This window comes from Bidens hawaiensis, unplaced genomic scaffold (assembly GCF_021521415.1).
Source record: "Bidens hawaiensis isolate Kalapana, Puna unplaced genomic scaffold, B.hawaiensis_p1.1 tig00008194_1, whole genome shotgun sequence".
Taxonomy (NCBI): Eukaryota; Viridiplantae; Streptophyta; class Magnoliopsida; order Asterales; family Asteraceae; genus Bidens; species Bidens hawaiensis.
Genome location: NW_027491583.1, coordinates 324,096 through 396,184, shown reverse-complemented (window position 1 = coordinate 396,184; position 72,089 = coordinate 324,096). Strand labels below are relative to the sequence as shown.

The 72,089-nt window shown below is 37.0% G+C and overlaps 3 protein-coding genes across 3 annotated transcripts; 2 read left to right on the top strand and 1 right to left on the bottom strand.

Annotated features, from left to right (window-relative positions):
• Positions 1-5,801: 5,801 nt before the first annotated feature.
• LOC143637267 (uncharacterized) lies at positions 5,802-6,248 on the top strand. The gene has a single exon (XM_077104699.1). It carries the CDS (start codon positions 5,802-5,804, stop codon positions 6,246-6,248), a length of 447 nt encoding a protein of 148 aa, XP_076960814.1.
• A 24,464-nt stretch (positions 6,249-30,712) lies between these two features.
• Positions 30,713-31,102, top strand: LOC143637266 (uncharacterized). Its single transcript, XM_077104698.1, has one exon. It carries the CDS (start codon positions 30,713-30,715, stop codon positions 31,100-31,102), a length of 390 nt encoding a protein of 129 aa, XP_076960813.1.
• A 1,321-nt stretch (positions 31,103-32,423) lies between these two features.
• LOC143637268 (protein phosphatase 2C 29-like) lies at positions 32,424-37,055 on the bottom strand. Its single transcript, XM_077104700.1, has 4 exons — positions 35,406-37,055; positions 34,907-35,020; positions 34,059-34,323; positions 32,424-32,766 (listed from the first exon to the last, which is right to left on the bottom strand). Exons 1-4 carry the CDS (start codon positions 37,053-37,055, stop codon positions 32,642-32,644), a joined length of 2,154 nt encoding a protein of 717 aa, XP_076960815.1. The 3' UTR covers positions 32,424-32,641.
• Positions 37,056-72,089: the final 35,034 nt, after the last annotated feature.

Sequence of the window (72,089 nt, the reverse complement as noted above, 5' to 3'; positions counted from 1 at the left end):
AATGTGTAATTATAACCTACATAAATCAACCAAGGGGAGGTTGTGTGACTAAACTACAGCCACCCGAAGTTGTTTGAATTGGTATTTGAGAAATCGAAGTCAATCCTAATCTTTCTACTTTACGAAACTACTTGCCAACTTAAATTGACATCAATGAGGTGACATGACATTAGGAAATGATGGACTTTAAAATGTGCATGTTACCTCCTTAGTGCCAAAGATGCTCACTTAAGGCTTAAGGAGCTATCTATCATATATTGCTACGGCAAGTTTACCACATGTTTGAATATTAATTATCAATGCTAAAATGGAGTGGATTCTTGATCTTAGATAGTAACCTTCGCATAATTGAACAACTCGTTTAGAATTTCTCGTCTTGGTCACCTATTATATATATATATATATATATATATATATATATATATATATATATATATATATATATATATATAAACATTTATATTTTATAAAATGTTCAAAAATTAACCCCAAAATGATTAAAACCCCGATTAAAGTAAAACAACGATTCATTATTAGAAACATTTGTGTCCACGGATCGATACTTGGTTCTTATCAATACTATTCTACATATACGATAGGAACACTTGCCTATTTTGTGTGTGTTTTGTCTTTGTAGAAATCACTTTATAAATTTAAAACACGATCTTGTGCAAAAGCTAAAAATCCAATCTATCATATTTTATACAAGCTACGCAGCACGCATCATTGAGAGAGGCACAACCACGGTCACGTTGTGTTTGAGGGCGGGCACCCGGCTCTAAGGAAACTGACAGACGAGGAAGTTGATATGATTGCGACGTTACATAGGCAGGGTCTGAGGCCTACTCAAATTAAGGCAGCCATAAGGAACGCTTTCCCGGTAACAAATGTATTACTAAGAACATATACAACGTCGTGAAGCTCGTTGATGACCATGGTGACACCCTATGTAGTTACATTTGTAAGACTATTATCATTTTGTAAAACTATTTTTAATATATATTATTTTGTAAGATTAATTTTAATATATATTATTTTGTTTTATCATATTTAAAATATATAATTCTGTAATATTTTTTAAATAAATTATTTTTATTATACTATGTAATTATATTATTTTAATTATTATTCTGATATTTAATAAGAATATTTGTAATATTTAGTAATTTTTTTTAAACCCAACGTAGATACTTGAAAACTTTCTTCAAACCATGGGTTCACCTTTCATTCATGGGAGAATCCTTCCACCAACATGATGGAGAATGTTTTCTTATGTCATGAGAAGTCGCACACAGTGTGGCGTGCGTTCCCAGATTCATTTTTGATTGACACGACGTACAACACCAACATGTACAAGTGGTCGTTTGTTCAGTTTGCTAGTGTGATGTAAGGCCCCGAACCCGGTAGCCCTACTTTCGTGTTGGATTTACTCATAAACGCAGTTCTAAATATCAGAGTTAATTAAAACATTCGCGGAATATAAAAGCTTTCATAAAACATTTCATAACAAAACACGTCTTGTCTTAAAACATCATTTTGTCTTTCAAAATTAACGAAACATTAAACTTAAACGTCTTGAGTCTTCCGATGCCAGCCTCTTATTCGGTGCCACGTGTCTCCTCAAGCGAGCTGCCTCATCCTACTCACCTGCGTGCATACTAAAAGTCAGCTACGCTGAGTGAGTTCTAGTTAATCACATAATCATACAATACCTTCTTACGTTACATACTTAACCTCTTAACTTTCTTTCATACACACATAATTGCATATACTTTCATTCTTACCTTCATACTTTCTTTACATACATAATCATACGTTTTAAAGAGCCTTTCGCCCTATAACCTCACAGATATTATAAGGGTCTGGTCCCTAACCTCACAGATATTATAAGGGTCTGGTCCCTAACATCACAGATATTATAAGGGTCTGGTCCCTAACATCACAGATATTATAAGGGTCTGGTCCCTAACATCACAGATATTATAAGGGTTTGGTCCCTAACATCACAGATATTATAAGGGTCTGGTCCCTCTTTCCTCGAATATTAGTAGGGTTCGGTTCCCTAGTTCTCGAATATTACTAGGGTTCGATTCCCTCTTCGTTACCATACAACCATACATCATACCTCGAGTATTATTAGGGCCCGGTACCCTCTTCGTAACCATACAACCATCCTTTCATTCTTTTATTAACTTTATCACATTCATACACATAAACATACATATCATACTTACCTTATGCTTAGCGTTACAACCTGACAGTACGTGCAATATCCGAAGATCGTTCATGTACCGTCAAGCCATCATTCATACATATCACATTATTCACATAAGGCATACACTTATCTCTTAGGATAAGCGTATTAACAAACATATCGAGTATGCACACAGCTCCGAAAACATAACGCATAAATGGGGCTAGAAACTCACCTGAACTCTGCCTCTTCCTCCGATAGTTGAAAATCCCTTCTTAACTGAGCTCGGCTGACTGTATAAGTTACACGTATCAATACTCGCCTGATCTAATCTGGTGGCCTAGTATTAGCTTACTTTTACTTATCGTTTATAATTTATTTTCTAATCGAACTCAGCTTTAGGCGAAGTTAAACCTTAGGCGAACTTAGCTTTAGGCGAAGTTAACCCTTAGGCGAACTTAGCTTTTAGGCGAAGTTGTCATCAGGCGAACTTAGCTTTTAGGCGAAGTTGTCATCAGGCGAACTTAGCTTTTAGGCGAAGTTGTCATCAGGCGAACTTAGCTTTTTAGGCGAAGTTGTCATCAGGCGAACTTAGCTTTTTAGGCGAAGTTGTCATCAGGCGAACTTAGCTTGCAGGCGAAGTTCATCAGGCGAGCTTAGCTTGCAGGCGAAGTTGTCGGCTGCAGCTACTGTTCGTCCTTAATCATCTTCGTTTCTTAACCAAATAACTCGATTTAGGTATCCACGTAATCGTCTGACCGGCGCCTACAAACCCCAACCATCAAATCGGCCTAACATCGATGTTTAAGGGGTGCGATTTAGGCATATAGGTTACGGGTTCTTTTAGGTTAACAATTAACCTATCAAATGCTAATCAATTCCAGTAATATTTGTTGTTTTAGGTTCGTTTATAACAAACTAACACAGATCTATGATTTCCCAAATCAAACCGAACCTATACGAACGATTTCTAACTATAAACGTACCTTGAACGAGTCGAACTACGAACCTGGTTAAGCCTTGATGTTGTTTTGGTCCGTCACGACGTTCCAGCACCAACAAGCTCGGGTTTTCGCCTTGGGATCTTGGTTCGGGTTATAAGATGGTGTTGTGTGTGTTTTGGTGGTGTATGGAATATGTGAGAATGAGGATTAAATGGTGATTAATGGTATTTATATTTAGGGATCATGGGCTTAAGCCCATGGACTCTCCTTCCTTCTTTCATACCCCAAGTCCATAACCCATATCCATTACCCAACACTAGCCCGACCCATACCAACTCCTACTCTATTTATTTATTTCCCGATAACCCGAGTAAACTTTCCCTCTATTATTAAGTAATACAATTAATATTATTTTTGAAATTTCGGGATGTTACATGTGACGTCAACATCAATGTCTTTCTGTATTGCGCACGCGGTTATCTTTAGGGAACAAGAGTGTAGCTTCACATGGCCCCAGAACGACTTAAAGAGATGCTTGGCGATTGTTGGGAGCCGCGTGTGATCCTGACTGACAGGGACAAAGCCTTGATGGATTCTTGTTGCATAGTCTTTCCAAATGCTACCAAAAACCTTTGAGGGCGGGCACCCGGCTCTAAGGAAACTGACCGACGAGGAAGTTGATATGATTGCGACGTTACATAGGCAGGGTCTGAGGCCTACTTAAATTAAGGCAGCCATAAGGAACGCTTTCCCGGTAACAAATGTATTACTAAGAACATATACAACGTCGTGAAGCTCGTTGATGACCATGGTGACACCCAATGTAGTTACATTTGTAAGACTATTATCATTTTGTAAAACTATTTTTAATATATATTATTTTGTAAGATTAATTTTAATATATATTATTTTGTTTTATCATATTTAAAATATATAATTCTGTAATATTTTTTTAATAAATTATTTTTATTATACTATGTAATTATATTATTTTAATTATTATTCTGATATTTAATAAGAATATTTGTAATATTTAGTAATTTTTTTTAAACCCAGCGTAGATACTTGAAAACTTTCTTCAAACCATGGGTTCACCTTTCATTCATGGGAGAATCCTTCCACCAACATGATGGAGAATGTTTTCTTATGTCATGAGAAGTCGCACACCGTGTGGCGTGCGTTCCCAGATTCATTTTTGATTGACACGACGTACAACACCAACATGTACAAGTGGTCGTTTGTTCAGTTTGCTAGTGTGACGTCGACATCAATGTCTTTCTGTATTGCGCACGCGGTTATATTTAGGGAACAAGAGTGTAGCTTCACATGGCCCCAGAACGACTTAAAGAGATGCTTGGCGATTGTTGGGAGCCGCGTGTGATCTTGACTGACAGGGACAAAGCCTTGATGGATTCTTGTTGCATAGTCTTTCCAAATGCTACCAAAAACCTTTGTAGGTGGCACATCACACAGAACATAAAGATAAAACATAAGATTCTATTCCAGGCAGATATCTTTGAATCCTTCTCTTACTGGTGAAAAGTATTGTAGTAGTCGCCAACAAAAACTATGTTCGGCTACAACTGCGGTCAAATGGAAGCAACGTTAACTGGACACAGCAGATGAGGTAAGCCTTTGTCCCGTATGTATATACACATGATTTTAGATTCTAGTTGTACATTGCATAATTTGTTTTTTTTTTTAAATTTGTTTCTAGAAGCTTGGTATTATATTCGCGACAACTGGTTGGAGCCATACAAAGAAAAGTTCGCTAGACTCTATTACGGCGTATGCCCTTCAATTCGTGAATTCCCAAATGGAATAAATCGGTGCAACCTTTGAAGACTCTCGTGTTAGGCTCAAGAAGTACCATCAGTTGCAATTGTTCAATAAGCTACATAATAGGGTGTCGATTTTTGCTCTTATTAAACTTGAAAAAGAGCTGACTTAGCTTAACAAATTGCAAGATACGAAGGGATCGTGCGACCACCGGTTACAGACATCTTGGGGCTTGCCATGTGCTTGTAAGCTTAACTGGTACACTATTAACAATATACGTTGTCCATTAAAAGATATAGACCCCTTTTGGAGGAAGCTCGATTTCAGTCCGGCGTTTGTTCGATACGAAGAACCAGACTATGAAGCGGAACTAGAAGTTGTGAAAAAACTAGTTCTAGGACTAAACAACTAAATGCAAAAAAAAAGTATACTCTCGAAGATAATGTATGTTCTTCCAGGGAAATCAAACAAGGAGGAGCCTGAGAAACGAGAGGACCCTCGGGGGCGTCCAAATCTAAACCAACAAGCCAGAAAAAGAGAAACTCCTAGATAGAGCTCGTACTCCCCTTCCCCGTCAATTGATCCCCACAGACACAGCTCGGACCTCCCCGTCCCCGTCAATTGATCTCCACAGACACAGCTCATACGCCCAGTCCTCGTCATTTGATCCCCATAGACACAGCTCGTACGCCCCCTCGTCACGGGAACCAACACCCGAAACCCCCACCCATTCGTTGTCGCATTCCCAGTCTCAGTCTCAGCCCCAGGTTAAGATACCTAAACCACCGAAACGTTCATCTAAAAAGCAACATACCGTAACCGACCTTGTTCTCCCATTATTGCGTAACCCAAAGAACGCCCTAATAATAGAAAAGCATATGCACATGATTCACACCTGGGCATACCCGTTCATCTCAGGAATAATCGATGCAAAGCCAGATGGAAATTGCGGTTTCCGAGCAATTGATCTGGGTTTAGGAATGTGTCAACTAAACTGGAAGGAGGTTAGAGCATGCATGAGGAATGAGATGGACACTAACCAATCGTGGTGGAGGCACATGTTGAACTACGAGACAACCGGTAATTGTGACACGGTTCGTGATTCACTAGACTACTCGACGTCATCTTTATTCCAACAAAAGAGTAGCAGGTTTTCGGCACCTGGGCAAGGACACGTAGTGGCTCAAACGTTTGACTGTGTTTTAATCAATCTTCATCTGACTTCCAGTGAGAGTTTCTTCTCTATGAGACAGAGTCCGGAACCACTATCTCAGATTCCAGTGATAACTATTGTAAATGTTAAAGATAATCATTGGCTCAACACACAATAAGAAGGGAATTTTCTCGTGCCGCTACCAGCACGTCAATGGGCAGGATACGCCAATGAAGCGGCACACGAATGGAAGTCATTGTACGAAGATCGTATAAAAGAGTATATGCGAATAAGGGAAACTTGGCGAGTGCAAACTGAAAAGTCAGTTTATGTAAGATGACGTGTATGTTGTATAATACATTTGAGAAATTATTAATAAAATGTTTATATACTTGAGAATGTAAACAAAAAATGTATTGTAAATAAAATAATAAAATATATATTAAAAGAAATATAAAAAAATATAAAAGAAATTATTAATAAAATGTTATTTTTTTCTATACTTGAGAATGTAAACAAAAAATGTATTATAAATAAAATAATAAATATATATTAAAAACAATGTCAAAGAAATTAATAATAAAATATTATTTTTTTAATATACTTGAGATAAATAAAATAATAAAATATATATTAAAATTAATATAAAAAAATATAATATATAAAAATATCAAAGAAATTATTAAATATCTTGGTGGATTTAAAATATGGATCACATCAGTGGCGGATTGCCCTATCCGCCGCGTATTGATCTGTAGATCATATGCAACAGATATTGCGATTCGCCGTTAATGTGATCCATATTATATTATTTTAAAAACAGATGCCTTCTTACTTACCCTTCATCCCATAGAAAACTCTCAGCATTCCCCTCAAAACATCACCAGATTATACCAGCAAAATCACCACTGGAAAATAATAACGACGCGGTCCGAAAATAGCATTCTACACAGTCATAATAATTTCCTTCAAAAATAGTGGTGGCTGTGTAAATGCTATTTTGGAGTCCGTTATGATTAAAAAAATAAAACCATATGTTGGTTGTGTAGATGCTATTTTGAACTCATGTGCTACCAGTGCAGCTGCCGTGAGCTGGTGGAACATTTTAGTGGTCCGCCCTCATGAATCCCAACAGTGTCGTTAATACGCATTGTGGGGAGCTACACTGGACAGCCGCATTACTAAATAATAAAGTGACGTATCAACCTACTTGGGGTTGATAACGATTCATCAAAGATTTCAATGATGCACCCGTGTGGGGTTCATCTAACAATCTACGGTTTTTTATGAATTCGTGGTCACCCCAAATTATCGCCTTGTAGATGTTAACTGATCAATAACTCGATAATATCAGCAAGGGTTGACACAGCTATTAGAGGAGATATGCAGCCATAACTGTACCTCAACGGGGTACATTATTTTAAGTTACACGGTAATGTCTGCCGAGTTTGACATCGCGCTAGCTGGAGTGCTGCGACCAGAACTGGTTTGTTGTATAGATGCTATTTTTGGAGTGGTTATCCAGAAGAACTGCTAATAAGCCCGAATAATTACAAGAAGATTAGGATGCTATTTTTGGTGTGGTTATACAGAAGAGCTGCTAATAAGCTCGAATTACTATTACAAGGGGAGTAGGAAATAGTCCTTGTATAGATGCTTTTTAATGTAGTAATTCAAATTTGTAATTCGTTATTGGTTTTAATATAAAATTTGTGTTATAATTATTAATCTATGGTTTTATTTTGTATAAATATTACTCGCAATATATAAAAATTATATAATATTATTATAAATAATACGAATTAATGGTTTTATTTTCTATAAATATTACTCACAATATATAAAAATTATATAATATTATAATAAATAATATGAATTAATGGTTTTATTTTGTATAAATATTACTCACAATATATAAAAGTTACATAATATTATTATAAATAATACGAATTAATGGTTTTATTTTGTATAAATATTATTCACAGTATATAAAAGTTATATAAATTATATGAATTAATGGTTTTATTTTGTAGAAATATTACTCACAATATATAAAAACTATATAATATTATTATAAATAATACAAATTAATGGTTTTATTTTGTATAAATATTACTCACAATATATAAAAACTATATAAAATTATTATAAATAATACGAATTAATGGTTTTATTTTGTATAAATATTATTACTTACAATATATAAAAACTACATAATATATTAACATCAATTCGCAACTGATAGACCTATCCGTGGCGGATTTGATTTCAAAAGTAATCAGCCACGGAGAGGGCTATCAGCGGCGGATAGACCCACAGATACCCCTCTTCGTCACTAATTACTTACACTCTCAACAAAAACAAACACCACACACCCATCTATTCGAGATCCGACCCGTTTGACATAAGCTATTAGAGATCTGACCTGGAAACATCAAGGTAAGTAAAATACTTGTATTATAATCTAGTTTGATGTAGGTTTTGATTTAGATCAAGGGTTAGATTAAGGTTTTGAGGTTAGGATTTAAATTTGGGTTTGAGGTTTGAAAACGGGTTGGATTAAGGGTTTGAGGTTAGATTTGGGTTTGGGTTTGAGGTTAGTAACTTGTTTCATTATGGGTTAGATTAAGGGTTTGAAAACGGGTTTAACTATGAAGTAGGTTAAATTTGGGTTTGAGGTTAACAAATGGGTTTGAATACGGGTTTGAAAACGAGTTAGAAAACGGGTCTGTTAACAAACCCGTTATCTGTATTATATAGTTATAATAAAACAAAATTAAACATTATATTATATCTTAAATATAGATAGTAAATAACTAAGTTGAACGGGAAGACATTCTAGTTGGCTACTGCCTTTGACGTTTGACCCAGAGTCCGATTACCATGTCCAGTTTACGCAGCATCGGCGTATGACGCCGCAAGCTGGCACGACCTTGTCTAGGACCTTTATAAGGAGTTGCGGGGCGGAACAAAGGTTGGACAATATTATTGGGAGTAATACACCATGGGAAAGATTGTTTACCGCCAACCAGCCAGCGTACCGGGTGCTCACGCTAGAGTTTTACTCTACGTTCATTTTCAGGTATTTTTTTTCTTTTTCCAATAACTTATAAACTAGATTTAACAAACATGTTAATATTGTTTCAACCCATGGCCGGCTAGAGAGCCGCATGTCCAGATGTTGGTTGATGGTGCAGATACTAGTCGGGAGGAGGTTCTGTTCCGTATGTTCGGGGAGGACCATTATCTGTCGATGGAGGAGTTTGCTATGGCGCTCACCTTTTACACACCGGATGAGTTACTCCAGCCTATTTACACGGAGAGCATACACGGGACACTAGATGACGTATTGAAGCGTTGGTGGACGGCGATTAGCGATGATCGTTGGCCTGCCAACGGCCCAGACTCCCGAGCCTCATCCATCAGGGACCCGTTGCACAGGTATGTATATGTATATGATATAATATAATATAATAATATTGTATTGCATTTTTGTACAGTTACCTACACAGGCTTATCGCTTTGACCATACAGGGTCGTCACCTGGGGGCAGATCACTGCAACCTTCGCAACCTGTTTTTTTTGTGCCTACTTACGGTAAGACACTGCAACCTAGCTCACGCGTTCAGCGACTACTTCGCCATTTACTGGCACATGCAGGGTCGCGGGTCATTGGTCGGTAGCACATGCGTTATGCGGGTTGCGGTGAGTTTGGGCTACATGGACCGACTGCCTACCATACCCATTCAACCGCTGATTCTCCCGCGAGAGCTGGACCGTTCACGGGTACAGGGCATGTGCATCATCCGGAAGATTAACAGCCAGTTGCACCTGGTCATTGATCCACATGCTCTACCCTACGTCGAGGTCCCAATTTTCGAGACTCCGCCAATCGAGGAGCCGGAGGTGCATATTGAGGACGTCGTGGTTGATGATGCAGCCGGTGATCAGGTACGTTCCTGAATTCTAACACGATGACGAATTTGTCGAGATAGGGTTTACAGACTCGATTCATGAGGTCCATGAACACTGCCGGCGCATTTGTTAGCCCGAAAGGCATAACTAAGAACTCGTAATGGCCGTAGCGAGTCCGGAATGCGGTTTTTGGGATATCTTCTTCCTGAATTCTAACCTGATGGTATCCCGATCTAAGATCGATTTTTGAGAAATAGCTCGCACCTTGCAGCTGGTCAAACAGATCATCAATTCGGGGAAGAGGGTACCTATTTTTGATTGTTAACTTGTTCAATTCCCAGTAATCAATGCACATTCTAAGGCTCCCGTCCTTCTTTTTCACGAATAATACAGGTGCACCCCACGGGGAATGACTAGGACGTATAAATCCTTTATCCAACAATTCTTGCAACTGATTGGATAATTCTTGCATCTCGGACGGTGCAAGTCGGTAGGGTGCTTTAGCAACAGGGCCAGCTTGAGGTATTAAATCGATTCTGAATTCGACCTGTCGGGTTGGCGGTAATCCAGGAAGTTCTTCTGGGAAAACTTGTGGAAATTCGCGTACCACCGGGATATCATCCACCCGTTTCTCCTCAGAATCTGTGGCCGTCAAGCTCGCTAGATACGCCACGCATCCCTGGCGTATATATTTTAACACCTTGAGGTGGGATATAAATGGTATCATTGTGCCCGACTTCTCTCCTTGCACTAACACCTCTTCGTCATCCGACACCCGGATCTTGACGATTTTCTTTTCACAGTTTATTTCCACTTTGTTACGTGCTAACCAATCCATTGCCACTATTACGTCAAAACTACCTAATTCTACCGGTAATAAGTCAATCAGGAAGGATTGATCGTTCAGAATAAAATGGCAATTTCGAACTATCTGATTAACTATCATGGTTTTACCGTTAGCGACTTCTACGGTATAAGGTTCTATGGTTTCACTAATCGGAAGGTTTGCTATCGATAGGAACTTAACGGAGACAAAACTTCTATCGGCGCCCGTATCAAATAATACAGAGGCGTAATGATCAGAGACGAGGAATGTACCTGTCACTACGCTGGGGTCCTGGCGTGCTTCGTTCGCCCCCATCACAAATGCTCGGCCTCTCGCCGGATTGGACGACGATGCCTGACCCACGGTTTGCCTCCCATTTCCTCACTGGTTCAGTTTCGGACAGTATCTCTTGAAGTGATCTATGCTGCCGCATTAAAAGCAAGCACGGCTGGTGGTCATCATTTGGTTTCCTTGTGGGTTTTGTTGTCGGGCTGGTTGGGTCCTAGGTGGCTGCGCACGGATAGGTTGCGGTTGTCGGTTCAGATTGTTTAGGTTTGTCCTACAACTCGGTGCGTAGTGCCCATTCCTGCCACACCGGTGGCCCACTACTCCCTTGCACTCGCCACCATGCTGGTAACCGCATTTCCCACACTTAGGGAACGTCCCTTTCTGCGATTCCTGCCTTCCGCCTGAACTAGTCATGGCGTAATTCTGGGCAGCGGGCTGAGCACGTTTATTTTGCTGCTTCTCCTGGATCCTATTGTCATATACACCTCGCTTTCCCCCAGCAGACTCTCCTGCCACCTTCAGTGACCCACTCCTCACGAAATCGTATGTGACGATACCAGCTTGCGTCACCGCACCCTCAAACGTCTTGTGTCCCCCAGAGTTGACTATACTCCTTACTACTGGAGTTAGTCCCCATATATAACGCTCAACCCTCTTTGACTCTGGGGTGACCAACCATGGCACCAATCGCGACAACTCATTAAATCGGTTCGTATAACCCAAGTTGTCTACCCCCTGCATCTCCAGGTTCCACAATTCGTTTTCTAACTTCTGCAGTTCGTTTTTCGGGCAGAAATGTTCCAGTACAAAGGCCTTGAGCTCTGCCCAGGTCATACGGTTTGTCGCTGCCTGACCGCGAGTTTGCACTATTGTGTTCCACCATGTCAGGGCATGGTCCGTGAACGTGCAGGTAGCATACTTAACAACGTAATCCTCAGGGCAGTTGCTGATGTTCACAACAGACTCTATTTTCTCAATCCACTTAACCAACCCATTTGGCCCCTCAGACCCGCTAAATTCTAGGGGCTTGCACAACATAAAATCTTTGATTGAACATCCCTTTGTTGCAGGAGTCGGTTCAGTGCGGTTCGTTCCTACACTAGGTATAGGGCCATTACTTTCTGTAACGACCACCCTAGGCGGTGCGTCATTACTCGGAATCGGGTTACCGTTCGGTGGAAGGTTAACATTTTGTTCCCCATCATTATTGGTGGTCGTTTGATTGCTCGCAGGGTCTGGATTGTCGTATTGTTAATACTGGCGGCGATGCGCGATACTATATCCGGTATCGCCGCCTCTAACTGTCGAGCAATCAGACGGTCCACATCCACTTCTGACATTCGAGCTGACCGTTTTGGTGCCATTCTACACAACATTAAGAAAAATACATATAATTAATACAAATTCCAATCTCGATACACAACACACATTCCATTCATTAATAAACATCAGTACATATTACATAAACATCATCACATAGATTAAGTTTTCATACATCGGTCCTACATCGGCATCATTTCGACATAACCCGCTATAGGTCAGTGCTTGAATGATACACCAAAAGTATCTACAATGTCATCCCCAAAAGAGACCCCCTATGGGCTAGTGGCCGTACTATAACTACCCAAGATTCACTCTATGTTAGCATCGCCACTAACTGCTTACACAGAGTATCAAAAAGCGGACCCTGACTACTACCACCCCAACATAACTAAGCATGGTGGTATACCAACAACACCAACACTGCCACCATCGTCACCAACACCGCCAGCACACCCCGGATCCGTGTCTCCATCCGGTCAATCATCCGCTGGGAGTATGCGCCCTCCCTCCTCAGCTGAGCAATCGCATACTGGCTGTCCAGTACGCAGTCCGCCAAGTGCCTCCTCCTCTGGATCCCCACCGTCAAGGCGATGGTGTGCTCAACCACCTGCTCGGTGAGCACTCGGAGCCATGCAGCCTCGGAGGAGGGACGCTCATCCCTCTCCAGCCTAGGGGTACCCCACACGGGTGGAGGCACAGGCTCGGGCTGGGGGCGGGAGGACTCGCCCCTGTGGAAGGTAGGTCTGGGTGGGGTAGAGGTAGGTGGGACATAGGGGACACTGATCCGCGCCGTGAGGCGGGATCCGGGTCTGGGAGGGGTAAGGGTGGCCTGTGGTGCGGGTGGGGTGGGGGATCTGGCAACCCTAGTAGGGGAGGACAGGCTAGTACTCCTACGGCTAGTCTCACTAGGCTCAGTGCTGGATGCTAGGCTTAAGCTCCTAGAGTTCCCAGAACTGGCCTCCTCCGGGTCCTCCTCCACTGACAGACTTCGTGATCTCGACATCCTTACCTGTACACAAGTTAGCAAACATATAGTTCCTTCCATAATGTAAATCATAATTAATATACACATACTTATACAACTTTGTCACATAAAAATATTATCATATACTTACACATATGTTGCCCGGTTTTACCTATTAATGTTCCCCGTGACTTCCCCTGAATTCCCTCGTGCGGACAAGTCTGTTATTATGTTCCGGACCATAATAACTCACTTGTCCATCCAAGTTCATCCAGATCTCGTCACTATAAATTATTAGTTGATATTCAGATCCTATAATACTTGAGCTACTGGTTATATTTTAGGTATCTTTTAAAGACATCCTAATTCCTTATAACCAATGGCTCTGATACCAACTTCTGTAACACCCTGTAACCGCAGCGGAAACGTAAACGGGATGCAACAGACACGTCTGATATCAACAGCATTGCTTATAAAGAAAACACCACTACATTAATTTACACCATATTACATTGTTCCGAGTTTAGTTACCGTCTAGGCGATAGCACATAAGTTTTACCAATAGTACATTAACATATTTAATACAAAAAGATCATTAAGCTTCCACAAAAAGCACGCATCGTCAAGCATGTAGCAATTATTCCAGTTTGGGGGTACCTAGAAAGCATGTAAAGAAAACGGGTCAACTACGAATAGTTGGTGAGTTTCACTAATTTAAATAAACAGTGACAAATCATTATAATAATCATATATTAGCGATGTAATTATGCTGAGCCCACAAGTGAAACCTCTGACTATCCACATACAACCTCGTGGCATACTCCGCCCACGAACCCGCCCCAAACCGCTATGCCTAACATTACATAGCAAAATAAATAACAACAAAATAGACATGTGCAACTGGCTGGGAAACATCAGCAAATCCATGCCGGACCAGTTGGGTTTGTCAGACCAATAGTACTATTCACACTCTACTGGCTTTTAGCTAATCACTCGTGTTACGGGGCCTTACAATGTTAGCAACTCAGACAATTACCATCTTAGTACATTTCTGTACGATTCCCGTACAACAAAATATATATAAATACACGCAAATCCATGCGTTCAGAATGTACTTAAACATTTTAATAGTAACATGCTTTCCGCCCCGAGAAAATATTTAAAAACAATTCAGAAAAAGGGGCTCGTGAAACTCACCTTATCGCAAGCAAGTAAGTAACACAGTACGCTGCTACTAATCCGGATCTCTAATACGATCCCTAAGTTCGTTACTATACAATCACTATTAATATAACTTTAACCGTGTTAACCGGTACATCTGGGGTCACTGTTAACCCAGTACTGTACCCGTTCCGGGGGCAATGTTAACCCAGAAACACTTCTCCGGACTCAGATTGTGATATCGTTTAGAGTTCAATAGTCAAAATTACTATTAGTTCGTTTTCCCCGTTTTGCGTGTCTAGCACGGTTATCCGTTTTTACGTTTCAAAAAATGATTTTGGTCACACACGACCCGAAAATAGTTGTTGACTGATAATTTAATTAAAGTTGTGAAATTAGAGCTCGGTTTAGACGCCCCGATTGGCCGCGGGACCCGTTTCCGTCTTTAGTGTACCGGAAACTGTTAAATCGGATAAAATTACCCAAATCATCCGAATTATTTTCGGATGATTTATTTTTACCTGTTTAACTCAGTTATATGAAAATAGTTCATTTTTAGGGTTTTTATACACCAGTCAGCTCGTTTAGGCGAACTTTACCGGTTTACGCGTTTTAAACTTTAAAAGTTTGTTTTGCACAAATAATTATCCGTTTAATCTCGGGTCTTGAAATTTTGCACAAATCACTTTTTGACAGTGGGGAATTTTATAAAAATATTTCCAGAATTGATTTTTATATTTAAAATTTATTTATCTATTTTTAAACACCATTTAAACACTAAATATGTGGTAAATACCAAACGACCTTAGAAAAATCCCAAATTTTTCCTGGATGACCCCTGCCATCCACATGGTCCCCTGTAATTTTTCCAGAACCAAAATCTCTTTTTACATGCCATTTTCACTAAAACCGAGCTAGAAAACCCTAGAACTCGTTTAACCGAAAAACCTACTTAGACTTCTCCAACTGACCTAAAATATGTTGTGTGACTTTTACATGTTATAAAAAGCTTATCTGGAATTTTCCAGAATTTATCATGATATTTAAGTATTTTTCACCATTTTTAGCCAAAACCGGGCATTAAATTCACCAAATATTCATCCTTTGTCCAAAAATTACCAAATTTTCACAGATCTCATATTTTCATGTGTAGATCATCTCTGTGAAATTTCGTAGCCTAACTCTAAATGTACCACAATCTGTCCAAAACACATACACCATATAAAAACCGAACTACCTTGTGTTTTTAGCTTCAAATCGCAAGGATCTTGCTTTCTAGCCTTGGTTAACAACTAGATACAACACCTACAAGCACAATAACACCACACCAAGCAAGTTACACCCACGATCAAGCCATTTCTTTCATGGGTTCGGTTATGATTTAAAAACAAAGATTTAAACCGTAAAAATTCGTTTTTGGTTCGTTTAACTCCTTTCTTGGACCAAGATCCCTTGTATAACCCGTATACATCACTTGATCATGCAAGAATCGGTTTTCATCTCGGGTTTTCACCCTTTTTTACTAGAAACCTCATTTTCTTGCAAATAAACTCAATAAAAGAAGATGAAAACGTAAATAACTCGATTTTTACCTTGCTTTTCTTGCTACAAATCCGGGTTTTTAGATCATAATGTGGAGAGAGTTGATGAATGTTGAGATGTTTGTTTTAAAAAAAATAACAAGGCAAAGGGTTATACCCCCATGCCGATCGGAAAAGGGAGGGGAGGTGGGGTGGGACCCACCTTTCCATTTCTAGCCACTCATTTGGATTTTGGAAATCCGGATAATGTTTTGGATAATCTGGTTCAGTTCGTTTTTCGGTTAAATGTTTAATTCAGCTTAAAACGAGGCTAAAACGGTCGTTTTCGGTTTAAAAATGAAATTTATATAAAACCGATTTAAAAACTTTACAAAACTTAAACCATGACATTTATTAACTTAAAACATCATATTATTAATAATTGCGCATCTTTTTCGGCTTGATCGATCATCTCTTGCTCGGTTTGGTATTAAAGGTTTCGTTTAACGTACCGACGTACCATTAAATCGAAAATTCTTTTTCTGTGCTTTAATTCACTTATCCCGAAGCTTTAATACTTCGTAAACATCACTAACTATCATATATCTCGTCTATAATGTAATCCTTGATTCGTTCGGGCTTCAATAACCGTTAATCGGTTAGTCGTATTTCCAATACGATTAACTGCATAATCGAGTATAGTCCGTACTGTGAATCATACATACTCGTATAAACGCATTATAATTCATATATTCATTACTAAATAACACATAAATAGTATATACCGGTTCGGGTATACCTGATTTTGCCGGAATCGTTACAATGACACAACTCCATAGTCATATGGGCTGGGTGGTCGGGTTTATGTCTGCCCAGCGGCATGGTCACCAGTACACAGCACATGCGCCACGTTTCAACCATGAGGGGAGCATGTCTGGCGTCATACACCCATGAGACAGCAACGATCGTGAGAGGAGGCCGACCACACGTAGAGAGATGGAAATGACGACGCGGGTGGTGATGCATTTTAGATTTGTTTTTGTATGTTGTTTCTTTTTTTCGAACTCGTTGTTATGTATTTATTATTATTATATAAATTTCGTTCTGTTTATTTAGTTTCGTTTCAATTATAAAATTGATGTTTCGTTGTAAATTTAAAACTGATAAAAAAAATTGAAAGTAATAAATCTAACAAAAAAACAAAACAAACAAAATGTAGAAATAAAAATAAAAATATAAAAAAATGAAAAAAAAATAATAAAATAATAAAAAAGACAACAAAATGACAAAAAACACATTTTTCCAAAACACCCACCCAATCAGCCACTGATTGCCCTATCCGTGGCGGATTGGGTGGCTGTTTTGGAAACACCATATGGTGCATGCAGCAAACCCGTTAATTTAAAATTGCCCTTTAAGTGAGTTGCGTTTGTATTAACTGAAAGGTTGGGGAACGCTTACTATTCCAAGATTCGGGTATAAAACTCCTTTAGAAGCTGCAAAAGTACGAATTTTAGATGCAATTGTTTCTGCTGGAGTTAATGGGCTCATGGACCCGATTGAAGTCAGTTTAGCATGCGATAGTGACACTGCTCCATCTTAGGTTATGACCCGTGACTTTATTACCGTGGTCGAGACGTATTTGAATCAATGTGTTCTGGATTAGCAATGGCTTCAGGCGACATTGCTTTTAAGGTATGTTGATATGTACCTAAGCTTGTAAACGAAACGAGCAAACACGGACAATTCATGTCCGTGTTCGTTTAACTATAATCAAACAAACGATTTTTTTAATTCTTCGAGCTGCACAAATAATAGACATGTTACATATGATAATAAAATAAAATCTATGCCTAATGGTATCTTTAACAGTTCTATGCTTGAGCTGGAATAAGGTTATTTTGCACTGGAACTGACATGTTAGCCATCAACCCTTATCATTACATATTTTAAACAAGCGATGGGATATTCATCAAATTGCAGAAAAAATAGGCGTACGCGTCGCGTAGCGCGTGCAAAATTCTAGTTGTTAATAAATGCATTTATATAAGAGAAAAGTGTAGTTGTTTTATGGAGACCCAAAATTTTTGTACTTAATAGCTGATGTGTTTCATGTGATTAATGATGTTGAATTCTTTTGATATGTTAATAGTTTTGTTAATTCCGCATAATCATTCAGATGTCCAACCAAACAATGCTTACTGGTTCAGCACTTACTGGTTCAAAGCATCTTAACCAGTCAAACCTCTTATTGATTCAGCACTTAATGGTTCAGCACTTGCAAACAGCCCCTTAATCTTTCACCAGGTTTAAACTTAAACCTATCAATATGCTACTTGAGTATCACCTTCTTAATCTCCTTCAATTTAACATTTCCTTCAAACATGTCTATCACAGCATCATACATTGCTTTGGTTGAAACATGATGTTAGAAACTTGTTAAAATTTCCAATTAGAGACCCAATTGTAACATTGACAATTCCTTTCTATATCTTCTTCTCATAGCTCTTTCGGCAGCTTGATTTTGTGATGTAGCTTCATCTGGTTCATAAAGACCTTCTCTAATGGATTGCTAGGTATCCGGATCATTTTAGCACATAGTTGCTTGAAACATAACTTTCCACTTTATAAAATTAGTCTGCCCAATCAACCTGGGAATCTTATTAGTAGAAATCACTTGGTTCATATCCATTTTGTTATTAGTTTATAGTTTTTGAGAAAATGAAAACAATATATTTGTGGTTTTTGAGATTATGATTTTAACAGACTAAAATAAACCCTAATTTACTTGAAAACTTATTACCAAATATTAAATAGAGAATTTTCAGATCTGACACATCTGATTTAGATCTAAAAATAGAAAAGTTTCAAAAGTGGATCAAGACCAAGATCTAAAGCAAAAAAACTCTAAAAACAATAGATACATGATTAGAATACTTTTGAACCTCTAGATTCCGTAAATCATAAAGAAAAATAGCAAAATCAACAAGAATGACGTTGCTAATCAATGGAACAGTGCACAACTGACGCCATTGTTCTTATTTCTTCAATTTCACCTCAAATTCTTCATATTTAGTGTCGGAATACTAGATTTAACAACCTACCATCCTTCAGATTAGCTCACACTTCTTCATTCTCTTCAATTTGAGATCCCTTGTTCATATACCAATTATCAGGATCGTTATCTATATATTATATTTTTATTAACATGTAACACAAACCAAACTGCATCTGGATAATGGGTAAGCGAGCAATAAGTTGCGCCTTATTGCCGGTGTTCGAGAAGAACATAATAAACCTAAAGAACACATAATTAATGATGGCGGAACAAACACTAATTGGTATGGTTACTAAAAATAGAAAACACATATCAACAATATAACTCAAAAGATTTTCATTCTCTCATTAAATTCAATATAATGGAATACTATAGTTTTAAGGGTTATCTGTCACACCCCAACCTAAGGGTTATTTGTAAAACACAAATTGATTGCTCACAGCTCTAAAGGTACTATCGTGCAATATTTAAAAGTGACAATATCTATTTAGTTTGATTAAATGATTCAAATAATTCAAGTACAAAGAAAAAATTCATAATCATACAACAATACAATTTATATCACAAATGATCTTGATTAAAAGTTTTCTAACTTAAATTATTTGCTAAGTCTTCACCAAATCTCGCAACTAGTTCAAAAAATAATATGCATATGCGTATAAAATAGAAAGGTTTGTCAACAACACAAGTTGAGTGAGTAAAACACCAGTTTAAGACACAACAGTAATAATATATAATAAATAAAGAAAGATGCAAATTTTTCCAGTAAGAATAAAAAGTTATGCCATAGCATATAAACAATCAATCAAACCATAAAGAAAGGGCTCAACCAATTCCATATAAATGGACATTGGTTACCAAGCAAGTACTAAATCGTGCCATAAAAATGGACATCGGTTGCCAAAAATAGTCGTATGATCATACTATAGTGAGGATATGTTGGACCTCTACAAAATGTATTCAAATAAAGCAAGTAAGCAAATAGCAAGTTAGGGATAAACTGATACACACACGAGGATTAACAGTTGTGGTTTTGAATACTAGATAAATATATAAGGTATTACTCACCTTAGCAATTAAGCAAGAGATAATGATTATATAAGAAAGCGGTAAACGAAGCTCTTCGGGAATGATACCGACGAGAAGTCCTAAGTAACAATAGTTGCGGAAAATAAATATGGATTGAATATGAAGCTAAAATTAGATAGAGGTTCGGAAAATGATGGTCGAGTGTGTTCTTGTGAAGGTTATATATTATGTTAATTCATTATTAGTTTTATTAAATAATATATCTTTAACTATGAAAAATTACATTTATAAATAAAATACCTAACTAAATAAATATTTATAACTTTTGAATCGATTATATAAACAGATTGCTTTAACATATTTATTTTAAACTAAAATACTTTTAATACATATTTTTATTATTAATAAAGATTTCTGTTAAATAAATATTGTAAATAATAAATAATCTACTATTATAATAAACAAAAATGATGGTTCAACCACATATCCCTTAATTAGCCTAATAATTTGCCAAGTGTCACCCCTATCTTTTCATCTTGAATTCTTAATTATTTTATTAATATAAATCATTCAAAACATTCCATAACTTGTCTATTTATCCCTATCACATCAAAGCACCAAAATTATAACATGCCCCCCCCCCCCCCACATAATATTTAACTTTTAATAAATGAAAATGGTTCTTTCACTTTCCGACTATAATTATAACTTGTATTATATTCTAAAAAAATTATAATAATAACATGGTTAAAAGCTTAGAAACTAATTTTTATATAATCTTACTATCTTATGTGTTTTATTAACATTTGTTTATTTCACATAAAAAACAAATGTTTAAATGTTACAAGTTTTGGACAACCATCATTCAACAACGATAATATTCATTGTCGGCCATGCAACATGCTCATCTGCATCAAATCTATATAAATACATTAGAGGAAAATTCATGTGAATATGACCAAAATATCTTACAGTCGATGTTATCCAAAACCTATATTGGTTTCATATTGTTTGAGATGTTTTATTGTTTTGAAATAGTGAAGCGGATTTTTATATTTAAGATAATATTTTTTATGTTTTAAAGTACTTTTTCAGTTTTTGTAGATTAGTATTGTTTTAAACTCTTAGTATCCGGTGTTTTGATTATATATTTTTTTAATGTTAAACACAAATATTAGATACATTGTTTTATATGATAATATATTTATTTAAACTTTGAGTACAATTTATTTAAGTATTTGTATGAATTGTATCAATCTTTTTTTAAACACCGTTATTCTTAAAAATATAAATCCTTATATCAAATTAATATTAGTACTAAATAATTTATGTTTTTAGTAACAATCGTGTGTTATTAATAAGAAAAGTTGGTTAAATAATTTTTAAACATTATATACAAGGAAAGCTTTTAGAGATTTATGTCGCACTTTTATAGATTAACACTAGGGGGTGCGTGGTACGGTTTGGTGTGCTTGTTTTGCTAAAACCAAACCGAAAGTAAAAAAATTGGTTCTTGGAGTTTTTGAAACCGTTCGGTTTCGGTTTTGTTTGGTTTTCTCTTTGCTTTCAGTTTGGTTTCAGTTTTTGCCATTCGAACATGCAAATTTTAGGCCTAAAGAAAGTTGGCAAAAAATAATGAATTTAGGTATAAATAATTTTGATGAATTTATGTATAATAGTTTTGTTAATTGTAAAATAATAGACTATTATATATATGATCAATAATATTTGAGTTACATATATATTAAATAATAATAAATTACTTAATATAAAATATAAACAAACAAAAATTTAGGAATTCGGTTTAGTTCAATTTTTTACATGCAAAACCAAAACCGAACCGTGAGTGCGGTTTTTACAAAGAATTTCGGTTTTTTCGGTTTTCGTTTTGGTTTCGGTTCGGTTTTGGTTTTTTGGTTTTTGTCATTTGAGCTTGAAAATTATAGGCCTAAAAAAGTTGGCAAAAAATAATTAATTTAGGTATAAATAATTTTGTTAATTGTAAATTAATAGACTGTTATACATTTGATCAAAAATATTGGAGTTACATATTTATTAAATTCTGATAAATTACTTAATAAAAAATATAAAAAAAACAAAAGTTTTGGAATTCGGTTTAGTTCGGGGTTTTCGGTTTTTTTACATGCAAAACCAAAACAGAACCGTGAGTGCGGTTTAAAAAAAACATTAAACCAAACCGTCAGTTTTTGTTTTGGTTCGGTTTTTCGGTTTGGATTATTCGATTAATTCGGTTTCGGATCGGTGTTTTTTTTTTGTTTCTTGGACATCCCTAATTAATACTAGAGATGGCGTCAATCTTCTAATATTCAATGAAGAGTAACTACAAAAATGTTGTATATGAAGAAATTTTTAGAGATTAATGAAAATTAACATCTAATTTTCTTTTCTTTTTTTAATTTTATGAAAATTTTATTGTATTCAACATTGTAATACATATTCATATTCATTCATCTAATACTAAATTAGTACAAGTATTTCACATTTGTGTTGTTCTTTTGTTAATATAGTTTATCCGACCCGTGTATACACGGGTATTTAACCTAGTATATATATAAAATAAGATCTTTTATAATATGCTTGAATTTATATATTTGAACATGTTTAGTTAACAAGATTATATTAAATATATTTTAGATTAACACTCTTTTTAAATAATAAAACCTTTAACAATTTTTAAATAATCTATTATACATACATATATATATTATATATATATATATATAAATATACATACATATATATATATATATATATATATATATATATATACATACACACACACATCTGTCTTTAACAAAGATTCAGAAAAATAATCGGTTAATGTGTCGGTTTGTAAAAGTACTGATTAACTAATTAATTATTATGTTTAAAATATATTTTAAGGAATTAATATATTACATATGTTATATATAATAAAGCTGAATAACAAAAAAAAATATCAAAACGCGCCCCCAACCTCCCAGAGTCTTATACGCACATACCCTAGCCGTCTGGGCTAGGGCATTTTGTTGATATGAACCTGATCGTGAAACTAAATAACCAGACAAACCACAATACTAGTTTCATAATAAGAACCCTAGAAATCAATCGGCTAAATCGTTCACGGATTGGCTGATTAATGATAGGTTTAATGACGATGGATGAACGAAGATTAAAACCATACAATTGATTACCTGTAACAGTGATTATGAGATGGATTACGGGATTAAACTCAAACGGCAAGAACACGGATTAAAACTCCTACTAAACAGCAACGATATTGTAATTAAGGATGGGGATTCAGTTTGTGATGGCATAAAGATGATGTACGTGCGATTAATTGAATTATGATGATCATTATGATGTATAAATATCGACGGGTTAAAGACGGTTTATACATATAATCAATACGTGTTATATTGGCTCTTGTTTCTTAATTAACAGTGTCGGTTAGGCCGATAATAGTAAGAGCAATCACAAACATGAATCAATTCCTAGTTTAGAATGACAATTGTGGTGCAAGAATCCAAAACGGGTCGCGGATAGGTTCTGGATCATGAATATGGTACTTGGGTTTGGGTAATGGATCCGAGTTACGGATTTGATGGGTTATAAAATGTGGATTTTACACTTTAGTCCCCGGGAGTCGAAGGTGGAAACATAAATGGGTAAAAGTTTAAGTTTAGGGTACAAATTGAATATAAGTCAAAGTTAAATTTATATAATAAATATAATGAATAATAATATAATAATAATAATAAATAATATAATAATAAAGAGAAAGATAAATAATAATTTCTATTGATTTAAATTTCCCGAAAAACGAAAACAGGTCGGGTAATATGGTATTTGTCTATTATCAAAAGATCCGAGTTGTACATTATCGGCTTCAAAATAGCAGGCCATGTGTGTAATAGGCAGTTGTAGAGGTGTCCCATCAATTCTAACAATCATTATATTTATAGGGACCCTAGCATTTCTTCTAGAAACTCTAATCATCAACAAAACAGTAAAATATACAAGTGTAAAAGGTCTTCGAGCAAGCTTTTTTTTTTGTCGAGCACGGCTCCCTTGACCTTTTAATATTCAAACAAGCTCTGGACTTCTACGAGTAAGAATGTACTTAGAATGTTTAGAACGGGCAAACAAACCTCTCAAGCAAGCTTCATCTTCACAAGAAAAGCCAAACTTATCTTAGCATTTCTACCACGAGCAAGTGAATCATTGCTTGGATCACTTGAGTCTTTAACTTATTATTTATTAGACTAATTTCTAGTCTGCTCCAGTCATTCATTTGACCCAACGTTGTTGTAGAAGAAATGGGGGTTTGAGAAAATTTTGGAATGTGATGTGGTTGTTTGTATGAGTTTGTTGTTGTAGATGCTATAAATGTGCTTGTGGGAAGACTTGGTGGAAATCTAATGTGCCATGCTGAGTAGGCTTGCATGTTAGAAGTGTGTCTGTTAGCGTTGCTGATACTCTTATTATTAAGTATAGGTACAGATTGGCAACCATTAAGACCATAGCTATTTAAAAAAAATTAACGGCTTCACACACACACTCATCTATCCATACTCATACTCTTAATCTACACCAAGAGAAATTAAAAACTACACCAACTTAAACATAGTTAAAACGTATACTCTGAGTCGTACTCGTCCAAGGGGCACATGGAAAATATGGAACGGTTCCGCATTATCACAAGGCACGTACTCATCTTCCTGGCGTTCTTCATCCTCTCTTCCGGTGGGAATTTATCTTTCGCTTGGTGCTCCTCTTCCAGTGGATATTCCTCATCTGGTTGTTATCCTCTTCCGACGGGTTCTCCACTTCAAGGAATATGTGGTTAAATGCCCAATTCCAATCCAAATCATCATCTCCCCATGGTGTCACAGAAGATTTTTCTAGTACATCCCGACTTGTATGACATATTTTCGAGTTTTAGTTAAGGGTTAGACTTAAGAAGGGTTAAGCATATCAGACTTATAGGGTTATTTCAAAATAACCATTATAAAATTAAATTAGAACACATTCAAAATTTAAATATTACATAAATTAGAACCACATATTATATAAACATAATTTTATGTAATTCAAAATACGTGATACTTAATTTCAAACACTGTTAATTAATTACATAATTATTTAACTAAAAAAATTAATAGTATCCGTTATAAAGAATATTTGTTATTTAACTATTTAAGTTCTTCCATTACTTATGTTTTTTAATTAATTAATTAATTAATTTATAAAGTAGTAATGATATGGAAATAATAAAATTACATGTGTAAAGAATGAGTATGGTTCTAACCGTAGTCGGAAATAATAAGATTACATGTGCCAACCATAGTCTACATGTTATAGCCGCGTTTTTTAGTATAACGCCGGGGGCAACCCCCCCCCCCCCCACTCCTGCGTTTTTTTGCGGCGTTTTCCTTAAGCGTTTCCCACAAAACGCTTGCTTGGCTCGCTTATTAAAGTTAAAGGAATAATTGGATCCGGTGGTGGGTTTTCATGTGGCCGGAATAACTGAATCCGGTGGGTTTCATGGTGGCCAGAATAATTGGATCTGGTGGGTTTTATGGTGGCCGGAATAATTGGATCCGGTGGTGGGTTTTGAGGTGCAGCCACCCATAATTGTTGATTAATGGTTAGGATGAAAGAATTGATGGTGTTAGATTTTATGTTATATTTAAATGGAATAATAGTAATAAAAAAAATTTATAAAAACAAAAAAGTGTAAACGTGACTAGGCGCCACGTGGCGCATAACGTCCAAGGGTGGGGCATTATGACTACACCCTCTTTTTACAAAAAACCATAACTTTGATTGGGCGCCACGTGACGCATAATGCCTAAGGAAGTGACATTATTATGACTACACATGGTCTGAGGGAAAAAACATCTACAATAAACTCCAAACTCTAAGGTACGAGGGATATACCATGGTGGTCTCACTTTCTCTCTCTCTCTCACACACACATATATATAGAGAGAGAGAGACACATTTAATATTTTTTTTGCATAGGGTTTGAGCAGGTTTGTTGATATAGAAGAAAGTTGTGTTTTTGTAAAAAAAAAAGGTTTGGAATGTGATTTGATGATTATGTGGCGTTTTAGATAGGTTTGTTATATATGCTCTAAACGTGCATGTGAGAAGAATGAGTAAAAATCAAATATGTCATGCTAACTAGACCTGTAGTTAGAAGCGTGCCTGATGATAGTCTTATTATTAAGCATAGGTACATATTGGCAACCATTAAGAGCATTCTCATCTCATTCTCTATAATTATGTGAGGGAAGTTTGCAAATTATAGGGTGAGGTTGTAAGGGATTGTGAGTGTAAATTATAGGGTGGAGAGAAAATGTAGTGATTTTTTGTAAATTTGGGGAAACATTGTTTCCCCTATTTATTTTTTAATATTTATTTGATTGGTTGTGAGTAGAGGAAAGAGAAAACTGTGATGATAAAGACATAGAAATATTATTTAATTGAACATGAGAGAAAAATGTAGTGTTTTTTAGTATAATTATAGAGATATAGATGAAAAACGGGTTAAGAATACTCTAAGATCATAAATAATTTTTTAATGATTACGCACCCTTATTTATTCATACTTTTACTTCTAAACTACTAAAGAGCCTTTACAAGACATGCTTATTTATAGGCATAGGCTCCCTAGGTTGCACTAGGCCCATAGGGACGTCTCAAATAGGCACGTTACAAGTAAACAAACAAAACGACGAAGAACAAATATTTTATTTATTAAAAAGTCTTAGTTTCGTCTAAAAAATAACTATTTTTGGATGAAAATGACCAAACCTTATAAATAGCAACCTCCTTTTAAATTTTTAACTGAAAGAAAACATAGTGAGTTTATTTTGTTTTGTTTCTTGTTTTAAGAATAATATTAAAGTCGTTACCCGTCTTGCTTTCACGCTGTGTTCCTGAGTTCCACTTAAAGGGAGAAAGGAAAGGGAATATATGGAAAAATAGAGGTGGTGTGTTTCCAAGTTTTTTTTTGGAAAGAAATGAATGAAAAATTCAAAACTTGTGTTCCCAAGTTTCATTTAAGGAAAAGAAAAGTGGAGGAAATATGAGGCTTTAAGGGGTGAAACTTTTCTTTCTAAAATGGAAAGAATTGGATGGAAATGAAAGGAAAAGAGATAGGATGTGAGAAAGGAAAGAAAAAAGAAAGTTTTCATTTCTTTTTCTTTCTTTTCTTTTGTTAAGTTAACTCGGGAACACAGCGCTACTTCTAGTCACCAACAACTCAAAATAAAAATAAAAATACCGAATGGCAACTATTTACATAAAAATTTTAACTGCCATACCAAAGGAAAAATGCTTTGGTTAGGATTTTTTATATAAAAGAAATTAAGTACATATTAATTTAATTTAACAGTCGACTGATCTTAATAGGAAAAAGTTCAGAAGTTGGTACCTGCAATAGTAATCCATTCTTCAAAAAATAATTTTATTTTGATGAGTTTACTGAGTAAGAGTTGATATCAATAACACAAAATATATCATGAATTTGCTAACTTAAAACATTTTCTATATCAGATTGGTTGAACCAAATCAACTCTAGTATAACCGTTATTAGGGATGATCGTGGGACAGTACCCATATTCGTAACTGTACCTGTACCCGATTGTACTCGTACCAAAAATCAAGAAAAACACGTACCAATACTCGTACCAAAATTTCCTGTATGGTACGGGTACGGGTATTTCGGTGCAGTACCCGTTTTTGTACCACTTTGCTTTTTTATTTCCAAATCTTTGACGATCTTGAAACCGGTACTGGTTCGAGTAACAAACTACTTGAGTTAGTCCGGGTATCGGTACTTTCACAGGTACGTGACGGGTACCAAATTAGTACATGTACCAAATTGTCCGTCAATTTAATGATAAATAGTATTAAAGAATCCTAATTCGGTCGTCGACTTTAAGTAATTTGTTTGTTGGTTCAAGTCTTGGATGTTATATCATTTAATTTTGAAGAATCGTTTGGTTCTTGTTCAATAATAACATGGTTGGAGAATTTATTTTATATATTAATTATGAAGAATACCAATTAAACCATTAACAAAAATCCTTTGATAATTACTGCCTTATTCGGACACTACCGGTCACAATATGTGTTCTTCGACACCGGTAGCACGTCCGACATTATGTATGAACAGTGCTTTGATCAACTTGAAGAAGATGACAAAGAACGATTGCGACCTATTCACGCACCCATTTCAGGGTTTGGCGGGGAAATAATGCACCCGTGGGGTGTCATTACTTTCCCGGTTACACTTAGTGACGGAGTTCACTCAAGAACTGAGGAAGTTGAATTCCTAGTTTTACCGGCAACATCCAAACATGATATTATTCTCGGACGAGAGGCAATTGGTGACTTCAATGCTCATCCGTCCACAGCTCACGGAGCAGTAGGGGTCCCGACTCGTACTGGCGTAGCAATAATCCATGTTAACCGACATTGCTTCACAACTGAAAGTTAAAGGCCGAACAAAGTTTCCAAACAAAACCAGAGGACTGAACCGGAGAAATGGATTCTTAACAAGAAATTCCCTGATCAAACCGTAATAATTGGTCCGGCCATCTCCGAAATCGTCCAAACTTTTCTGAAACAATTATTGACAAAGAATATCGACATTTTCGCATGGCAGCCCGCGGACATGACAGGTGTCCCGCGGAACATTTTAGAGCACAAGCTAAAGGTGAATCCACTAAATACCCCTATTGTGCAAAAGAAGCGAAAGATAGGCCCAGAACAGACAAAGGCCATGAACGAGCAAGTACAAGACCTTCTCCATGCCGGGATTATACGAGAAATCAAGTACCAAACATGGGTGGCTAACCCAGTGATGGTCCCAAAAAGTAATGGAACATGGAGGATGTGTATAGATTATAAGGATCTAAACAAGGCATGTCCGAAAGATTGTTATCCACTTCCGGAAATTGACTTAAAGGTAGACGCTGTGGCCCCATTCAAATTCAAGTGCTTCCTCGATGCCTACAAAGGGTATCACCAGATTCATATGGCGGCTGGTGACGAGGATAAGACAGCATTCCGCACTGACCAGGGCACATTCTGCTACAGAATGATGCCTTTCGGGTTAAGGAATACGGGAGCCACGTATCAAAGCCTGATGGATCAGGCCTTCAAAAGTCAGATAAGTCGAAACCTTGAAATTTACATGGACGATTTAGTGATCAAAAGCATCGAAGAAGATCAAATGCTGAGGGACATAGAGTAAACTTTCGAAACACTAAGAAGTATCAACATGAAACTCAACCCAGCAAAGTGTTCCTTCGGGATGGAGGAAGGGAAGTTCATCGGGGTAATTGTTACAGGCACAGGCTTCAAGGCTAACCCGGACAAGATACAAGTAGTAGCCCGCATGCCATCCCCCGCATCCCTCAAAGAAGTCCAAACACTTAACGGGAGATTAGTTGCATTAAATAGGTTTCTGGTAAACCACGCTGCTAAATCTTATCCGTTCATTTCAACTCTGAGAAATTGCCTCAAAAAGGCACAATTCAGATGGACCTCGGAAGCCGATCAAGCGTTTCAAAAGGTCAATGAGTGTTTAATGGAATTACCCACGTTAACTGCTCCACACGCGGGTGAACCATTAACACTGTATTTGTCAGCATCTGACATTACCGTGGGGGCTGTCCTATTGACAGACAAGAAAAATGTTCAAACTCCAATCTATTACGTCAGTAGAACACTATCAGACCCAGAAACGAGATATTCGATGTTGGAAAAGTTAGTTTTGGCATTAGTCTATGCCGCCAGACGACTCCGCAGATATTTTCAGGGTCACCCCATCAATGTACTAACCGGGTACAAACTCAAGAACGTGTTGAGCAAGCCTGAATTGTCCGGTAGACTTGCAAAGTGGGCCATTGAATTAGGTGAATGCTCAATCAAGTATAAACCAAGACTGGCAATCAAAGGACAAGTGCTGGCGGACTTTGTCACAGAAGTTTCGCAACACAAAGAACAAGAGTGTTTGATTGAACAACAACCCCAAGAACCTCCGGAACAAGGACAAATTTGGTCATTTTTTACGGACGGAGCCTCGAGCAGTGAAGGATGTGGTGCAGGCCTAAGACTAGTCAATCCCGAGGGACATGAATTTACATACGCCATCAAGTTGGACTTCAAAAGTACCAACAACGAGGCGGAGTATGAAGCCTTCTTGGCAAGCCTGCGGATAGCGAAAAAGCTTGGGGTGAGACACTTGGAAGCACGGGTGGATTCTTTGCTAATTGCGGGACAAATAAATGGAACATATGAAGCCAAAAACGATGTCATGCCTTCTTAGTTGTCACAAGCGAGGGTCTTGATTCGCCAATTTACCTCCTTCAACGTTATTCACATTAAAAGGAGTGAGAACAAATCGGCGGACGCTCTTAGCAAGTTAGCTTCAAAAAATTTTGAGCATTTTGCCAAAGATATTCGTGTAGAAGTCTTAGACCATCCATCCGTTCCCCAGAATCAAGTCTTGGTAATTCAAACAGGCGTCGAATCATGGATGACGCCAATTATAGCTTACTTATCTTCAAGAGCACTTCCAGCTGGGAAAGCTGAAGCTCGGAAAATCAAACACAAAGCTTTGAATTACCAGATGATTAATGGCATCTTGTACCGGAGATCATTTCTTGGTCCGCTATTACGTTGTGTGGACGCGGAAGACGCAAATTACCTCATCCGGGAAATTCATGAAGGTATTTGTGGACTTCATGCGGTTCCAAGAATAACAGTTGCAAAAATCATGAACGCAGGATATTATTGGCCTGGTATGCATTTGGACGCTGTGCAAGAAATCAGAAAGTGCGATTCTTGCCAGCGTCATGCCCCAAATACCTTACGACCAACGAACGAACTGATTCCGGTAACATCTGCCTGGCCGTTCCAGAAGTAGGCTATTGACATTATGAGACCTTTTCCAGAAGCTCCAAGACGAGTCAAATTCTTGATAGTGGTCATTGATTACTTTACCAAGTGGGTAGAAGCCAAACCAGTTGCCTCGATAACGGCATCAACCGTAAAACAATTCCTTTGGAAATTCATTATTTGCCGGTTTGGCCTACCGCAAGAACTGGTAAGTGATAATGGGACCCAATTTGCTGACAGCGGGTTACAGGATTGGTTGAAAGAACTTCAAGTCACTCAAGTCTTCACATCTGTAGCACACCCGCAAGCAAACGGTCAGGTCGAACAGACCAACCGAACTATCAAAGAAGGGATTAAAGCGAGGTTAGGTACTAAACGAACGGGTTGGGTTGATGAATTGCCCCAATGTACTCTGGGCATTCCGCACCCAAAAGAACTCTAGCAATCTGGAAACACCGTTTAGCCTAACCTATGGTACAGAAGCTATGATCCCAGCAGAGATCGGGATTCCATCCGCGAGGTTCTGTTGATTAATGATAACAATCATGAATTCCGGATGAATCTCGATTTGCTTGAGGAAAAAAGAGAGTTAGCATTGATCTGCGAATACAATTATAAGCGACAGCTTTAGAAATATTATAATTCGCGGGTTCAAGAATGCAAATTCGATGCGGGAGACAGTCTTCCGCAACAACGAGGCATCCGGACTAGAGCATCCGGGCAAGTTAGCCCCAACTTGGGAAGGACCTAACAGAATCAAACAAGTATTAACTAAAGGTGCCTACAAGTTGGAGAAATTAGACGGGACTGAGATTCCTCGGACGTGGAATGCAGCACAACTAAAGAAATGCTACATGTAGTACAGTAATTGTGTAACTCCTTTTTCTAAAAAGGCTTATGCCAACGAATGAAAAATATTGGGTTAGTTCCACTTCATTCCGATAAGCTGTAATCTTTTATTGACAAAAACGAAGTTCCGGACAAACACTTATATTATAGAACATAAAACAAAGTGCGCCGGAAGAAAAGCAAGACTTCTTATTATTACTCAAAAGATATTACAAAAGGGAAGAAAAGTTTGCAAGAAAAACATATGTATCTACGGGACGACGCTTTCGTCTTCCGCGGAACTATCAGTTTCTTCTTCTTCTCCTTCTTCAAAATCCAGCAACTCCTTTAGTCGCTCGATGGCATCATCCTTATCTGCGAGTTCCGCTTTTCATTTAAAATAAATCCCTTAAATATCTCCATCTCTTTCAAGATATTAAAAATGCCACATAATGAAACAGCTTTCATCTATGAAAAAATGAACCATCATTTGAAGTGTTCATTTTTTACCACCCCTAACGAACTCTCCACGTAAAAAAAAAAAAAAAAAAAAAAAAAAAAAGATTTTACGACAAGATCATCAAAAAATTCTTGCAACATCCCATTTCCATGTATCCCACCGAATGTTGACCAGTTTGACCCGGGATTGTAAAGATGAGCCCATGCTTTGCAGGCTTCACCTCAGTCTTGTGATGAACATGCACAATTAGTTGGTTTGACCCGACATTGTAAATATGTTTCACATGTATTTTCCTGATGATTTCCATATTCTTCCTTCTAGAGAAATAACCATGACAGTGACATCGTCATGGTACTTCCTTCGGTCGCCTTGCGGGATGTCTAGTAGCTCATGCAAATCCATCCCTGTTATCACAACAAATTTTTATAAATAAATATTTTTTTGAATAAAATGAACACTCTTTTTTTTGGTCTGTTAGAAGTATAGCAAAACAAAACATTCAAAAACTGATCTCAACACAAAAACAAGTAGAATTCAAAATTACAAAAAAAAAGTCAACATTGTGAGGTGGTAGTTTTTTAATTGACAGAAAAGTCAACATTCATGGTTATGTTATATGAATAAATAATGAATATGTGTCAAAAATAGTCAATAGCAGCTATAAGCAACCAATCCTCATTCATCAGATCTAACACCAAAAGTGACATCATAAAAAAGTAATTGTTTTCAAGACCAAATGGTATGCGATTGTCATAACCAAATGACAATTAGTCCAACCTAGGTGGGACAATTCCAACCCATAACATAATAACGGGTCAAATTCATTTATATGATATTATATTATATAATACTGCTAATGAGTTAAAAATTAGATAGCATGATTACAGAAACTATAACTAGGATAATGATCTACTGTGTTTCAACAAAATAATATAAGAGGTCGTCGGCATTTAAATATATACTACGGGCAACTTCTATCCCGTTCTGATTTTTTTTTATCTAAAGTCAAACTTTTCCTATTTTACCTAGTTACAAATAAGAAATTCTGCATCTCAGAAAACTTGTAAAAGTTGATTAGACGTCATTGTCCATGTCAGCTTCCACATGTTTAAAAAACGCTGGCGTGGTGTATTCTAAAACTCAAATCGTTTTCAAATTTCTATTTTCAGTTATACAAATATTTAGTTTAGTAGTTTAAATTCACCAACAAGCTTCATTCTTCATACAATTATATTCTCTGTAAAAGAACGTTCATCTTAGTCAGATGAAGTTTTGTTTTAACTGTGATTTTGTAATCAAATTTTAATTTGTAATCAAAGATTGATTTTGCTTTTTATTTGTACAAAAAGTCAAAAACTATGACTTAATTTGAATATGGTTTAATTTTGGTTGGAACTTTCTTTGACTGCCATAAAAAATGGCAGTCAGGAAATATCAAGTTGGAATACCTCAATACCATGTCAGCATATCACCTATATGTGGCAGCCATGTAAGCATTAAGATTCCACATCATAATAAAATGTCAGAAGAAAATGGCTTAACTGGTCACCTGTTGCTAATATACATGTGAGTTTCTTTAGATTAAGTTGCTAACTTGATATTTTGGGCATAACTAAAGTATGTAATTAAAAATGTAAGTTTACGCCAAACATGAATAAATGTGAATAATTGAAATAGCAAAGGTAAAAGAAATTACCAGCTTTTTTGGCTGCACGTAAAAGAAGCTCTTCTATTAGGTGTTGAGCGGGATCACCTTCCGGAAACTTCTCCATGAAAATGGCAACATGAGAAACGACTTCTTGATTGGTAAAATACTGGTACAATCCATCAGATGAAAGAACTATAAATTGATCTCTAGGACAAAGATGATGGTGCCTCAGTGAAGGTTCACACGAAACATATGGTGCGGTCCCAATATACTCGTTTCTGAACATTTCTAACAACGAATCGTTCCATTTTGGCTGAAAATTAACACATCACACAAATTTAAATTCATCTAAAAGGTAAGTAAGCCAAAAAAAATAAAATTGTGACAAATTAAAATATATACTTTTAATCATCATTACTAGTAAATCGTTTTGATCAAACACAAACAGTTTTAGCATGAAAAGTGTAAGAAGCATTGGAGTGATTATGTTAACACTAGATTAATTATTATTATTATTATTAATCAATAGTTTTAAACTAGACTAATTGCTAATAATAAATTAATAATTACGCTAGTCATTTTGTTGTAGTGTAATAATTATTACGCTACAACATATTATTACTCTTGTTAAAACCTATAGCGTAACGATAGTTACTTTGAGTGTTAGCTTAGTTGGTCTAATGTTGCTCACACTTTTCACGTTAAAAGTTGTACGTGCCAGATCCCACCCCTAATTGTAAATTCCTAGAATAAGACATATAAGTTGCCTTCTAGACTTAAAACTATAATGTCCGTGTATTTTAGTCATCTAGTTTCCTTGGATGTTGTATATGTAATAATGTCATACCTGATTGTACATACAAAAAAATATGCTCATAAAAATGTAATTAACTAACCTGTTTTAGAAATCCAGCACCAAATGCACGAGTAACCTTTAGACGTCCTTTTACCCTACCATTCACAATACATTGGTTGTCATCTGGATGCTCATTCTTTATTCTTGTCACTTCCTGCGACAGACACAAGAGTGTGCTTCGAAAAATTATTTACAACATAAAAAATCATGTTTTCATGATACTATTAACATCAAAACAACAAACAACAAAATCCATTAAAAAAGCAAGCATCTAAATAAATAAAATCCAGTACCACTTTACATCTTTCTATCAGAAAAATACTATCACGTGGTAACTTTTAATGATAAGCCCAATACAACATCATTATTCTTTCTTTGTCATCAAAGAAAGAATCAAAAGCTAATATAATGATGTTATGCAAAGAACATATATTAGGCCAGTTTGTCTACTCAATATAAGGAGCGTCAAACATACAATACCGATTATCCAAATTGTAACATGTAACTTTTCTAATAAAGGAAAAAAAATAGTAGCTTACTTCTTCTATGCTCGTGCTGTGATCAGTAGATAGTTGCAACGCCATCAACTTCATATCATGAGCAGGAACATTATCATCCCCCTTTTCAATATCATCATTCGTTTCAACGATCCCATCAACAAGGGCCACGTTATCCCCCATTGTCCCAGATGAACCAACTTCTTGAAATTCTTGTTCATGTTGTGCAACAATCGCCCGACTGTCTCCTAAATTCATCACATAAACATCCTCATCTCTCATCAGTGCAACCAGTAAGCAAGATCCCATAAGTGCAAGTTCCGGATACTGGTCCATAACCTTATCAGTCATGTCCAGATACGCAAGCTCCGTTACTTCCAAAGCCCTCGACATCGCTTTCAAAACCATATCATGATCCACAGGACCAACTTTCTTTATCCTACCGGTTCTTAATGCATTACTTGTTTCCACTTGTTGGTTTCCTACTTCCTTTTGTTCTTTGGCATCAAGCCCGAATCTCCAAGCAAACAACTTACCACCCTCTTTATGCTTAGTGAAACCGTTTCTCAACTTTGATATCAAAAGCGACCGTTTACCAGCTCCTGATGTGGTTTTACTTATATTAACCGCATCATCAACCGAAAATGCAAATCTTTCGGAGCCAGAAAGATCAAGACCGTCTTCCGGTTCTTCCTGAGCCAGATACTCCCATAGTCTCTTTCTCCTGGTCTCGTTCCCGCTTTCTGATTCAAACGTGACTTTCTTCATCAATCCCCCAGTGTTTGAATCCAATGTAACAGCGCTCTGCACCTCTTCTTCCGGAGTTACACCTGATTCAAAAAACAACCCTTCAAGCTCTTTATATGTAGCTTTATACAAATTCCCCATCAAAAACTCGGGAGCATCCGGGCCATTGAATCCGTCATAAATCCCAACAAACAACCAACCGTGCTCTTCGGATACCACCACGTGTACCCGATCCTCCCCCGTCTTCCCCAGGGCCCACTGCACATCTCCCTCGGTGTTCACATCCGACTCACTTTGGTTTGGGTTTTCCTTTCTGCTGCCAACTACCGGGACCACCCACGGTGGAGGGAAATTCCGTTTAAAGGCGTTCCGAATCCCCGGAATCCCCTTCTTCCTCTTCTTTTTCACATAGGCGTTCAACGGGGCCGAAAACGGGACTCTACTGTTACCAGCCAAGTCCGGGGCAATGTGAGGGTCTAAAGGCCCCGAGAGGGCCCCACGCTCAATTGGCCCAGACATAAAAAAAGCGCGCTCCAAAGGACCGGAGGAGGCGTCCCCTCTGGGTAGGGGCTGGAGCGGGAGGGCACTAAACGACGACGTACTTTCAAATCCGTTGACTAGACTAGACTTGAGCCCAGCAACAGCAACAGAGTCAGTGGCAGTGGCAGTGGCATCATCGTAAATATTATCTAAAAGGACAGTTCGGGGAGTGGAAGTGTTGGCACTTACCGAGGCCCCAGATATAGCGAATCGGAGAGACTGCGAAGGGGAAGTAAAACGATCAGAGTTGGAAGGGGACTGGAATTGGAAGCGAGCTGAAGAACGAACGTAGCAAAAAGAGTGGCCTAGGGTTTCGTCAAGTGCGTCCGTGTGGGTGAAAATGAGGTCCGGCCTCCTGTCCGCCGGATTCAAGCAAGGAAGAAGGTGGGAGAGTCCGCTTCCCATCACATTTAGACACTAGACTAGTGTTGTTGTAGATTGTAAATCAGCAGAACCAGCAGTGGTGGGTTTTAGAGAGAGAAATTAGTAGTGGTGGTGGTGTGTTTTATTGTAATGTTTTTGCGGGGGTGAGAATTGAATTGAATTGAATTGAATTGAATTGAATTCAAGTTAAGTTAACTATGAAAATGGAAGGGTGGAGACTTTTGTTTTGGATGTGTCGAGATTGGAGAGAAAAAGAAACCAAGTTGTTGAAAGTAGGAGCTTAAATTCATGGTCAATTTCCGAATATAAATCAATTTCAAATATTAATTATTAATATACAAATAAATATAAAAAGTAGTAATAATTAAATAGCATCAATTAATTATTAATTATTTGAGTTGTGTAAATTGCAATCGCTTCAAATTGAAATTTCAACTGTTAGTTGTACAATCGAGGTTTGTAAATATGTTCTACTAAAACTTTTTTTAACGATCAACAAACTATATATATATATATATATATATATATATAACCACCAAAATAAACTAACAAGGAGCTAAACACAAATTACATCATACTTTAAAACATAAACAAAATTAACCACCAATGCCCACCCATTACACCCTTACAAATTATTGAAGTTAAACGCATTCCACCTTCCCACGTTAATCCCGGCCACTTTGCCCGATGTTTTACCCACAAGAAACTCAACGCCTTGACCTCCCCTATCGTACTTCTTATGCATGCCGGTTTCCTTTCAAAGACCAATGAGTTTCTTGTTTTCCATGTGCACCATATTATTGTTAAACATATCGCGTGAAACGCCTTCGCCATCCGTTTCGGTAATCGGGAGTATTTATGCATTTCTAGAAGATCATGGATAGAGAACGCAAAAATCGCCGGAACTTTACACCAAGTATCAATAATACTCCAAACCGATTGAGCAAATGGGCAAGAAACAAAAAGATGCTCCGCCGACTCAACCTCTTCTTCACATAATGGACACACAACCGATGCCGCCATAATGCTCCGTTTCAGTAATGAAAACAAGGTTGGTATTCTCTCCATTTCCGCCCTCCATGTCACACCCCAACCTACGGCGGAAATGCCGGGTCGCGAACGGATTGTCACAGCTCTCAAGGTTACTATCATGCAACATCATAAGTTTGAATATCTATTTAATAATTTAAAGTAACATCATTATTTGTTACAATATCCCAAAACAAACAAATCAAAATCATAACTTTAATTGTCTCATTGAATTTCCTTTAGTATAAGTCCTTAAATAATCTTCCAACTCCACTTACTTCACAACACAAGATGACCTGCATATGCGTTGAAAATAATATAGTTTGTCAACACATGGTTGAGCGTGCAACACACCAGTTTAAATGTACATATAGTATATATAGAAATAAGTAATTGCAACAAGTCATATGAGAATAACAAATTAACCAAATGAGCAAGTATGACTGAGATGTTGTGAAGCACAAGGCTATAACGACTGGTGTATGATCATACTAGACTGAGATTATGCTGGACCTCTCCGAATGCGGAAGCATATAAAGCAAGTAAGCACATAAACAAGTAAGGTATAAGTTGTTAACACATAAGACAATAGTTGCAGTATTGAGTATCAGTATATGTAAGAAATATAATTTACGCATATGTCCCCAAAACGTGAGAAAACGAGTAAAAAGAGGGTAATGTGGTACTCACCTGATCGGATGAACGAAACAAAAAATGATGATGTGAGAAAGATGAACCCTTCGGGATACACCGATAAGGATTATTAGTTAAATATAAGTAATATGAATTAATTAATAATGAGACAACACGTAAAATGAATTAAAGTTTCGATGTGATTTGAGTTATATTTGGGATTAGAATGTTTATTTATTAATCAATAGGTTTCTATTGCTATTATTAAATCAATATTATTAGTTATCATGAATTCGCAAGATTATTAACTTAAATATTTATAAATACTAGTAATATACAAAGTTATAAATAAGACGTGAGATATAATATACTTATATAAATGTTATGTAATTAAATTTTTAAATAAATATTGCAATTATATTAATAAGTATAACTCGTGATATATTAACTACTTTAATACCAACGTTAAAATATATATTTATCATACAATATGTAGCTTAGAATCTCTAACGAACATCAAATTTTATAAATATAATTAATATGTTTAAAATACGTTTGTCATAATTGTTGTTTAAAGAAGAATACATATATAATAAAGATAATAAGTTTATAAAAACGCTCAACGACGAGAGAGCGTGGATTTAAAGTGTAGGGTTTTAATTAGATTTATTAAAACAATATATACTTATATTGTATAATATATATATATATATATATATATATATATATATATATATATATATATATATATATATATATATAGGATCTGGTTCATTTCAGAACTTTTTTTAGTGCGAGAAGTGTGAGAAGTCGTTACAACCAATCATAATTTTTCTTTTTCTTTTAACTTTAAATTATAAATAAGGGTACATTGGTAATCTATCCTAAATGTATATATGGAAACTATTAATGGCTGGAAGTTTCAAATATTTTTTTTATTACATTGTTAATTATATTATGTTTATTTCATATCGACTAAACAAGAACACAAAAACATCCATCCATGTTCACAATCCCAATTGTTATCAAATTACTTTTTTCTATTTGTTCTTCATCCGATAAAGGTTTTTAAAAATTTTGACGTGCCATAATAAAAGAACTTCTGTTTATAATTTTAGATGAATTATTGAGTTAAATCACACATACAATTGTTTAATAATCTTACATATATGCATCAATTGTATGTGTAGGTGATTAACAACATATCAACTGAACGCATGCCCAACCCATGTGGGTCGTGTCATTCACATACAATTAACCCTTTTCAGATGTAAAATTCAAAAACATACATCATATTATATAAAAAGCCTAAGATAATTTCTAAACTTCATATTACAACTAGCATATAAAAGTAACTTACAAATATAAGAGCATCATAGTTGCATAAAATTTCATATATCATACATATAAACCAAGCAAAATACTCTTACGTTTGCTTTAACAAATTATATTCCAAACGCTTATACTCATCGTGCTCCTACACAACATGTTTATTTCCTGTTTTCTTTCGATCCATTAACATCATCGATATCATATTCTTCGATGTTTATGTTATAAACTAGTATCCTTGCAGCATATGTTTTTTCTTAAGCTCAACTTATGTTGGTTTTGTTCAGTCGCCTCTACTGTAAACCCACCGTTCTAATCTCGTAATTTTGTTCTCGTGTACATCTGTCGTATCCATGTGCATCATCTAAAGATACCAAAGTTTAGCTTCCAACCATAAAGTTTTCAATTCCATAGTTCTTTTAGTCTGTTTAACATCAACAAAAGCTGGTGAATAAATTTTCCCACGTGAATTATAATGTAAGGTATACATACAAAAATAACAATATTTCACATTGACATGTACACACCCTACATAGAGATACATACATAAATACCAACATGTATACACAAACGTCTCAAAGATCCCTGCACAGAGATTAGTGACTACACTTACATGTGCTTATATCACAAGCTTAAATTTCCTAAATTATTTTATTTTCTTTTTTATAATATAGTTTCTACTCGTATTTATTTTACCAGCTTTATATAATTCAAAAAATGAACAAGAAAATTTTGGTGTTAACCGAACCTGTTTAACATGTATCTGATCAATTTTGACTCGTTACCCCATTTGTTCATTTCCTTGTTCAAGTAGAAACTCTTACAAATTGTTTCAAGAATGTAATTAATACCAATAACTAGATTTCTACAAAAATGAAGTCAATATTCAAAACCAATATTTACTAAAAGTTACAACCCATAATCAATATGTACACAAACTAAAAAGATCGTTGCGCGGGCTTACTCTCCATTTATACACAATTAGACATACACATAATTTTATACCTATACAACCAACATATACATATCCCTACACATATACACTACACCAACATAGACATTCTTTACCTAAATAACAAACATACTCAACTGTCTTAACAACTTAATCATATGCATATACAACCAACATATGCATCTCTCCACACATGTATACTACACATACATAACCAACATACACAACTTACTTTCAAACAATTGCCATAATAATTTACATACACATCCAACACATACATACTACACCTACATATCCATTATATACCTACACAACCAGCATACTTAACATAATTTCAAACAATTGTCATATACATTAAAATACATGCATATACAGGTCAACTAACAACAATATTAATGTTTTTAGCAACAAGATAAAAAGGATACACAACTACACTACTCAACAGATACACAAAAAATAAACCGAATACTAACACACCTACACTACTCAACTAATATACAAAAAATAAACAGGAATATTATAAAACTAAAGTATACCTAAATAAACAGGATGCTTCATATTGATTATTAGATTTTTAATTGTACATGGAGAAACATAAACACATTGAAATATATAATTTAAAGTAAAACTCAATATAATAGAAAACCCTTAATAAATCAAGTCTGAAAATTAAGTGAAGATGTACCTACATAGAAGAAACTATAAATACACATGAAAAGATATGTACCTACACTGAGAGAACATTTACCTAAACTTCACAATCTACATATAATCATATAAACAAAACCAACAACCCAGCAACACAACAACAAAACCTAAAATTGCTGAACATACCTTTACACCTTGTGTGGGGTTCGATCCAAATAGCATCCGAGAAACCCCCAATTCGACTTCAAAACAGAGGCTATAAAAGAATACCGATTACTTCGTAATTGGAATCACTTGAGTTTAATTGATTCGATTGTGTTTATCAGTTTGATATGGGAATAGGATTTTGCGCGTCGAGCTGTGTGTGAGTTAAATTGATTCGATTGTGTGTATCAGTTGGATATGTGAATAAAACTTCACGCCTCAAGCTTTGTGTAGGAGTTACAGAGTGGAATTAGGGATAATGAATACATAAGCCGTTCCCTTTTGATAGCTACAAAACAATTACTAGTATGCCCTCACAAGCAATTATAATCTGGATAAAACTTCTTGATATTTACTAAAATGCCATCGTGCAACAAACACCATTGATCTTTGTAATCAATGGCTAGAATTTACTTCTCGCACTTCTCATTATAAGATTACTTCTCGCAAGATCCATCCCCTATATATATATATGTACATATATATATATATATATGTACATATATATATATATATATGTACATATATATATATATATATGTACATATATATATATATATATACATATATATATATATATATATGTACATATATATATATATATATATACATATATATATATATATATATACATATATATATATATATATACATATATATATATATATATATACAAGCATGGTGCCTGCACAATGCAGCGGGGTATGCACGCAAACATGACATCGAATGCATAACCGTGTTACCGTTTCAGTAAGTGCGTGACTTCACAACTATATACGCGTAACCGGACGATAATATGCTCGTAATGCGGCATTGGAAGCTCAACTGGTGTACGGTGTCATAAAGCATGTCAAACGACTTTACGCACGCAATCAGGTGTCGGTACACACGTAACACTACATTGAATAAGTCTTGATCAGCCACCCGTTCTGCCTGACAATGTTATAACCCGAAATCCGTACTGATTTAACCCCTTTCGACCCGAACCCATCCCGAACCAAACCAAATTAACCTTTTGTGTATCGACCCATTCCGACCTTAACCTTTTAGAACCATGACCCGAACGGCGAACCCGCCCGACCCGTTTTGCCGGTTCTTAATGGTAATCACGTAACACATTAAGTTTTTAAAATGAAAAAAAATATAGCAATACCATACTCAAAATAAAGAGAATAAAATACTCGTTTTTATGGTATAATGTTTTTTAAATAATATTAACGTGTGAAAAAGTTATAAACGTTTAAACGTCATGGGGGTAGTTGGTTTAAAATAAGGGGTATATATGTAACTATTCTATAAATTAAAAAAATGTAATTAAGTGAAAGGACCAAATTTGTAATTATTATTGAATAAATTAAAATCAACCGTACATTATTTTTGCTAAAAGACAAAATTGCCCCTAAAGTATCTTAATTATATGCATTGTGGTTTGTACTTAAAGCAACAAGTTTGGTACCTCTTAAAATTTAAGAGGTCCCTCACTCATGCTTTATATATAGTATAGATATACTGAAAAAAAGTCTATAACAAGCTTATCTGACTAGAAACGTAATACTTAAAGTTGTCGTTTTGATAAAATAAAGTTTATTTAATACTTAATATTAATTATAATTAACTAATTAATCATTTAAAAATAGGGCTAAAGGCTTAGATATTGAATGGGATAGGTGGAAATGTCCTATATTGTAATATGTTGTTCTTGTTTGTAACATGCTGCTAGCTGCTTGTTAGCAGGAGTTTGGGTTATGTGTGTTAATGGAAGGTTGCTGTAAATAATAATAATAATAATAATCATTCAAAACAATTAAAAGAAAAACAAAAATAAAAACCACCTCTGCCTGGATTCGAACCCGGGTAGATGGCCGGTTCACATGAACAGCACACACACCATTTGATCTTGCAGGCCAGTTGGTTAAGACATGAAAACCTTAAATTAAATACATAAACTGATTAAACTCATATAGTTTATAAACCCTAGATGATTTAGTTGATCAGATCGTTAGTTGATTGTTTAATTGATGATAGGGCTAATAACATGAAAACCTTAAATTGGTTAAGACATGAAAACCTTAAATTGGTTAAACTGATATTGCAGGCCAGTTGGTTAAGACATGAAAACCTTAAATTAAATACATAAACTGATTAAACTCATATAGTTTATAAACCCTAGATGATTCAGTTGATCAGATCGTTAGTTGATTGTTTAATTGATGATAGGGCTAATAACATACAGATGAAAACGAATCAGTATCATACAATAATTACTAGTTGGTTATGCGTATTGGTGGTCAACGACCACAACAAACTGATGGCAGCGGGTCAACGAAGAACTCCCCTCGAACATCTAGATTTACATAATTGATTATAGGGTTGGATTGGCTATGGTTATAGGCTAGTCTCTGCGTGTTTAATTGTATTAGGGTTATGGTTATAATCTTTTCAATTAACGAGTTATGTCAGCTAGGTAAAAGAAGCAATACGTATCATTTTTTATCTTCGTTTCCTAATTAACATTGTCGGTGAGCCGAATATGAAGTGTATAACAATAAGCAATAATCAATTCCAAGTTTAGAGAGAGTATTAAGGTTCAAGAAAACATAAAGGGTATACGGGTAAGCAAAACGGATTCGAGTTAGATAAATGGTTAATGAATCTGGGTTATAATATCACATTTGCTATTTACTCCCTGAACTTTAAATATGGATACAAAATGAGTTAAAAACTTAAGTTTAGGGTATATTTTGTATAAATTGAAAGTTATATTTAAAGATTAATTAAATATAGTCAAAATAATAATAAAATAATATTAGTTCGTTAAATGCGATATTCTATTTGATAAAATAACCTGACATAAAAGCGGGTCGGGTATAATAAATGGGGAATCCGAGTTGTTACAGTCTCCCATACTTTATGGAATATCGTCCCGAAATTAAAGAAATATATAATAAAACCATTACATTTTGAGGAAAGAAAAATTTTAAATATAATTTTTAAAATTAATCATAATACAGAACTTTGAATAGTCAAAGCAACGTTCCAAATGCAAATCCGATAAGGGCACTTATATATAGGATGTACGAGCGGCGTATCCACCATGTCCTTATCATCTCTGCATTTGTACCGTTACTCCACTACTTCCGATTCTATGTTATGACACACAATTGTACGCATTATGATTTCCATGCGGGGACTTCGATAATTATGTAGGCCTCCATAATTATTTAGGTCATCGGATGGTTCACATAACTCGTCCCATCATGTGGGTTACAAAGCATTGAAAGACATAATATTGCGAGAAAGGTTTTTTTTAGATACATTTTGATTGTAAACTACAAGATCGTAGTTGTGTAAACAATTACTAAAAATAAATTGAACTCTTGAGTTTATTGATATACATCTATTTATACATTTCGAATCCCTTGTAAAGTTATGTGTATTTAAGGTTTTGAGTTCGGTTTAGTTCGTGTTTTTTTCTTCTTTTATTAATTTAGGTTTTGAGTCAAGTTTATTTATATTTATCATATTTTAAATCTTTTGGTGTCTTGCATGTTAATCTTTAATTCATTCTATCATTTCATGTGAAGTTTAAGTTCGTTTTTGCTCATCATTGGTTACATGATTAGTTCACTAGAGTTTTGATTTGTTTTCATGTAGATGGTGGCTTGAGAGTCAAGGAAAAGAAGGCCTAGAAGGTTCCTATCGTTGCTTGGAGTTCAAAGAAGAGATCTAGCTTGATTTAGCAACAAAATAACAAGAAAATTCGGATTCCCCTCCTGGTGTGCGCCGCGTCGCGCGACCGGGGAGGCTGAGGCCCGTCGCGCGGCGTCTAAGCAGTCTGATAAGCTATATTTTGCAATTTAAGGCCCAGCTCGTTTATATAAAAAGAGGATTGAAAACCTAGACAAACATTCACTTATTTCTAGCCGAGTTTGCAAGGAAGAGAGCCAAGATTGAAGGTGTTTTTGAGGCTAGGAAGAGAGAAGATCATAGAGCTTTCATACGGGTTTTCAAGGGTCGATTAAGACAGGTTCTCTCGTTCTTTTTCATTGTTCTTGTTCACTATCTTTCATGATTTTACTCTTTGTTCTTGGTTCTAGTTATTTGTCTTTGATTATGATTATGCTAGGCTAGACTTCATGTCTACCTAGGTTTGATGAACATGTTTGATGCTTGATTCTTGCTTTGGACTATTGTTTTGATTATGGTTTTGTTGATTTAATTGTAAAGACTTGAGTTTGTTTTCATGATGCATATGAGTGTTTGTTATCTTGATTGATTGTTAACTATTGCTTCACATGGATCTTTTATCTATTAATTGTGTTCTTTAGATATTAGGGTTCATGTTTAATAATTACTTGGTGTTTTGATTATTGTGATTGAATAGGCCTATTAGATCATAGAAGCTTGTTGATCGTTGATTAGGATTTTGAATGTTCTGCTAAATTCCAATAGCTGTGAGGTGAGGAGTTGTTTATGTGTCTTGGTCAATTGCATTCTAGGTGAGATTGGTAACAATATTCTTGCTTGATTATTGTGTTGATCCTCGTTCATGATGTCATGATAAGCTTATCAAGTTATCTAGGGTTTAGTGTTTCGTGAGATTGCTTGCTTTAGATACTATTAATTAACTCTATTTGATAACTGTGAGGAAATCAATATAACTGATTACTTAATAATCTAATAATTATTCTTTGGGATGTCATTTGATTCGGTCAAGGGTCCTTTAGGGTTTGTTAGATGAATATGTTTAGAAATCAGTTTCCACATCATGTTAGTTGTCCATTGCTTGAAGATTGTTGATGCATGGGATTCTTACCTAGGTAGATTCCTTCTCTTATTGGTTTCGATATTGTGATTTGTTTCTTTCTTCTAGTTTACTTGTTTATTTAATTTCTTAGTTTAATATTAGTTTGAAAACCCCCTTAAAACATTAATAATAAATAGTCGTGTCGTAAGTCGAGTCTAAATTAGTTAATTTACGTAATTTATAGAGTCATGTGGGTTCGATATTCCGGACTTACTTAGCTTTAGTACAATTGATCGGTTCACTTGCCGGTGTTTTGTGTAGTTGAGTCTTAAGTCTAGTTTTTATTACTTGTTTAATTTAGTTGATATTTAATTTACTGTTTTCATCACGTCAAGTTTTTGGCGCCGTTTCCGGGGATTCTTAGCAATTGCGTTATTAGCCTTACTTGGACTTATCTGCTACATACGTGCCAATTGTTTTATTTTTGTTTGAGTCGTAGGAGTCTAATTTAATTTAGTTTATTTTTGTCTATTTTTAAGTATTCGAGTCTACTCATTTAGTCTGTTGCGTTTTTCAGGTTTATGTCACATCTTCGTTCGCAAGGACCACCGCTGGAGAATCTAGAATTTTCTCCGTTGAAGACCGAGGCCAGCTCGTCAGCAGAAAAAAAACCGCCTAAACCCGCATCTACACCAAATTCGTCACCATCTAGTTCACCACCAGAATGTCCAAAAAGCCAACCAGAAGTTCAAATGGCCGATGATAGGACAGTTGCTGCTCAAGCCTTCGATGGCTTAACCGGAAACCAGTCATGCATCGTTGTTCCCCATATCGACAATCCCAACTCATGGCAGATTCCGTCATACGTCATGAACAACATCGGGCGTGGTGGCGAGGATGCACCTGCTCATATTAACCGACTATACCGCGTTTTGAAAATTTTTAATTTACAAGATGCTACTGAAGATGCTATTTTCTTACATCTTTTTCCATTTTCACTTGTAGGTAAAGCAGTTCTCTGGCTCGACACTCAGCCGCCCGACACGTTCACTACATGGAAAGCACTACGCTCGGCATTTATTAAAAGATACTTCCCACCGGCTAAAGCGGCTATTCTTCATGATCAGATTCACTCGTTTCACATGGAGCTAGATGAACAATATTGCCATGCTTGGGAGCGTTTTCAGAACCTGCTTGCCCATTGTTCACAAAATGGTCTTACACCATGGTCTCTAGTGGAGAAATTTTACAACGGGCTGACATATGAAACCCAAGTTCGTTTTGACACTGCTGCTGGAGGTAACTTAATGGCAAGAAAATATGTCATCGAATGTAACAAGATGTTTGAGAGCTTCGCTCAATCGGACAGCCAAAAGACCACAAAGGGGGAATTCCACTCTCGTTAGCAGTACATCCTCATCCGCTTGAGGTGTATACCAGGTTAATCTGGATACTAGTGTGGCAGCTGCTTTGGAATCACTAACTAGAGAGGTTAAGGAGCTGAAGGCCAAGGTGGCAGGTGTGAGTTTTGTAGAGGTGGACATGGTACGTTGGAGTGCCCGGTGATGAATCAACAGGTCGATTTTGAAGCTGGTCAGAATAGGTTTCCCAACAATTACAACAACAATAATCAGAGTTGGAACACCTACAAGAACCCGAATCAGAATAATGCTAATTGGCGTCCGTCGGGCGCACCACCCAGCTTTCAAAATTCTTTTACTCCAGTACAAGGTCAGTATTTTAGTGATAATTATACCAATGGTACTAATGTTCAAAATAATGTGCAGGATTCGAGTGGTGGAATAGGTCGACTGGAAGATATGATGAAGCAAATCCTGGAGAGAGATCAAGCAACACAGAAAAAGTTCGCCGAGAATGACTTACTCTTCAAAAACAACAATCAGCTATTCTTGATATTCAAAGGACTGTTGGTGATATTGCTCGTCGTTTAGAAGAGAGACCCCCATGTTAGTTTTCGGGTATTCCTCAAACTAATCCGGCTGCTAAATTAAAAGCCATCTCCACTCGTAGTGGAAGGGTTTTTGGTCCGGAGAGAGTTAGTAGAGAAATTGAGAAAGATGGGGACGATGAGTTGGTAGATGAGGAGATAGAGGTAGAGGCTCCAGGTAAATCGCAAGGTACAACACCAATTATTGAGCCACAAGTTAAGAAGAAGCCGGTTGGAGTCCGGCTACCACCTCACATCATTGACCCTGCCTATGTCCCGTATCCCGCCCGTCTAAAGCATCAAAGGTATACGAAAGATTACTGGCATTTACTCAATATATTTAGCCAATTGAATGTCAACCTCCCGTTCGTCGAAGTCCTCCAGCATATGCCTAAATATGCCAAATTTTTGAAAGACCTTCTTAAAAGAAAGGATAAGTTGGAGGAGCTGTCGATTGTATCGCTAAATGGAGAGTGTTATGCAGTAGTTCTTAATAAAGTACCAGATAAATTACCCTACCCCGGTGTTTTTACCATTCCATGTCTTTTCGGAAGTGACACGACATGTCAAGCATTGGCCGATCTTGGAGCTAGTATAAACCTCATGTCGTATTCTTTAAACCTCATGTTGTATTCTTTATATGAAAAGTTGGGCCTAGGAGAGCTCACCCCTACTCGTATGACGTTGTCTTTAGCCGATCGTTCCGTTAAGTATCGGAGGGGTGTCGTGGAGAATTTGCTCGTTAAGGTTGATAACTTGGTTTTTCCTACTGATTTTGTTGTTTTGGATATGGAGGCCAACGAGAGAGTTCATATAATTTTGGGTCGTCCATTCTTACGTACTGCTAGTGAGGTCATTTACGTGTTTGAAGGTAATATCACTCTTAGAGTATAACACCCCGGCCCCACGCACCATCAATATTGTCCGATCTGCCCACAAAGAAATCACGGATTTGTTTTTGGTTGCCCAAAACGCGTTGGTGATTGAAGAGGCATGACATTACATATGAACCAGTGATCTCTCTTGTCCACGATCGATGTGGGATAGCCTAAGAGTGGGACGATGTTGTGTTTGCCAAGGGTGTTACAGACAACCCCCCTTTGGACTCATCGTCCTCGATGAGGCGTGTCCCAACATCCCGAACGGCACAAGAGTGGCTTTGATACCAATTGCGACATTTCAATGTTGTATAAAGTTCTCTTTAAAGTTCATGAGTTTCTCATTTAACTAAACTAAACCCCTCAAAGTCTTCGTTTAATCTTGTCCAAATTTGTACTCATGGTTTTATGAATTATACCTCGAATGTTGCAATATTTAAAAATTTCACAGGTTATTATTCGTCTATAATTATCAAGTAATTCCTTCATAAACTTTTGTTGATGTTATCCTTGCAATCATAGAATTTTTGGTAAGTTCACGTAAATTTGTTAGTTGGTTCGTATCCCCACTCTCTTTCTTCACAATCGATCATGTCGACACATCATATATCCCAACTTCAATGTTTCCGTTTCTCTTAACTTTTAAGTTACTTTAAAATTTTCACTAATTTCATTAATCAAACTTGAAAGTTTACCTAAATTGCGTTATGAGAAATATTTTATAAAATCTTCTGATTTTACACTTATAATAAATCAACTACCAATGGTCTTATAATATGTTAACACTTTCCTCATATTTATTAAACTTTTCTCACAAAATCATGCCTTTCAAATATTTTGTAAACCACACGATGGGTCGAGTTATGTGGACCATCCGACGACCTAAGTAATTATGGAGGCCTACATAATTATCGAAGTCCTCGCATGGAAATCATAATACGTTCAATTGGGTGTCATGATATAGAACCGAAAGCAGTTTGGATAACGGTACAAATGTAGAGATGATAAGGACATGGTGGATACGCCGCTGGTACATCCTATATATAAGTGTCTTTATCGGATTTTCATTTGGAGCGTTATTTTAACTATTCAAAGTTCTGTGTTATGAAAAAATTTTAAGAGTTATATTTAAAAATTTTATTTTCTTCGAAATCTAATGGTGTTGCTATAGTTTCTTTTAATTTCAGGAAGAAATTCCCTAAAGTAGGGGAGACTGTAACAACTCGAATTCTCCAGATTTTATATTCGTTACCCGACCCGTTTTATTTTCGGGTAAATTTTAATCAATAACACACTGCAATTATTGAGTTATTATTATTAATTATAAATTGTTTATTATAATTATTTAATATGATAAATGGTACGCAAGTGTCCCCAAAACATTTGAAAACAAGTAAAATAGGGGAGTGATTACTCACCTGATAAAGTGGAACAAGCGATAATGAAACGGTGATAGAAACTAAGTTAAATGAGTCCGAGCTTCTCGGGATGCGGTGACAAACGTTCCTAGTTATTAATGATAATAAGATTAATTATAAAGATATAACGTGATTTAATAAATTAAGATTTCGAGGTGATTAAGTTATGCTTGGGGTTGTAATGTTATGTTTGAACGATTGATCTCTTCGGATTATTTGTTGTTATGAAAACAATATTATTAGTCGTTATTATTTAATTAAAAGAATCGTTCGTATATCATATAATTTAATTTATGAATAATTAGCTTAAATAAATATGAGTTGCGGTAAACTATATTTGATGTAAGAATAAAATACTAATGAATAAATAAGTAGATAATAATGCGTAATTATTTAGTTATGATATGTAGTAATGTATAAATAAATATTTTGATAAAATCTATTTAATAAGTTTATTATATATATATATATAATATAAATATGAGCAAGTTTAAAAAGACGTTCAACGAAGAGAAACATTAAAGTGTCGAGTTTTAAATATAACGAATATGGTCTACTATAAATACATACTTTTAATTCATATATAAACCGGAAATGTTGTTACACCAATTACTGACTTGGGGGATGTTACAGCCCCAGGGGGTTCCAATCTAGGAGATCTGGAACGAAATATGAGAGATGCTAATCGAACGCACTCAGAGTTAGGCCTGGAAGAAAACTCCGGTAATTCTATTCCAAGAAGAGTTCGTCATCACTCCAGATCTGAAGGACTTTTGTCTCCGGACGAATGGCTTCATATTCAACAAGACAGTTTGAAAGCTGAGTATGAACGTAGGGTGCGGAATGAGCGATTTCATGCTCGTACCCTGACGTATGATGATTCTCCTAGGAGATCCGTTTCTCCTCCCATAAGGGGAAGTCACATTCAGTATAGTCAGCCACTGGAGCAAAATATGGGTGAGATCCGGAGGTTACGTCCTCGTCCCCGCATAGACATGCGGTTACCGTCTTATGAGGACGAATTAGATGAATACGATTCGTCATATCGTCCCGAGGGTAGTTACTACAGCGGAGATAGTCGTCTCCCATCATACGGAGGGGCTAGTAATCCGCGACCGGTTTTCCTCCATGCGGAATTACAGTAATGCTGAGCATGATTTTTTAAAACCATACCTTCCAGAATCTTTTGCAGAAAAGTCAAAATCTATCTCAAGCATCGCGACAGCTCCATTTCCAATAAATGCAAAGATTCCAACATCTGTTGGAACATATAATGGAATGACAGATCCCAACGATCATTTGCTGAGATTTGTGGCAGTTGGAGGAGTCAGTGGTTGGACTCCTCCATATTGGTGCCACATGTTTGCGTTGACATTCACGGGAGCTGCTCGATAGTGGTTTGAAAAATTGCCAGGCGAACAGATTAAAAGTTGGAATGACTTCGTAGCAAAATTTTCTCAACACTTCAGTCAGCAGAAGAAACATACTCGCGACCCCTCAAAAATGCTAGATGTTACAAAGCGGAATAATGAGTCTATTGAAGACTTCATTACTCGTTTCAATTACGAGAGCCTTAACATGGGGGGGGGGGGGTCAGCGAAGACATGCTGAGGGGAGCATTCCACAAAAAAGTTCGTAGTGATGCTTTGATCCGTACCCTCACATGGTGAGACGGAATGCCCAAATCATGGGATGAAATCATGAAGGCGGCAAAGTTATTCGCAAGAACTGAGAAAACCTTAGGTTTCAGTAGTCAAAAGCAGTTACCAAGGGTCGAGTTCCAAACTCCAAGACCAAATAGGCAGGCCAAAGGAACAATTTGTTCGAGACTACAGCCAACTTCAGAATCACTAAAGAAATTCGATGCAAGGTCCTTGATCGGCAACAAGGGTAAGCATAATTTTTCAGCTCGGTCCTCCAACAGTTGGACCCCATTATCAAAGACCCCTTCAGAAATCCTCAGCTGCGGGAGTAGGAGTTGGCAGTCTCTCTGAAACATTATCCCCAGCTATAGACAGATCTGTATAAAAAGTCATGTTCAAATCATGTCACAAAGCAAAAACAGTTAATAAACAAAACACGTACCGGTCACCGTCTTCAGGCGTTCCTCAAGACTAGGCTGAGTATTCTTAGGACGACGTGCCCGGCGTTTCTTAGTCGCAGGTTCATCTTGGGTGCCCGCAACACCTGCACCCGCATCGCTAGTCTGGACTGACCCAAAAGCCCTTTTTTGAGCTAATTCTGCCAACAAGTGCGACATAGATGAAACCTCAGAAGCATCGTCAAAGATTTCTTCCTCTGAGGACGATGAATCATCACTCGACGAAAGAATGACAATTACCCCCCTTAGAGGTAAGCACAATAAGAGGAAGAGGATTCAGAATATACGCACCTGTTTGAAAGGTGGCGTCCGAGACCACAGGTTCGGCGCACACCTTGACCGGAAAGAGAAAGTATTTCGCGGTCTTCTTAAGAATAGGCGTGTCCCTCGCCTTTCGGATACTCTTCATTACATGACCTCTGTCATCAAACATTGCGTTCAACATCGGTCCGGGGCCTGAAAAGAAAAACACCAAAATCAGTCATATAATCCCCTTGTAATACAAGGAGATAGACAACTTATGTTCGTCTAGCCTAATAAAAACATGCTCCAAGTAAATAGATGGCCATAGACGGCTCATGCCTGCCCATACAAGGGCTTCCTCGGGTAGCCACCGCATAGGAGTTGGATTGGAAGCTAGGACGCGGAACCACTCTTGTCCCTCGTGGGCAGCAGGAGTGATATCTGGGAACGCCTTGTTAACCAGACGGCGCACCATCTTGTCCGGTATCACGTCTTCAGAAATCTAGAAGAACTTGTTCTTCCAGTCTTTGGAACCTCCCTCGATATCCTGGCCAATCCTCCTGTCAGTTATCTCCTGGTAGGTAAACCTCCCAGTTTACCCTGTTTTCTTAAATCATGAGGTGTTTGACATTGGGGAAGTTGAAACCTCGGAAGAATATGAAAAGAGGCAATCAAGACATAGAGAGAGTCAAGATGAAGAACCATTGAATATGCAAAACATTGTGTTTGTTAAGAGCAAGATTGAAAGACAAGACATCAAGATTGAGGAGTTTGTTCCTTTCTCAATTAGTTTTGATAGTCTGAAAAATTAGAAGACAATTGGTGTCAAAGAACCTAGACCAAGTGAAAGGTTCTGAAAAGGAAGTGATCATGAAAAATACAAAGGAAAGGTTTGGTGCAAGAAATGAGATGAGTATGGCCATCATACAGATTCTTGTAATGACAGACTCAAATTCAAGCCTTTTCATGTCCCATATAAAACAATGCATGGACAGGACTTTGTTGTGTACAAGCAAAAAAATGAAAATACATAGGAAAAGGAAAGGTGTGTGAGAAGGAACCATTGAATGAGGATAGCTTGAAGCCACTAGTAAAAGCCAAGAAACATGTGGCTGAACAAGCTAAAAGAAGTAAATCTCCTATGAAGCATGAGAGAGATGTCAAGAAGAACTTTCAGCCTTTGAGAATCATTCCCAAAAGAGATACACAATCAGTCAAATCTGATAGCTCTCAAGGAACACCATATAATGAGAAGACAAGAATCAGAGGTGCCTTTCCTAGAAAGAAACCAACTGAACTTACTGGTGATGAGAAGTTTCTGATGAAACATGGTTATGAACCTGAAGGATTCCTTTGGAAACCTAAGGTTGAAACTAAGGTGGAGACAGTTGCTGATGTAAGAGATTACTCAGAAAAGAAAAATTATGTGGTGCAAGAGTATGACACCACATCAGAAGAATGTCTAAGCTCAACAACACTCAAGAGAGTGTGGCTATGAAACAGACAATTCAGACAATATAGAAGTCACTCATGAAGATCCTGAACCAACAACACTCACTTCCCATGCTGACACTGAAATTCAAGTTGATGAGTGCAAGCTGAAATAGGTTGCACTTCATCACTCAACTGATCAAATTCTTTCTTTTGTGCAGGAACAGTCCACTCCTCTGAATGTAAGGCCCCGTTACCGGTAGCCCTACTTTTGTGTTGGATTTACTCATAAACGCAGTTCTAAATATCAGAGTTAATTAAAACATTCGCGGAACATTAAAAACATTCAAGCCATTACATTCCATAACTATAATTCTTGTCTTATCGAGCATTCATAATCATTTAAAAACAAAACATAGTCTTTTAAAATAAAACATCATAGCAAAATCTTCAGATGCCAGCTTCGTCCAACTCTGTCATGTGTCCTCCTCAAGCTACCTGTCTCATTCTACTCACCTGCGTGCATACTAAAAGTCAGCTACGCTGAGTGAGTTCTAGTTAATCACATAATCATACAATACCTTCTTACATTTCATACTTAACCTCTTAACTTTCTTTCATACACACATAAGTGCATATACTTTCATTCTTACCTTCATACTTTCTTTACATACATAATCATACGTTTTAAAGAGCTTTTCGCCCTATAACCTCACATATATTTTAAGGGTCTAGTCCCTAACATCACAGATATTATTTGGGTCTGGTCCCCAACATCACAGATATTATTAGGGTCTGGTCCCTAACATCACATATATTATTAGGGTCTGGTCCCTCTTCGTTACCATACAACCATGCCTTTCCTTCGTTTGTTAACTTTATCGCATTCATACATATAAGCAATTACATTATACTTACCTTATACGTAACACTACACCCTGACAGTACGTGCAATATCCGAAGATCGTTCACGTACTAACAAGCAATCACCCATACATTTCACATCATTCATATAAGGCGTACACTTATCACTTAGGATAAGTGTATTAACAAACATATCGAGTATGCACACAGCCCCGAAAACATATCACATAAGTGGGGCTAGAAACTCACCTCAATGAGGTTGCGTTTACCGTTTACGGTTATTCCCTTCTTGAGCTGTGCACGACTAACTGTATAATAATTACAGTATTAAGTACCGCTCTAGTCATCTCATTGCTACTTAATTAGTCTTACACGTCTAAGCTGTTTTACTTCATTAAATCATTACCTGGTTAGTTAATCGTTACTCATTTACCTTTAAAGGTATCTTTCATAAATTGCCAAACTCCAAGGGCTGTTATGTAATTATATAATTCTTTTCTAAGTCCAGGGACCATTCTGTCTTTATATTAAACTCCTAGTTCGTTACTTTTCCCTTAACGAATTGGGTAAAGAATCACCCTCTGATTCGCTAAGCTCCCATAACGAACTAGCTAACGAATCACCCTCTGATTCGCTAAGCTCTCACAACGAACTAGCTAACGAATCACCCTCTGATTTGCTAAGCTCCCATAACGAACTAGCTAACGAATCACCCTCTGATTCGCTAAGCTCCTATAACAAACTAGCTAACGAATCACCCTCTGATTTGCTAAGCTCCCATAACGAACTAGCTAACGAATCACCCTCTGATTCGCTAAGCTCCCATAACAAACTAGCTAAAGAATCACCCCGTGGTTCTCTAAGTTTCCTTAGCGAACTAGCTAACGAATCACCCTCTAGTTCTCTAAGTTTCCTTAGCGAACTAGCTAACGAATCATCCTCTAGTTCTCTAAGTTTCCTTAGCGAACTAGCTAAAGAATCACCCTCTAGTTCTCTAAGTTAACTTAGCGAACTAGGGTTAGGTCAGGGAACATTCCCTGACACCTTTATCTTTTTCGGCGCCGCCTTTCCGGCGCCGTCATCTTCGGAAAACCGCGTTTTCGCCGGAAAAACGAGATCTCACTCGTTCTTCCACCGTTTTCATCGTTTTTCGTCCCGTTTGATCCAGATTTGAGCTAGGGTGATCCCTAAACTCATCTTAGGTTCGGTTTATACCCGATTCCACCCGGATCTTGTGATTTAAACGGTTTAACAGTGTCGGCTCGTCGTTACGCGACTATAACTAACGGTTTAGGCTCGTACAATATTAAACTATCATTTGTTCGGGTCGGTGCTCGGTTTCCTTCTTGATTTCGGCTAGAGATAAGGAAGAACTAGAGAGAAATCTTAAGTGTGTGTTTTGGGTAGTGTATGGAATATGTGTGAATGAGGATTAAATGGATATTAAGGGTTTATATATTTATGGATCATGGGCTTAAGCCCCTGGTCTTTCCTTCTTTCTTTCCTAACCCAAGTCCATAACCCATATTCATTTACCCGACACTAGCCCAACTCGTATTCTATTTATCTAAACCGATAACGACCAACAATGAAATAACGAAATTTATTTTAATTATAATAACTGAAAGTAGGATGTTACAAGTCTTCCCTCCTTAAAGAGGTTTCATCCCCGAAACCTAACTATTACATAAACAAATTTGGGTAAAACTAGCGCATCTCATCCTCCGCTTCCCAAGTAGCATCTGAACCTTTGCGATGCTTCCATATCACCTTCACTAAAGGTATAACCTTGTGACGAAGCTGCTTCTCCTTGCGGTCAACTATCTCGGTCGGTTGCTCAATGTAGTTCAACTGTTCATCAACCTCAATGTCCATTAATGGCACGTGGGACCTGTCATCAGCTAGACATTTTCTCAGATGAGAAACATGGAAGGTTGAATGAATTCCTTCTAACTCTTCTGGCAAGTCTAGTTTATAAGCCACTTCGCCTACACGATCTATAATTTTAAACGGTCCAATGTACCTTGGACTCAACTTCCCCCTCTTTCTAAAACGGATAATTCCTTTCCAAGGCGAGACCTTAAGCATCACATTGTCATCAATGTTAAACTCAATCGGCCGTCGCCGCTTATCCGCATACGACTTCTGTCTGTCTTGAGCGGCTTTCATTCTTTCTTTGATCTGATCGAACCTTGAAGACGTTTCTTGAACCACTTCTAGGCTTCCCATTTCCTTCTTACCAATCTCACCCCAACACACTGGGGTTCTACATCGTCTACCGTAAAGCATCTTAAACGGTGGCATACCAATACTTGAATGGTAACTGTTGTTATAGAAGAACTCTGCCAGGTGCAGATGATCATCCCAACTTCCACCAAAATCTTAAACACAAGCACGCAGCATATCCTCAAGGGTTTGGATCGTCCTTTCAGACTGTCCATCAGTATGAGGATGATACGCCGTACTGATGTTCAATCTCGTTCCCATAGCTTCATGGAGTTTCTTCCAGAACCTCGAAGTAAACCGTGTATCTCTATCAGATACGATCGATAACGGTACTCCATGCTTGGTTACAACTTCTTTAATGAACAAGCTTGCTAACGTTTCTGACGAGATGGCCTCTCGTATGGGCAGAAAGTGAGCACTCTTGGTCAAACGGTCCACAATCACCCAGATAGTATCATGATTCTTAGCTGTATGAGGTAGCTTAGTTATGAAATCCATAGTGATGTGTTCCCATTTCCACTCTGGTATCTCTAGAGGCTGCATTTTTTCATAAGGCTTCTGATGTTCGGCTTTGACTTGTAAGCAAGTTAAGCCCTTACTGACATAATCTACTACCTCATTCTTCATTCCCGACCACCAATAGTCTCTTTTTAAATCTTGATACATCTTAGTAGCTCCTGGATGGATTGAGTACCTTGACTTATGAGCTTCATCTAAGATTCGACTTCTAAGATCACCATGGCGTGGGATCCACATACGGTCGAACCTAGTCTTAACTCCATGAGTGTTTTCCATCAACTCATCTTGCTGGCCATAAATCCTTTCTTTCTTTACTAACCCTTCATCTACTAACACCTCTGACTGCACCTTGATGATTTCTTCAAAAAGACTTGAGTTCATGATTAACTGGTATGACTTTACTGTTGCAAGGACTTCCTCATTCATACGACTTAGCGCATCAGCGACCACGTTAGCTTTATCGGGGTAGTACTTAATGTCGCAGTCATAATCATTAATCAACTCCAACCATCTTCTCCGCCTCATGTTCAATTCTTTCTGCTCGAAGAAGTACTTTAAACTCTTATGATCTGTATAGATAGTACACTTAGTACCGTACAGATAATGCATCCATATCTTAAGAGCATGCACTACAGCTGCTAACTCTAAATCATGCGTCGGATAAGTACTCTCATGGACTTTCAACTGTCTAGACGCGTAAGCTATCACCTTCCCTCGTTGCATCAACACGCAACCTAGCCCTTGATGCGAGGCATCAGCACAAACAACTAAATCCTCGTCACCATCGGGTAGAGCAAGGATTGGAGCTTGCGTGAGTCTCTTCTTTAATTCCTCAAAGGCTTCTTCTTGAAACTTTCCCCAATTGAATACTACCGACTTTCGGGTCATACCGGTCAACGGTGCGGCTATCTTGGAGAAACCCTCGATGAATCTCCTATAGTAGCCAGCTAACCCTAAGAAGCTTCGTATATCAGTCGGATTATGTGGAGTCTTCCAATTCGTTATTGCCTCAATCTTAGCTGGGTCCACGGTAATCCCTTCAGAATTAATCACGTGACCAAGAAATTGCACTTCTCGCAACCAGAACGCGCATTTCGAAAACTTAGCATAGAACTTCTCTTTCTTCAGAGTTTCCAATACTTCTCTCAGATGCTCGGCATGGTCAGACTCGCTCTTTGAATAAATCAGTATATCTTCGATGAAAACAATAACTGACTTATCCAACATGGGCCGACACATCCTATTCATCATGTCCATAAATGCTGCGGGAGCATTTGTTAGACCGAAGGACATTACGAGGAACTCGTAGTGTCCATACCAGATCGTCAATCCTTGGCAAAGGATATATATTCTTTACCGTAAGTTTGTTCAGCTCGCGATAATCTATGCACATTCTCATGCTTCCGTCCTTCTTCTTCACGAATAACACTGGTGCACCCCACGGGGAAACACTTGGTCTAATAAAACCCTTATCGAGGAGTTCTTGCAGTTGGGACATTAATTCTTTCATCTCGGACGGCGCTAGACGGTAAGGCGCTTTCGCGACAGGCTGGGCTCCTGGTACTAAATCTATTTGGAATTCTATCTCTCGCTCCGGTGGCAACCCCGGAAGATCCTCAGGGAATACTTCTGGGTAGTCGCACACAATAGGAACATCTTTCATTTCTTTCGACTCGGCCGTAGCGTTGACGACATACGCCAGGTAGGCACCGCACCCTCGCCTTAACAATCCTTCGGCTTTTATCATCGAAATGACATTAAGCCCAGAACTTTCCCTATCACCATAAATTGTCACCGCACTACCATCCAAGGACTTTAACCTTATTATCCTACTCCTACACACTATCTGAGCTTCGTACTCAGACAACCAATCCATTCCCAAAACCACATCGAACCCTCCTAAGGTCATAACATACAAAGTAACAGGGAACTCATGTCCCTCCAATTCTATCTTACAGTCCTTAACCATTTTCATTATTTTAACCGAAGTGTCACTAGCGGTTTCTACCATAAGAGTTTCAGACACTCGGCAACATTTCATTTTATAGCTAGTTTACTAAATGGTGTGGCTACGAAACTTTTGTTCGCACCCGAATCAAACAATACTGAAGCGGAAATACCGTTTACTAGAAACGTACATGTGACGACATCGGGAATCTGCTTGGCTTGCTCTTGGGTCAACATGTAGGCCCTAGTCCTCGGCCTTGCTTGGTCAGCATCTTTCTTCCCACTACCTCCAGCCTCACCATCGGTGCACTCTCTCGCCATGTGGCCTGTCTTGCCACATTTGTAACATGCTGGCTTTGCACTGCACTCATTGGCATAATGCCCTATCTTCCCACACTTATAACACACATTAGACCCCATCCGGCATTCTCCACCGTGAGTCTTTCCACATTTGCTACAAACCTTAGAACTCCTACTCCACTTACACTCACCACCATGCATCTTACCGCAGGTCTTACACGATCTCTTCTCCCATAATTTCTGCTTCTTATATTTGGAGTTCCATAACTGAGTACCGGGTCGCCTAACAGGAGCAACCCACTTCTTATCTTTCTTCTCTTCTCCTTCTACTACAATATCATCCACAGCCAGGTCTGCATAAACCATCTCTGCTAGTTCGACAGCAGAGTCGAAAGTAGCAGGTTTACTTGTCCTGACTAGCATGCGGACTTTTTGTGGCAATCCCCTCACATAACACTTGATTCTCTTGGCCTCAGTGTTAACCATCTCGGGTACCAACCTAGACATTCGATTGAACTCGGTGGTGTACTCACGATGTGTCATTGTCCCAGCTTTCAAGTCCAGGAACTTCATCTTCGCCCTCTCAACCTCGGCGTCAGCACAAAACTTCTTCATCACTAACTCCTTCAGATCCTCCCACTTCATCGCTTTGATCTCTTCATGGGTCTTCCTCTGCTCCACACTCTCCCACCAATACATAGCCTCATCCTCGAATGATTGAGTAGCATAACCTACCGCTTGGTCGGGATGACACTCGCTAATGCGGATAATTTTATCCATGGCGGTTATCCATTTAAGAGTAGCGATTGCGTCCCCTAAACCAGTTAGCTTAGGCGGGTCACAACCTTTGAAGGACTTATAGTTGCAACCGCCTCGGCCCCTCTTCCTATCATCAACTTTCACATACCTTACCTCACTTGAATCACCCTTTTCCCTCTCATCATCTTTCCTACCATCACCACCTGCCCCTTCGGCAGTTCTTTCATGGCTTCCAGCAGACCCTCCAGGAGTTATATTCTTCACAGCAGTAGCTACGGCTTGAACAATAGCTGCTTGAATCACGGGATCCAGTTGGACTCCTTCGTTGTTCTCCGGGTTTCTTCCAGTTGCGCTTCCTTCAGCTTCGGTGTTGGAAGCTGTTTCTACCGAAGGTCGTTGGGCACGACGAGGTCTGCTGCGTCTTCGACCTCCCGCTTCCACATTTCCTCCTGTTCCAGCCATCGTATTCTAAAAGGGAAAACACAAACATCATCACTCAAGGAACTATTTAGTACAAGGACAGTAAGGCTAACAGGTAATAACAGTGGCCAATTGTGACTAGCTGATCACGTTACTTTCCGTGTCCTATATATTTCCCCTTATGAGTCTATTTGTGCTGGTTCTATTCTAAACAGTTAATCAATCACATAATCCTATCCCTAACATTCACATATCCTTTCTTTAGCAATCAAGCTAACATTAACATACATATTTATCCATACACTTTACCGTTACTGGGCTTGCTTGAGTGACACATGACAACTTTGCTCTGATACCAACTTGTAAGGCCCCGTTACCGGTAGCCCTACTTTCGTGTTGGATTTACTCGTAAACGCAGTTCTAAATATCAGAGTTAATTAAAACATTCGCGGAACATTAAAAACATTCAAGCCATTACATTCCATAACCATAATTCTTGTCTTATCGAGCATTCATAGTCATTTAAAAACAAAACATAGTCTTTTAAAATAAAACATCATAGCAAAATCTGCAGATGCCAGCTTCGTCCAACTCTGTCATGTGTCCTCCTCAAGCTACCTGCCTCATTCTACTCACCTGCGTGCATACTAAAAGTCAGCTACGCTGAGTGAGTTCTAGTTAATCACATAATCATACAATACCTTCTTACATTTCATACTTAACCTCTTAACTTTCTTTCATACACACATAAGTGCATATACTTTCATTCTTACCTTCATACTTTCTTTACATACATAATCATACATTTTAAAGAGCTTTTCGCCCTATAACCTCACAGATATTATAAGGGTCTGGTCCCTAACATCACAGATATTATAAGGGTCTGGTCCCTAACATCACAGATATTATTTGGGTCTGGTCCCTAACATCACAGATATTATTAGGGTCTGGTCCCTCTTCGTTACCATACAACCATGCCTTTCCTTCGTTTGTTAACTTTATCGCATTCATACATATAAGCAATTACATTATACTTACCTTATACGTAACACTACAACCTGACAGTACGTGCAATATCCGAAAATCGTTCACGTACTAACAAGCAATCATTCATACATTTCACATCATTCATATAAGGCATACACTTATCACTTAGGATAAGTGTATTAACAAACATATCGAGTATGCACACAGCCCCGAAAACATATCACATAAGTGGGGCTAGAAACTCACCTCAATGCGGTTGCGTTTACCGTTTACGGTTATTCCCTTCTTGAGCTGTGCACGACTAACTGTATAATAATTACAGTATTAAGTACCGCTCTAGTAATCTCATTGCTACTTAATTAGTCTTACACGTCTAAGCTGTTTTACTTCATTAAATCATTACCTGGTTAGTTAATCGTTACTCATTTACCTTTAAAGGTATCTTTCATAAATTGCCAAACTCCAAGGGCTGTTATGTTATTATATAATTCTTTTCTAAGTCCAGGGACCATTCTGTCTTTATATTAAACTCCTAGTTCGTTACTTTTCCCTTAACGAATTGGGTAAAGAATCACCCTCTGATTCGCTAAGCTCCCGTAACGAACTAGCTAACGAATCACCCTCTGATTCGCTAAGCCCTCATCACGAACTAGCTAACGAATCACCCTCTGATTCGCTAAGCTCCCATAACGAACTAGCTAACGAATCACCCTCTGATTCGCTAAGCTCCCATAATGAACTAGCTAACGAATCACCCTCTGATTCGCTAAGCTCCCATAAAGAACTAGCTAAAGAATCACCCCCTAGTTCTTTAAGTTTCCTTAGCGAACTAGCTAACGAATCACCCTCTAGTTCTCTAAGTTTCCTTAGCGAACTAGCTAAAGAATCACCCTCTAGTTCTCTAAGTTTCCTTAGCGAACTAGGGTTAGGTCAGGGAACATTCCCTGACACCTTTATCTTTTCCGGCGCCGTCATCTCCGGAAAACCGCGTTTTCGCCGGAAAAACGAGATCTCACTCGTTCTTCCACCGTTTTCATCGTTTTTCGTCCCGTTTGATCCAGATTTGAGCTAGGGTGATCCCTAAACTCATCTTAGGTCCGGTTTATACCCGATTCCACCCGGATCTTGTGATTTAAACGGTTTAACGGTGTCGGCTCGTCGTTACGCGACTATAACTAACGGTTTAGGCTCGTACAATATTAAACTATCATTACCTCGGGTCGGTGCTCAGTTTCCTTCTTGATTTCAGCTAGAGATAAGGAAGAACTAGAGAGAAATCTTAAGTGTGTGTTTTGGGTGGTGTATGGAATATGTGTGAATGAGGATTAAATGGATATTAAGGGTTTATATATTTATGGATCATGGGCTTAAGCCCATGGTCTTTCCTTCTTTCTTTCCTAACCCAAGTCCATAACCCATATTCATTTACCCAACACTATCCCAACTCGTATTCTATTTATCTAAACCGATAACGACCCACTATGAAATAACGAAATTTATTTTTATTATAATAACCGAAAGTAGGATGTTACACTGAATGACATATGGTACATGGATAGTGGTTGTTCTAGGCACATGACATGTGACAGAAGGTCACTTGTCAATTATGAAGAAAAATTTGAAGGTTTTGTGGCTTTTGGGAGTGATGAAAATGGTGGAAAGATTGCTGGAAAGGAAATTTTAACAAATGGAAAAGTTTCACTTGATAATGTGTTACATGTTGAAGGTCTACAGTATAATCTGCTGAGCATATCACAAATGTGTGATAAGGGTTACAAAGTTGGGTTTGATGACTCACATTGTTTCATCCTAAAACCTGAATTTGTTATCCCACCTGAAATGATTATGATGATGACCCCAAGAAATGGTAACTTATATGAGTTGAATATGAAAGAAGCTGTTTCAAGGGGAGGTGCATGTTTTGTTTCCAAAGCCACTGAAAATGAGATAAAATTGTGGCATAGGAAATTGTGTCATATGAACTTGAAGAACATGAATAGACTTATCAAAGGTGAGCATGTAATTGGTTTACCTACAAGAGAGTTCAAATTGGAAGATCATTGTAGTTCATGCCAGAAAGGCAAACAACATAAATCCTCTCATAAGACAAAGCTCATCAATTCAATTGATCAAGTACTTTAATTACTTCACATGGATCTCTTTGGTCCTGTGAGTTTGCCAAGTATAGGGAAGAAAAGATATTGTCTTGTGATCATTGATGACTATTCAAGATATACTTGGGTTTATTTCCTAAGTACAAAGGATGAGACTGCAGAATTGATTAAGGGTTGTGTGACAATGATTGAAAACAAACTGAATAATAAGGTTAAAATGATGAGAAGTGTCAATGGTATAGAGTTCAAAATTGGAGTTATGGAAGAATTTTGAATAGGAAAGGAAATAATTTAACAATTCTCAGCTCCTAGAACTCCTTAACAAATTGGTGTTGCAGAAAGAAGGAAAAGAACATTGATTGAAGCTACAAGAACCATGTTAGCAGATGCTAATTTACCTGTTACATGTTGGACTGAAGCCATAAATACAGCCTGCTATGTTCAGAATAGGGTACTTGTCAACAAAAGGCATAACAAAACTCCATATGAGATTTTCTTTAACAAAAAGCCTTATATCAAGTTTTTCAAACCTTTTGGATGCAAATTTTTTCTTCTAAACACTAGAGATTACTTGAACAAGTTTCAGACAAAATCCCTAGATTGTTTCTTTGTTGGATATTCTACACACTCAAAAGCATACAGAGTATATGTGAAAGACCATTTGAGTGTTATTGAATCATCTGGCATTTTCTTTAATGAGAATCAACTTAACATAATTGATGGTGCAGCATGGCTGTTTGATCATGAGAAATTGATAAGGTCTTTCAAGATTTATCCTGAAGACTTTGATGACTCATTCTACAAGACCAGTGTAATTGAAGAGAAAAAGAAGAAAACATTTGACTTGGAAGAATTATGGAAGAAGGTTGCTAGTAAAGAAAAGGAGTATACATTTGTAAAGGTTCCCTCAAGTGATATGGTTGAACAAGTTCAAGACAACAATCAGGAGAATAATCAAATTCTAGAACAAGATCATGTAGATTTGAATCAAGAAAATGAAGAAACAAACAATGATCTAGGTCAGGATGAGGGAAACTCAGGCAACCAACCAAACAATGAAGAAGCTGTCACTACAGCAAGGTTTCAAGATCTGTTTCAAATACTAAACTTGGAAAACAATGGTGCATCCACTTCAAGACAGAATAATGAAGAAGCATCAGAGTTTCATGATGCAGAAACTGAACTGATCATTGAAGAACCAGATCTCAATGAATCAAATCTTGACACAAATGTGTCTGCTGATATGATTGTTCAAACCCCTTATGTTGAGAAAAATCATCCTTCTGAAAACATCATTGGAAATGTATATGAAAGAGTCACAAGAAGCCATTCTGAAATTGCAAATATTTGTTTATACTCCTGCTTTCTATCCCAAATAGAACCAAAGAATATTGCTCAGGCACTAAAAAACAATAGTTGGGTGGAAGCAATGCAGGAGGAGTTGGCACAGTTAAGAGATTTACATGTGTGGGATTTTGTTAATAGGCCAATAGACAGATATGCAATTGGAACTAAATGGGTTTTTAGAAACAAAAGGGATGAGAGGGGTTTGGTGATTAAGAATAAAGCTAGGCTTGTGGCACTGGGATGCCTTCAAGAGGAGGGAATTGACTTTGAGGAAGTCTTTTCACCTGTTGCAAGACTTGAAGCTATCAGGATTTTTCTTGCATATGCTGCCTCAAAGTACATTAAGGTTTTACAGCTTGATGTTAAGTCTGCATTCCTAATTGGCAAGATTGATGAAGAGGTGTATGTTGCTCAACCTCCAGGCTTTGAGGATCCTTTGTATCCAAACAGGGTGTATAAGTTGAATAAAGCCTTATATGGATTGCATCAAGCTCCTAGAGCTTGTTATGATGAGCTGTCAAATCATCTTCTTAAAAATGGTTTTCAAAGAGGAGCCATTGACAAGACCCTCTTCTACAAAATAAAGGGATCTGACTTGCTTATGTTACAAGTTTATGTGGATGATATCATCTTTGGTTCTACAAATGAACAAATGTGTATGGAGTTTGAAGGGATAATGAAATCCAAATACAGCATGAGCTTTATGGGAGAAATGAACTTCTTTCTTGGACTGCAAGTTCAACAGAAAGGGCTGAAGGGATTTTCATTTACCAAATCAAATATGTGCAGGACATTTTGAATAAGTTCAATTGTCATGAGTACAAAACAGCTTCAACTCCAATGGACACAAAAGAAAAGATGATTGCTGATGAAAAGGGGGAGCCTGTGGATGAACATGAATATAGAGCCAAAATTGGATCCCTGATGTATCTTACTGAAACAAGACCATATATTATGTTTGCTGTATGTGTGTGTGCAAGATTCCAATCAAATCCAAAAGTCTCCCATATGAATGTTGTGAAGAGAATTTTTAGATATTTGAAGGGAAGACAAGACTTAGGAATTTGGTATCTAAGAATCAATCTTTTGATCTGATTGCCTACACAGACAGTGATTATGATGGCTGTAACATGAGCAGAAAGTCAACTTCAGGTGGATTTCAATTTTTGGGTAACAGGCTAGTGTCATGGTAATGCAAGAAGCAGACCACTGTCTCAATCTCAACTCTAGAAGCTGAATACATTACTGCATCTGCTTGATGTGCACAAGTTCTATGGATTCAAAACCAGATGCTGGACTATGGTTTGAATTTTCTGAATACCCCTATTCTTATTGATAATACTGCTGCATATTTTATTGTTAAGAATCTAGTTCAACATTATAAGACTAATCACATTGAAATCAGACATCACTTCATAATAGACTGTAGTGAAAAAGGTTTGATTGAAATGCAAAGAGTTGATACAAGTGATAATTTGGCTGACCTATTCACCAAACCACTTGATAGAACCAGGTTCAACTTTCTTTTGAAAGCCCTGGGAATGATCAACACTGATGAAATTTGATTGATGATGTGTGCCTAGTTGTGTACCTCTTTGTGCTAACTGATTATATTGTTAGAGGTTGAACATAATGAATGTTAAGTGAATACGCTTGATTATGTTACTTGATATGTTGACTGATATGTGATTTTAACTGATTATGAGTGCAAAATTTTGATATGATTGATATTTTTGCATGTTTGTCAGTTGATGTGTGTATGTGATGTTAGGATGATGTTTTGAATTACTTGAAAGTGTAAGCCTATCTGACATCACTTCTTAATTGCTTGATTATGTACTTTCTGCTTCTCTTGATGATATTATGTTTGATTAGGAATTAATTATGTTTGACAACTGTTTGTGTCAAAATAAGTTTTATGTCAAAATTAAATGATATAATGAATTTACTAATGAATTTTGCATAAACACTTTATTTTGATCAAAACATGAGCAAGTTGATTAATGGTGTAGAGATATGACAAGACTATTCAGTTCAAGCTTTAAAGAAGCTTAAAAGAAGGATTTTTAAAGAAAAGTCTCAAGTAGTTGTTTTTGCTGAAAATCATGTCATTTGCCCAGTTGGAAGGACATACACTTATGTATGTTTGGTCCTATAATCTGTATAGATTTTAAAGAATAGCCATTAACCAGAAAACTGAAAGCATTTGGGGAAATTATAACTTGTTTTCTATTTTTTCACTTAAAACAATTTCAATAACTCTGACACTGAAAGGACATATACTCACATGTATGTTTGGTCCTGTTGACCACTTTTGGTCAAACAGGATAGCCATTTACCTGCCAATTAAGAGAAATTGGGGTGATTGAATATTAAACTGAATTTAATATGGGAAATGATAGTACATTGACTACTTAGCCAATCATTTGAATTTAACAGGCTGAAAGGACACTTAGTATAGTCACTAACATGTATGGTTGCTTTCCCATGATGTGTAAAATCCAAGGTGATATAAACATAATGAATATGCTGATCTTTATGTGGAGATACATAGTTGTCTTTGCATGTCACAGGATAAATCTCTCCAAATGATAGTCAGAAAAGTGATTACCCAGTCATACATAAGCCTGTTGTTATTTGGTCATCCAAAATTGAAACATCTTTGAATATGACAAAGAGCATGCTTAAGAAAAATTTGAGAAAATATAAAAAAAAAACAAGGGGAAGAATGAATAAATCAACCATAAGTTGATAAGTGTTTTAAATATTTTATCAAACAAGAGGGTTACAACTAGAACTAGAAAGATGTTGACTAAATCTGTCTCATCTTGAATGAAAGGCCTGCTATTTAAACAGTAAGTCCAACATTCAACCTCTATATATGTTTGAAATCAAAACTACAAAAAGATTTGAATAAGTTTTGTCATATTAAAAAATCAAATTTTAACCAAACACGGGTTGTTGGAGTCAAATTGGGTGATCTGGGGAAAGCCAAATAAGCTTTGAGAAGAGATATGAGGCATCATAGCACAGTGTTGACCATTAATGTATTATGCTACTAAATGATCCTTAATCATATCACCAAAGAGATGAAATTCATGCTAAGTCTAGACCTACTGTTAACCTATCTATTATGTCATAATAATGTTGAGAATGAAGTATTGTGAAAGCTACTTAATATGATCCCATTCTTGAGATCTTTTCAGAAATAGAAGAAATTGTTTGGAAGAGAAATACAACCGAAATTTGATCTCTAAATGCACCATTTGCTCTTAAACTATGATCTTTAATAAAAAAATATACTTTAACAAGTGGTTTGAGTCCAAAAGTGTTGCATTTTGCCTAAAAGGTCTGAATATGTATTTTCGGGTAAGGTTTGATGTTTTCTAACCTTCCCGAACACAAAATAGTGTATTAAGTAAGTTCGGGTAGGGTTTGATGTTTTATAACCTTTCCAGGCAAGCTTCGTAACTTTGGACTAAGTTTATGATTTTCAGGCATGCTTTGAAGTGTTTACACTTTCCGGGTAGAGTACACTACTGTACTAATTTCCCGAGCAAGCTTGAAGTCTTGAGATGAATATGTGTTTTAGCTAGCTTTTAACAAGGATTTCTGGTTCCGGGCAAGCTTTGCATCTTATATGCTTAATGATATACCAAGCAAGCTTTGTGAACTTAGTTTTAGTACACCGAGTAAGCTTTGTGTTTTCTTTTTAATTGATTACGAGTGAATATGTTTTCTTTCTTTGAAATTACAAGTGTTTCCGGGCAAACCTTGTTTTTCCAGGCACACTTTATATTCCGGGCACACTTTGAATGTTCAAATGTTCCCTTAATATACTTAGGTAATTTCACAGTTTATCCGAGTACACTTTGTGTTATGAAATCCCTAGCAAAATGTATTCTCTATCGGGCATACTTTGTATCAAAGTATACTTGACTGATTATTTAACTTATAATTTACCGAGTAAGGTTTGTGATTATATGTTTTAAATGAGCAAGGTAGTTAAATTAGATGTAAATTATTTGGGCATCTTAACTGATTCCTAGTAAGGTTGCATGCTTGATGTGTTATACTTGATTAATGTTACTTGTGATTTAGTTCTCAAGAAATCTTGTATTTCAAGTAAGCTTTCTTTATTCTAACTTCTAATTTATACCAACTTATAATCGGGTAAGCTTTGAGTAAGTGGAGTATACCGAGTAGACTTTGCAAACTTTACTTTTCCGAGCAAGGTTTGCTAAACTTAAATATTAAAGAGTTGGATGTTTTCAAATGTTTTTAAAATATCAAGTGGATAATGTTGCTGTTTGACAGCTAATAACTCACTAAACGACAAAAAACATTTAAAACCCACTTTTCAAAAGGTATATAAGAGGGAGTGAGAGACGGATGATACATTATTTTTTCCCTCTATCTCTCTCCTTCCACTGATTACTCTAAGTAATATCAAATTGACTCATCGCATTCGATTAATCCTAACCCTAATTCTACCAGCCCACTAATTTCGACTCGGTAAGCAATAATTACTTGTTTTCCGACCACGATTAGATGATTATGGGCTTCGATTATGTATTTGATTACTAACACTCTGTTTTATGTTTTGGTTATTAATTTGTCGAAGATCAGGTTCTTAATGATATTTCTCTCTTTCATCTTCAAATTTATAACTTGAAATTGCTTAAAGTAATGAAATTTTATGCTAATTTCACTTTGAATATGTTTGATTTTGTTGTTCGGATATGGCAGAAAAAGAAGATCAACCCAAATATGTCTTTGAACAAAAGCACAATATGTGTGCCCTGTTGCAAATCACTCCCGACAATGAGCATGTGTCTAGGATGATTACATGGATGTCAAGATCAAATGTGAGTTTTGCTCTCACAGAGTGCCCAGTCATTTATAGAAATAATTCACTCGATTTATCGCGCTCAGCAAGACTGGTTGATGATATAAATGGTCGAAGAATAGAAGCGACAGTTGCAAGACAAGAAATACAGATAACTGAAAGATTGATTAGACGATGCTTGCAGTTACACGATGACGACCATAACCCTATCAATTTCAACATTGATCACCTACTGAGAATCTTTGAGCAAACGATGGGATATCAGGGGACAATACATGATGGGCAATTTCAAAAGGGCATGTTCCCTATGCTGTACAGATTTTTAATTCATCATGTGATTCAAGGGTTTACCCCGAGGAAAGGATCATGGACTCTGATGAGTCGTGACTTAGCAAATGCCACTGTTGCTATCATATATGATCTACCATTCAACTTTTCTAAGATGATATTTGAAGGAATGTTAGGAAATTTGAAGAAGGCTGAAGTGGACAGCTTCCTACAATATCCCAGATTCCTACAGATAATCTTCAACAGGGAGTTACAGGACTTACCTACAATTGGCATTACTCATTTTCTACAGAATCCCAACACATTTAAAAGAATTGTAAATCCAGGAAGGGCAAACAAATTTAATCCAAACATCCCATTTGAGATTTTGCCATGGTTATTGAACCATGACTTGGAGATTATGCCAGTACCTGAGTTGAGCTCAGAGGAGGAAGAAGGAGATGATGTTGAAGGTGATGATGTTGATTCTGAAGATGAAGATAATGATGATGATGGAAATGAAGGAGGGGCTGGAGTAGCCATGGAAGTTGATGTACTTGATCAGGGGGAGAACCAACAGATACCAACTCCACGATCCACACCTTTAGCCTCACAAACTCTTGTACAATCACCACCACCCATCTCAAACCAATCACCACCTGAATCACCACACCACTCAATCCCCAATCCAAACCTTAACCCTAAGCCATCATGAAACATCAACTCATATATCCCCAACACCACCAACCACTAGCCCAATTCAAACAAATTCATTTATTCCAAGCCCACCCCATACACAATCACCACCCCAACCAACTATCCAAACTCAAACCAAAAACCAAGAACAATCTGAACATGAACCTTTCTCTACATCACCACCTACAACCTCACATAC

What these genes read in the sequence shown, in the direction of transcription:
- LOC143637267 (XM_077104699.1), top strand. Translation starts at nt 5,802, where the DNA reads ATGATTCACACCTGGGCATACCCGTTCATCTCAGGAATAATCGATGCA.
- LOC143637266 (XM_077104698.1), top strand. Translation starts at nt 30,713, where the DNA reads ATGACGCCAATTATAGCTTACTTATCTTCAAGAGCACTTCCAGCTGGG.
- LOC143637268 (XM_077104700.1), bottom strand. Translation starts at nt 37,055, where the DNA reads ATGGGAAGCGGACTCTCCCACCTTCTTCCTTGCTTGAATCCGGCGGAC. An exon ending in ACAGCACGAGCATAGAAGAA is followed by an intron (nt 35,021 to 35,405) that starts GTAAGCTACTAT and finishes TGTCTGTCGCAG; the next exon opens with GAAGTGACAAGAATAAAGAA. An exon ending in GTGCTGGATTTCTAAAACAG is followed by an intron (nt 34,324 to 34,906) that starts GTTAGTTAATTA and finishes GTTAATTTTCAG; the next exon opens with CCAAAATGGAACGATTCGTT.